The sequence below is a fragment of the Pan paniscus genome, chromosome 11, assembly GCF_029289425.2.
Source record: "Pan paniscus chromosome 11, NHGRI_mPanPan1-v2.0_pri, whole genome shotgun sequence".
In the NCBI taxonomy this organism is placed as follows: Eukaryota; Metazoa; Chordata; class Mammalia; order Primates; family Hominidae; genus Pan; species Pan paniscus.
The window spans coordinates 48035085-48099370 of record NC_073260.2 but is presented as its reverse complement, the minus strand read 5'-3'; the positions used below and the strand labels follow the sequence as shown (position 1 = coordinate 48099370).

The following is a 64286-nucleotide window of genomic DNA, read 5'->3' as shown; positions in this document are numbered from 1 at the left end:
AGTATACTCATGCCTGTAATTGCAGCACTTTGCTGCAGGCCGAGGCGAGTGGATCACCTGAGATCAGGAGTTCAAGACCAGCCTAGCCAACATGGTGAAACCCGTCTCTGCTAAAAATACAAAAATTAGCTGGGTGTGGTGGTGGGCTCCTGTAATCCAAGCTACTCAGGAGGCTGAGGTAGGAGAATCACTTGAACCTGGGAGGCAGAGGTTGCAGTGAGCTGAGATTGCGCCACTGCACTCCAGCCTAGCAACAGAATAAGGCTCCTTCTCAAAAAAAAAAAAAGGAAAATAAATCAGTATAAAGCTACAAACAGAGGACAGCATCTTAGAGGTTGACTCTTGTGAGTTAAGAGTTCACTGTGGGGTTGTATAGATTTATACACACACACACACCACACACACACACACACAAGAGAGAGGAATTGATTTAGCATAGGAATTGGCTCACGTAATTATGGAGGCCCAAGGAGTCCCACAATTTGTTGTCTGCAAGCTGGAGACTCGGGAAAGCCAGTGATGTAAATCAGTTTGAGTTTGAAGGCCTGAGAATCAGGAACAGTGAAGTGACGGTGTCAGTCTCGGAGTCCAAATGCCGGAGAACCCAGAGTGCTGATGTCTGAGGCCAGGAGAAGATGGATGTCCTAGCTCAAATGGAAGAGATCAAATTCGCCCCTCCTCTGCTCTTTTGCTCTGTGTGGGCCCTTAACAAATTGGATGATGCCCACTCACACTGGGAAGAGCTACCCTCTTTACTAAGTCTACCAATTCAAATGGTAATCTTTTCCAGAAACACTCTTACAAATACACCCGGAAATAATGCTTTACCAGCATCTGGGTGTCCTTTAAGTCCAGTCAAGTCGATACCTAAAATTAACCATCATGGTGGCCAACCGACTAAGTCTGCATGAGGAGGTAGTAGAGCCCTGGGGCTCACCGGCAAGTAAGAGGCACATTGCTTGCCTCCTCCACCGCCATCGAAATGTGTTGATTATATGTAACTTTGAGCTGTTAAATGTAATTCCACTGCAATTACATCATGAAACTGAGACAGTATGATGGGTTACTGACAAAAGTAAAATGGGTGTGAAAATGCCTCCATATGGAGACTCCATATGTGCATATGTTTTTTGTGTAGGTTTGCATATATAAGCATTTTTAATATGGAAAAATACACATTAAACCACTTCACATTGGTCATCTTGGGGGGATCAGATTGGGGAAGGGGAAGTTTTAAATTTTTCTTTCTATACTTCTAAATTATATTTCTTTTATATTTTTATAACGTTAAAAATATCGTAAAAACCTCCTTCTCCACTTGAGTCATGTTCAAATGAAATCCCACTTACCAAGTCTGAACCGTCTTGGCGCACCATTATTAACTGAATGGTGCTTTGCATTTCTGAATGGCCTACTGTTGGAAAAAAAATCGGGAACCCTAACAACCGGCTGGATTTGAGGAATGGATAGAGCAGGTAGGAGGTACCTTACCTTTATTAAAATGCCACAAACACTTATTGTGTAAAGTTAAATAAGTCACTATTAAGAGCTGAATTGTCTTCCTCAAAATTTGTAAGTGGAAGTCCTAACACCTGGTACTTCAGAATGCGACTATATTTGGAGACAGGGTCTTTAAAGAGGCAATTGAGTTAAAATGAGGTCAGTAGGGTGGGCCCTCACCCAATCTGACAGGTGTCTTTATAAAAAGAGAGAGAGGACACAGACACACACAGAAGACCATGTGAAGATGCAGGGAGAAGACGTCATCTATCTGCAAGCCAAGGAGAGAGGCTTCAGAAGGAGCCAACCCTGCCAACACCTTATCTTAAACTTCTAGCCTCCAGAACTACAAGAAAATAGATTTTTTGTTGTTTAAGCCTCCAGACTGTGGGACTTTGTTACAGCAGCTCTAGAAAACAAAAGAGCCACAAATACTCATATATAGTATGTCTTCATTCTAATGGTACATTAAAAAAAAGATTACTGCCTCATATTGATGTTTAACCACGTGTTTGATGTTCCTGCTTTTTAACTTTTGAAGATTCTTTTATAATTCCTTGCATTTTACCCTCAGAATAATCTAATGCATTCAGAGAAATCAGGTATTCTTATTTTACAAGTGAAGAAACTGAGGCACAGAAGGATTAAGTGACTTGACCAAAGTCTTCTAGCAAGTGGTCTCCTGAACCGACAGCCTTTCTATGTACCACATTCAACCTATCAAATGGAGTATTTCACAATAACTGTCTCTGCTGGTGCTTATTTCCACATAGGTCACATTCATTCAGCAAACATATTGAGCAACTAGTTTGTGTCTGTCTTTCTTAGGAGTTGAGGAGACAATGACGGAGAGGACACAGTCCTGCTTTTGAGGAGCACATGGTCTAGGTGTGTTGACAGACACATGAACAACATTTTATATAATGTGAGAAACACTATAATCACAGCATGAGTACGGCATTGTAGGGACACCACTGAGAATGTCTTTACAGATGTGGTAGAAACTGAGTGGGTCTTGAAGAATTCAAAGGAGTTTGTCAGACAGGGATGGGGATTCCCAATGGAAGAAGCTTCATGTGCAGAGGCCCAGAGTTGTGCAAGGTGGGAACAAGGACGCTGAGGATGGAGAAGAGATTGGAGGGTGGCAGTGCAGGGAGGGGGAGATTTCATACTTGTCTACTAAAAACGTTAGATACCTTTAGCTTTATGACAAACTCACTGTTTTGTGGTTCTTCATTTTTCACTAATTTCACCAAGACAGACTTTTTTGGGGGCCGTTCCTATAGATCTTACTTCTCACATTTTAATGAGTATGATGTATCACCTGGGGATTTTGTTAGAGTGCAGATTCTGATTCTGAGAGGGGCCTGCTAGTCTGCATTTCTAGAAGATTCCATGTCAGATTCTCGCTGCTGGAGCCTGGACCACACTTTGAATAGCAAAGCTTAGTCTGTAAAGTAAGAAATCAGAAGATTGGGTTGACCACATTTGTATTTTAGGAAGTTAAACCAGACAAACATATGTAAAACTGGTTGTAAGCAACTTGCTGCTACAAGTCACAAAACAAAAGTTCTGCGGATATGTATCCTGTGGGTTATGACTCATTTCAGGAATTCCTCAAATGGCAAGAATACCTCAAAGATTCATGAAATATGCATTCTTTGAATGTACTATGTATGTTTCTTCCTAATTTAATACTTTAGTCCTAGTATAGAAGTGGAATTTTAGTAGAATTCTTATAAGTAAGTAGTATGTTTCAATTACAGGATATCTACAGCAAAAAATAAAATGACTTAAAAATAATACAAATAAAACCAGCAGTAGTTGACTTAGTGCCATCTTTTCTCAGGAACGTGAATAATGACTGGGTCCCATACATGGAGAACAGATTGCTCCACGCAAGGCCTATTAGAAGTTAACACCAAAGCAGATGTTCTTGAAGCTACTGTTACCATTATAGATGCAAATCCAGACAAGCTGTTCCCATTTTATAGGAAAAAAAATGTAATAATAAATTACCATACTTACCTTAATGGCTTAATAAGAATTCATTAGTGAGCATTCATAAAAGAGGATAAGAAGTTTAAAAATGTACTGCTTAAAATAATTAATACTTTTATCACATCAGAAGCCTAAGACATAGTAAGCAATAGCAGATGGTAATTTTTAATATCTTACAAATATCATGAAGGCTGCTGGAACCCAAGGTAGAAAACTGCAAAATACAATGACTTTGGGGTCAGTTGTAATTATAAAGAAGCTCAAAGGTCAGAGACCAGATGGAATCCCTCACAAGTTTAATCCAGAGATGTTTCTCACAAAGAATTTAATAGGTGATTGCTTTCCCTCAAAGCCTATTTGAATGCTAGCCCTGAAAGAATTTACAAATTTTAAAGGGGGAACTTGGCCGGGCACGGTAGCTCACACCTGTAATCCCAGCACTTTGGGAGGCCTAGGAGAGTGGGTCGCCTGAGGTCAGGAGTTCGGGACCAGCCTGGTCAACATAGTGAAACCCCGTCTCTACTAAAAATACAAAAAAAAAAAAAAATTAGCCTGGTGTGGTGGCACATGCTTGTAATCCCAGCTACTCAGGATGCTGAGGCAGGAGAATTCGCTTGAACCTGAGAGGCGGCGGTTGCAGTGAGCCGAGATCACACCATTGCACTCCAGTCTGGGCAACACAAGCGAAACTCCGTCTCAAAAAATTATAAAATAAAATAAAATAAAGGGGGATCTTATATTCTTTGGCCTTATATTCTATAAGGAGCTTTCTGGTGCCTTGAATCAACACAATTCCTGATGGATTCAAAGCCAAACTTTATGTAGTTTCCCATTGCCTCATTAAACTGCTCAGTGGTAGAAGCTTTTTCCTGACCACTGGAAGAACACTAAGGCAGGCTATGACTTTCCTTGTTCATTTTTAGGTAATAAACAAGTCTTAGGCATGTTATAAGACAAACATAGCCTCAATTTTAAAATATAGTGCAGGTGTCAAAAATAGTTCAAAACTGGAAACTATCTATAAGGCTATCTTAGCCATTAAAATCCAAGCTGGTGAGAAGAAATAGGGAGAAGAAGAAATAGAGATGTGTGTATATTTTTAACATTTGGAAACATCTAAAAGCTTTAAACTGGGATGTCAAAATGTGCCTTACCTTTTTTTTTTTTTTGTAAAAATCCAATTAGCTGATCAAGTATATGAAGAGCTGCCATTCCTCTACCTCCAATCCCTCCTCATACAAAGCAGTGGTCTTTACTGGGGTCCAAGGATGATGCCCAGTATGTTTACAAAATTATCCTTTGTGATGCAGGGAGAATATTGGAATTATTTTTCATATTTATTTGTCTGAAAATGAGATACATTAAGCTTTAATAATATTTATTTTATTTATTCCTGTTTTTGAGACAGTTCTCGCTCTGTCACCCAGGCTGGAGTGCAGCGGCTCACTGCAACCTCCGCCTCCTGGGTTCAAGCAATTCTCGTGCTTCAGCCACCTAAGTAGCTGGGATTATAGGTGTGTACCACCATGCCCAGCTAATTTTTGTATTTTTAGTAGAGATAGGGTTTCAAACTTTTGGCCTCAAGTGATCTGCCCACCTTGGCCTCCCAAAGTGCTAGGATTATAGGCATGAGCCACCCCACTCAGCAAGGTTTATTAATATTTAATATTCTAACTGACTTTAGTACCTGCTCTTTCTCATCGAATAGACGGATGGGTGGATGGATGGATAAAAAGATAGGTAGATAGATAGATAGATGTATGATATATGTATGGGTAGATAAGTAAATAGATAACAGCTAGATGGATGAGTGAATGGGTGGATAGACAGATGATAGATGGATGATAGATGGTTGATAGAGGAAAGTAGATAATAGATACATAGATAGATGTACTTTTTTCTTTTCTTTTCTTTTCTTTCTTTTTTCTTTTTTTTTTTTAATAGCTAGGACTGTGGGATAAACAAAAGTTGGAAACCACTGGTCTAAAATACTAGGACATTTTTGTTTTGCATTTCCAGAACCTGGCGAGGTACTACTTAATTTATTCAAGTTGTTTTCAAGGGGTACCATTTAAGAGGGCTGATTTTTAGATGGAAAGAACAGTAATGCCAGTAGTACACAGATATTATCTAACCTAGAAAATGATTGTCTTGAAAAGGTAGTCCTGATTTTCTTGTATCAGAATTTACTTTGAATAATGCTACAGGAAAAGAGCTGTATGATGGATGCCAGGGCAGGCGCGTGCTGTAGACGTGGAAGCAGAAGAGCACCCAGGATGTGGGGTGATGAAGAATGTTGTCACAGAGTAGGGAAGAGCAGAACTCTTTTACCAGGTAGAAGCCCAATACCACACACACACACACACACACACACATGAAAAAGAGGAGCACTAATGAGAGGAGAACTGGGCCTTGAGACCTAGGCTTTCATGCCCCCTTCTTTTGCCTCCCAGAGGCCAGTAAAGCCTCTCTGTGGGCTTCCTGGGTTCCGGGGAGAACAGTTCACATCAGTGGTATGAAATCATGGCTTTCAAGACTTTGCTTCAGCAGAGACCTATCATAAGAGATGCATTTTACATTGTAAATGCAAACATGTCAGGATGTGTGTTTCTTGAAACTGCAGCTTGACTTGCTACCTTGAATGCACTGCCATGTCATCTGTTCCTGCATCTGAAATGCTGGCTAGTGTTCCTGGCATTCATGGCACAAGCCAGTGCAGTTGCAACCCACAGTCTGGAATTCACAGAGAATGGGAGATACGCTAGGAAAGGTTAGTATCAGCTGAAATGTTAAGGGCCTTAAGTTTCAGACAAGGAGGTTTAGGCGTTGTTATTTGTAACCAAGAGGGTCTCCTGAGGTTTTTAGAAGGGGGGCAATGTAGCCAGACACAGTGGCTCATGCCTATAATCCCAGCATTTTGGAAAGCCAAGGCGGAAGGATTGCTTGAGCCCGGGAGTTCTAGACCAGCCAGAGCAACATCATGAAACCCTGTCTCTATTAAAAAAAAATTTAAAAATTATGGTGGCGCGAACTTTAAATGTAAAATTTAAAAACTTCAAATTCAGCATTAAAAAAAAATGGTGGCACGAACCTGTAATCCCAGCTACTTGGAAGGCTGAGGCGGGATGACTGCTTGAGCCATGCAAGCAATCATCAAGGTCAAGGCTGCAGTGAGCCATGATTGCACCACTGTATTCCAGCCTGGGCGACAGAGTGAGACCCTGTTCCCCCCAAAAAAGAAGGTGGGCAGTGTGTCTTAATGTGGGCTTTGGGGAGGTGGTCGGCCTGTAGCAGTAGGCACAGTGTGGTAGATGGTGCAGGGCTCGCTGGCACTGGGGACAGTAGTGGTAGCCCACAGACTAGTTTAGGCTCTTGCAGCCTAAACTGGGGGAGTAAAATAGTTATTGTGCTTCTCACCCTCTCCCCCATGATTTTTTTGCCCTTAAAAATGCTACCAGCGCAGACCTAAGGAAGTGTCGCATAGCGATTAGGAGTGTGGCTCTCAAAGTCACCTCCTTGCTCCCCACCTACCCACTCTGTGCACGTGGCCAGGTGACTTAAATTTCCCTGCCGACCTCTGCGAAAGGCTATTTCTGGGACACAGGAAGATCTCTCAAAGTACAGTGAATGTTAGTGGCATTGTGCAGAAGCCCAATGTTAGTGGCATCGCGCAGAAGCCCAGAGGACCACACTTCCTCGGGAGTTGGCGCTCACAGAGTCCAGCTGTGCCAGCCATGTCCCCAGGGAAACAATTCCCCTCTGCAAAGGCAGAACATTCCTCTGAAGCAGCTTCCAAATCTGCTGTCACTTGTGGCCTGGTCACCTAGTTCTTCAATCACAATTGTGGGAAGAGGGGGCAAAGGAAATGCCAGCAGGGCTCTTGCCTTAGCACTCACTGTGACTGTGTATGTTTAAAATACATAAAAGGCATACTCAAAAATGACCTGTTGTTCATTCTTTCTTACGCTTTCATCATAAATATGCATTACTGCACGTTTAAGGCACCATTTAATTTTTGGTACGTTATTCATAATACTGAGGTGTAAGAGAACTTGCAAGAACATTAGGCAGGGACAAATAAAAGTAGCAGGCTCTAGCCATCGCTTGTATTTTCTTCTGCTTAGCCATTTTTGATTGCTTTCTCCAGTTATTTATTTATTACCCAATATGAAGCACAGAGAGGAAAAAAGATGTTTTGTTTTTGTTTTTTAAGAGACAAGGTCCCGCCATCACCCAGGCTGGAGTGCAATGGAGCTATCATAGCTCACTGCCGTCTCAAACTCCTGGGCTCAAGCAATCTTTCCACCTCACCCTCCCAAGTAGCTGGGACTGCAGGTGCCCACCACCACCTCAGCTAATTTTTAAAAATTTTTTATAGAGACGGGGTCTTGCTGTGTTGCCCAGGCTGGTCTTAAACTCCTGCCTAAAGGGGTCCTTCTGCCTTGTCCTTTCAAAGTGCTGGGATTACAGGTGAGAGCCACCCCACGTTGGTGCTTTCACCAGTTATTACAGCATACGTTTATTTCTTTCTTTTTTCTCTTTTTTGAGACAAGGGTCTCGCTCTGTTGCCCAGGCTGGAGTGTAGTGGCATGATCTCAGCTCACTGCAACCTCCACCTCCCGGGTTCAAGTGATTCTCTTGCCTCAGCCTTTTGAGTAGCTGGGACTACAGGTGTGCACCACCACACCTGTATTCTTTGTATTTTTAATAGAGACAGGATTTCACCATGTTGGCCAGGCTGGTCTTGAACTCGTGCCCTCAGGTGATCCGCCTGCCTCAGCCTCCCAAAGTGCTGGAATTTCAGGTGTGAGCCACCATGCTTGGCCTATAGTACACTTTGCTCTATCCTAGAACTTTCTGGCCTGAGGCTAATTTACTCTCAAACTTAATGAATGGGAAGAGTGACACTTCCCTCATTTCTGCCTTATTCCATGACTCTGAGGAGGTGCTAAGATGCTTCCTTCTACCTGGAAAAAGTGAGTTTTTAAGTGTGTTTTGCAAGCTTTAGGCCTAATTTGCATGTTCACAGCAAGTGAAGTGGAATATATAGACAATTATCTTGATTTTTCTAGAAACACACTCATTTAAAATATCAAAAAATTCAGAATATTTTCCCTTGAATTATTTCAGTAATTATCCCAATTTTGTTCTGTATTGATGTTGGTATGATATTAGGTGCCACTTGGGGCATACAATACAAAAGCAACTACAAACTGAAGAAGCAAAAAATAACATCATGATACTTATCATACTTTGCGGAAAATGAAGAACAGGTTCATTACAATCCACCATCTTCAGTGACCCTGGCTCTGCTGGGGTTTCACTGTTGTTGAAGTGTTCAGAACACACTAATGTACCCAGGGAAGGAAGAGCTCTTTGGCTTCTCCAGATCTTTTTCTTGACTCCTGCTCACCTGCTCTCCTGACTCTCCCACCTGGATTCACCTTGAGCTGACACCCCTGATAAGTCTTTCAGCAGCATTTACAAGGTTACATTTCCTCCAGCCATTCCTAAGTGAATCAAAAGCATTTTCTTAAGCCTGGAATTCAAGGTCCTTTGGCAACTGGTTCTATGTTCATCTTTGAATTCTGTTACTAATCCTCTGAATAAATTCCCTTCTGCAATGATGCAGAGTACTTCATCACTTTACCGCCCCCTGCCCCCAACAGTAGTATTCATGCCCAACACGTCTTCCCTGCTCATCCAAGTTCTAAATTTTCCTTTTCATCTAGGTTCTTTCTTTTTTGCTTTCTTTTTTTGTCTTTTTTTTTTTTTTTTCCTGAGACAGGGTCTTGCTCTGTCACCCAGGCTGGAGTGCAGTGGTACAATCACGGCTCACTGCAGCCTTGACCTCCTGGGCTCAAGTGATTGTCCTATTTCAGCTTCTTGACCAGCTGGGACTACAGGCGCACACCACCACACTCGGCTAATTTTTAAATTTTTTGCAGAGATGGGGTTTCCCCATGTTGCCCAGGCTGGTCTCGAACTCCTGAGCTCAAGCAATCCTCCTTCCTGGCCTCCCAAAGTGATGGGATTACAGGTGTGACTACCACACCTGACTAATCCAGGTTCTTTAATTGCCAAAATGTCCTTTAGTTTCTTCCCAGTTCTGTTTCCTGAGTTTCTTTGGTAGATATATTTCTTTTTTTTTTTTTGAGATGGAGTCTCGCCTTGTCGCCCTGGCTGGAATGCAGTGGCACAATCTCGGCTCACTGCAACCTCCGCCTCTTGGGTTCAAGTAATTCTCTGCCTCAGCCTCCCGAGTAGCTGGGATCACAAGCATGCGCCACCATGCCCAGCTAATTTTTGTACTTTTAGTAGAGACAGGGTTTCACCATCTTGGCCAGGCTGGTCTTGAACTCCTGACCTTGTGATCTGCCCGCCTTGGCCTCCCAAAGTGCTAGAATTATAGGCGTGAGCCACTGCACCCAGCCAGATAGATTTCTTTCTACATATTCTACCTCTTGATAATGTACTCTATTGGCTCTTACTACTTTTAGCATTTTGGTCTTTCCTTTACAGGTAGATTTAAAACTCTTCGCAAGGAGATAGTTTCTTTTTGTTATGTTTCCTTTACAGCACGTTGCACAGAACTGGGTATCCATTAGGCGATTCATGGTCATTGAAAATTAGCAGGTAGGGGTGTTCCCTAACCCCTGAGATCTAGATAAGATGACCTCCAGGTCTTAGTTGCATGGGTCGTCAAAGTCCAAGTCTCCTTCCAGATTCTGCAGGTTCCTTGGGTCAGCCTTCATGGCCATGGCCTTGGACTCCTGCTTTCAGACAAGCTGCTCTGCAGAATGCTCACTCAGATATAAAGTCCAGCAAACAAAAACTCACAAAAAGCATTTCTGAGTCTAGTAGGACCTACTGAAAATCTAAGGAGGAAATATTTTGGCCTGTTTCCATTCGGCAATGGAAACTATTTCAAATCAGACAGTGGCCTTCTGGGTCCTGTGGCTGCCCACCCACAGGGAGTCTGCATTGGCTCTTTAGCCGGGCAGGGTCCCCTCCCTTCTCTTTTCTCCTCCATCCTCTTTCTTTCAAAAGTAATCCTCCCCGCTGCCCTAAAAAAGCACAAATCACCACCATCATCTGACTCACTTTCTCTGCAAAGCAACTTACCTATGTTTGTGCCAGGCATCTACAAACATCACTGTTTTTAGCATTTCTGCTGGGATCCCAGTATCATATCAAAGTTCATTTCTCAGAAAGAAAGTTCCCTCTCTCACTAGAAATCTGACATAGCTGTTAGAACAACTTTGTTTTTTAACCCTGTTATACTGAAATATGTTTACTTCAGGGGTTATTAATTTTGAGGTTCCTTCCTGTTCTTCATCTCCCTTTTGTTAGATTGCTATGTTATTCTTGAACAACTTCCTTTTTCTCCCTCCTTTCCTACCATGATTTCTTCCATGTACTCTTTCAAAAGTTTCTTGACCTCCAGAACTTTGGACTTTATTAAGGTTTTTTCCCCAAAGTAACCTTTTCCTTCTCAAGTGGATCAGATTGACAAAAGTGAGGTATAAAAAATGGCCGTCATACCTGTCTGGGCTACTTAGCTGAAATAGTTTACTTTAGAAGGCTCTACACAAGTACTTCTGTTTGCCTCTCTGTAGACTTATCGATACTCAGCAGACAGTAACCACTCTTTGCCGGTCTCCAGCATGACTTAGCAGTGACAGCTTCTCTCTCCCGACTTTCTAAGTAGCGCCTCTTCGTCACTAAGTGTCATCTATTTTCCGGTGCTCATACTACCCCGGGTCTTATTTTCACTAGTTCTTGAATTAATTTTTTCCTTACATCCACTAGAATCAAAATAAGCAACCTCTGGGAATTACTGCCAAACTCTCTCTCTCTTTTTTTTCCCTCGAGATGGAGTCTTGCCCTGTCACTCAGGCTGGAGTTCAGTGGCACGATCTCAGTTCACTGCAACCTCCGCCTCCCGCGTTCAAGCAATTCTCTTGTCTCAGCCTCCCAAGTAGCTGGGATTACAGATGCGCGCACCACGCCCGGCCAATTTTTATATTTTTAGTACAGACAGGCTTTCACCATGTTGGCCAGGCTGGTCTTGAACTACTGACCTCAGGTGATCCGCCTGCCTCAGCCTCCCAAAGTGCTGGGATTACAGGTGTGAGCCACCGTGCATGGCTGACTCTTTAAACCAGTTGTATTTTTTATTACCTTTCCAGAGATATCCTTGTGTACCTTTTTCTGGGAAGACTATATGGTTCATAATTCTGCATGTTCTCTTACTTCTGTATCCTCACTGGTATTTTGAGTATGCCACAATTTCACATCCTTGGCAAGATTTTTTTTTTCTTTTTTTTCTTTTTTTTTGAGATGGAGTCTCGCTCTTGTCACCCAGGCTGGAGTGCAGTGGCACAATCTCAGCTCACTGCAACCTCTGTCTTCTGGGTTCAAGTGATTCTACTCTCTCAGCCTCCTGAGTAGCTGGGAATACGGGTGCCCGCCAGCACACCTGGCTAATTTTTGTATTTTTAGTAGAGACAGGGTTTCACCATGTTGGCCAGGCTGGTCTCGAACCCTTGACCTGAGGTGATCCGCCCGCCTTGTCATCCCAAAGTGCTGGGATTACAGGCGTGAGCCACCACACCCAACCACAAGTGTTTCTTATTTAAATTTTTTTGGTGCAAGTAGCTGGTGGCCCAGCACAAGACATCCCAGTGGTAATTAATACTACACTTCAACAACTCCCCATCTCTGCCCCACAGAACACAAAACAACAAAAACCAGGTGGGTGCTGCCAATAATTTTCATTTCTGAGAAATAATTCATAGTTTTCAAAAAATGAGCTTAACAGCTACTAGTTTTTTAAAAAATGTAACATGATTTCTTTTAAGGTTTTAATTAACAACGGCTGTGTGTCAAAAAGGTGCCCATTTGTGAGGAATCTGACTTCAGGAGAGGAAACACGTGTGCATATCCATGAGCAATGGAAGACCTACGCTGATGGGGGCTGTTTTAATTTGGGAATGTTTGCTGGTTGAGGACAAAAAAGAATAAAGTTATTACACAGTTATTATATATCTATACAAGTAGATGCTTAGACAGCAGTTTTACTGATTGACAGAGCAAAGTCACTTTGGATACTCCCTTGGACTCCTTCCTTTTCTCATGCAGGTTGGAGAGACGCCTTAGTCTCATTTCCCGGGTATATCGGGGGAAGAACAAAGTGCCTGACCTGACCGCTGCTTTTGATGGCCAGCTGGGAGAGTTTCGACAAGTCAACCTCTCAGAGTCTCAGCATTCTTCTTTATAAAAATGGGCACAACAATGAAAAACCGAAAATCAAAAAAGGCCAAACAATAGACACAAGATGGCTATGCAGCTGTGCAGCCTTCCCGCCGGGCGCATGCGCATGCGTGCACTGCACAGGGGCGCTGTGGGCTACCAGGGCGCAGGCCACCCCCACCACCCCCGCCCCCGGCCGCCGACTCTGCCCTGCGCTGCTCCCCACTGCGATTGGCCTGGCTGGTGGCTGTGGCTGCTGTGTCCTCGCCCAGCCAATGCCCCTGAGGATCACTCAGGTTCCCCACAGGGCTCTCCTGTTCAGTCACTGGGGCGGAACCCAGTGGGAGCTTTCTCGGGTTGTGACTGACCGCAGCTTCCTCTCACTATCTAGGCCTGCCGGATAGCCACCTTGCTGGGAATTCTTAAACCTTCTGGAGCTCTGAGGTTTGTGTTTCTTATTTTTGAATATAGTTATACATTTATTTGGTTTTAAACACATTTTCTCTCATTCTTGGGGGCTCTGTGAGTGGGAAGGAGAGGCGGTGGTGTTTGGTTGGTTGACATCATGAAACCAAAGTATCACGGTGTAATTTTACTTTGCGTTTCTTTGGTCTCTAGTGGGATTGGAATTGCTTGTTTATGATATTCCTTTTATTCCTAAGGAGTTACATTTTTTTGGGGGGTGGGCGATAAATAAGGTCTTGCTCTGTTGCCCAGTCTGGGGTGCAGTTGTGCCATTGCAGCTCACTACAGCCTAGAACTCCTGGGCTTGAGCAATCCTCCCTCCTCAGCCTCCTGCAGAGTTAGGACTACAGGCATGTGCCACCATGCCCAGCTAATTTTGGGGAGGTTTTGGGGGTGGGGGTAGTGACAGGATCTCACTATGTTGCCCATTCTTGGCTCAAACTCCTGGACTCAAGCAATTCTCCCACCTAGGCCTCCCAAAGTGCTGGGATTATAGGCGTGAGCCACCACCCCCGGCCACGAGGGGTCACATTTAAAAATGATCCCAATGATAACTTAGATCCTTGAAATGAAAAGGCAAAAGGCGGCTAAGGAAAAGAGTTCAAATGGTGATATCTGAGTGTGCTACACACCATGAGCGCCAATATTCACAGATTACTGGGGAAGGTGCTGTTTGCTTCTTCACTGCTCTGAGAGATCAAAGTTCTTCCTAAAAAAAAACTACTCGAGATTTACCTTTCTTGCTATTATCTACTTATTCTCCCTTTCAGTAGCCCAGAGTGTAAGGTTCATCCCTTTTTGGACAATTTACCAATAGTTTTCTTAGTACTTTGTCTTTTGGAATGTCTGCTGTTGCACCTCTTATCAAGCGTGCACCCCAGGTACGGAGGACAGCCACCCATGCTTGGAATGCTATTTGCATTGACACAACCCAACATTCCACTGTTGTTGACTCCTAGTAAGCTTGAGGGAACTAAAACTCATTTTTTAAAATGTAGTTATTTTAGGCCGGGCGTGGTGGCTCACGCCTGTAATCCCAGCACTTTGGGAGGCTGAGGCAGGCGGATCACGACGTCAGGAGATCGAGACCATCCTGGCTAACATGGTGAAACCCCGTCTCTATTAAAAATACAAAAAATTAGCCAGGCGTGGTGGTGGGCGCCTGTAGTCACAGCTACTCGGGAGGCTGAGGCAGGAGAATGGTGTGAACCCAGGAGGCGGAGCTTGCAGTGAGCAGAGATGGAGCCACTGCACTCCAGCCTGGGTGACAGAGCGAGACTCCATCTCAGAAAAAAAAAAAATGTAGTTATTATTTTTCTCCCGGTTGTGAATTTGGATAGTTGCTTTTTTTTTTTTTAATGTAAGAACCTGGCTTTACATTGTATCCCTATTATATTTCGTGTTGTTAGATTCATCCTACCCATCTAGGCCGTCAAAGGCTTTTGGATCCTGACTCCCATCGGATATTTTAGCTCTCCTTCCCTGCTTTATAACTTTCACTTATAAATGAGAAGAGTCTGCCTCTGGGCTTCACCCAGCCACTAGTAAAATACTGGAGAGAGAAGGCCAAGAGCAGAGCCAGGCAGCACATTTCCCTAAGAGCCAGGAGATTTCAGAGAGGAAAGTGACCCCTGTGGCAAAAAGGACAAAGTGGATAGCCTGTGTGTGTGTGTTACTGGCAGTGCCTTTAATACAAGGCACCATACTTGTTAAAAATATGAAAGTGCAGGAAACTTAGCATATCAAAAATCAGGCTTGTGCTCAAAGCGGAGAGTCACAGACTACAGGCACCTAAAACGGGATGCTACCCTTGGGCTCTTCCTGCCTGCATTTTGCCTCCCTGCCAACATGAGATGCGGGTGAGAAGTGAGGGCTGAGTCACTGTCACTCTGCACCAGTTCCAGGACTGCTCAAGTCTTTTACCCACTTCTAGAATAGAAAAGAGGTCAGTGTGGAAAGAGACGATTCTGGAGAGGGCTTCTGTGAGCAGTTATCTCTGGAGAAAGCTGTGCCTGACTAACACCCAGCCCACCTACCAACCCCCGCAACTTTCCCCCAACCCCACCCCATCCCAGACGCAGAGGCAGATGCCAGTCACACGCATTGCAACAGAAGCACCTGGTCCACATTTGACCACGCTTACTTCTATAATTATGGCAACTGAGCGTCTTGGACAAATAACCAATAATGGTCTTATCCTCAATTTACTTAGGAAGTTTTTTTTTTGGACTTCTATAATTTTTAAGCTAACATCTGAAGATATAGAGCCATTCTTCCTATTCATCATTAATAAATCTTCTAAAATGTCATTATATATACTCAGATTATATATTTTGGCATGTGGTAATTGACGTGTTCTTTGAAATTTTAGAAACTAAACAGTGTTTAGCTTAGTTCCCTAGATTGTTATACTCTAGAACTGTTAAGACTTGTAATAACATAAAAATGCCTCATCCTCAGTCTTTATCTGCTCTTTTAAAACAGACTTTAATAAAATGCATCAGTGACTCAACTATCCACATCCATGTGTCATACTTAAAGGGTAGATAACTAAGAAGAGGCTGTTACCAAACAACTTGGATTTTTATACTTAAGAAAATTATAGAGAAAACATAATCTTACAGAAAAATATATAATATAAAGTAATTTAGTGAATTAGTCTCAAATGCAAGAAAATTCACTGTTATTTTTCTTTCTCTTTAGAAGGTTTTCCAACTGATAGCCTGGAAAAACAAATTATTTGCTGAACTTAGCACTTCAGTTTTCTCTTATTCAGGGGAGAAAACTCTCTCATATAAAATGTAAAATATCTTAATATTTATTTTTATAACTTAAATTGACTTTTCTTCTCCATCAAATCAAATGCAATGGAGCAGGAGTTCTGTGTTTGTCACCAATCCTTTATTGAAACTGGTAACTTACACACTTTATAATAGAACAACAAAAATAATGTTCAATATATACAGCCTTCGCATGGACTATCTGACTATACACAGGCAGAGTGATAACACAATCTAATCTTCATCATAATCTGTGCACAAAAAGACACCAAACAGACATGTGCACATCACAGTGAAATGACATCACAGGTCCAGTGAAAATTCAGCATAATACAAAATGGACTGCTCTATTGCAAATGACATCTTTCTAAATGCCCAGCTCTTACTCAGTAGTAATTTACCCAGAGTCTGAAGCAGAGATTGGTTGTGTGGCTATAAGTCTCTTGAGTGAGACAACCTCTGCAGATAAGTTTGCTATCCCCTGCTTCAAATACAAGTTCTCTGGGTCAGAAACTTTGTAGCCACTGTCTTTCATTTCAACAACTCCAGTTTTGAAACTATTCTGAGTTTTGCCACTCAGTTCTTTTTGATGCCAGTGCTCCGATTTGAGAGACCAATCTTGAATGTTAGTCACTTGCACTGAGAAAGGAGTAAGAGAAGAATGTACCATACTTGGGGCACTATGCTTTTCGAGTTCGAAATGTCTTTTAGATGTCATGTCAATAGGTGAGGAAAGTTTTTGCGTGGCCTCAAATTCATTATCAAAGGCTTCTACTTTGATCTGCATGGCTTTGGCTTTGATCCGGAGCTTGTGTGGCAAGGCAGAGGAATTCACTTCTGGAACTTTAACCACGGTTGCATGCACATGCTTGAGTTCAACTGGAGAATGGATGGGGCCCTTGGGGACCTGTTGCTCGTCTTCTCCATCAGATGACTTTCCTACCACACCATCATCAGTTTCCGACGTTCTCGGGGAGTTGCTGGAGGATCGGTTGACTTGCAGTAGTGGGGGAGAGTGTGAGTACCCAGAGAAAGAATTCCCCATATAGTTTTGATAGATGGACGCTGTGTAAGAGCCTCGGTCATCTCTTGGCTCCCTTGTGTAGCTCTCTAATTCCATCGGCTCTTGCTTGATAATCTGGAACTTGTTTTCAGGACTTCTGCAGCTTCCCTGCACAGAGCTCTCCTGTGTGTGTTCTACCGAGGACACTTCTGAAACATCGGACAGCGAGCTTTGTGGAGAGTGTTTAATGACAGAAATACAACTACTTGACACCATCGAGGGTTCGTGCTCGTCCACAAATGAACTCACATTGGATTTGGAAGTCTGGTAATCTTGAAAGTACACAGCTGTAGAATTACTGAGTTTCTGAATCTCTTGAGCATATGCTGTGGAGCTAATTAAACCAAACTTTAATTTTAGTGAAAGCAGCTCAGCTTTTAAAGTGGCGTTTTCTTCTCCCAGTGCAATTAGTTTGTTCTCTAAAACCAGGTCATTCAGTCGACGCTTCTCACGAGATCTTTTGGCAGCTTCATTATTTTTCCGCCTTTTTTCCCAATACATAGCATCTTTCTTTTCATCAGGAATGAATTCCCGTTTCCTCCGACATGCAGAAGATTTGTTCTTCCCCACACTTCCTTCACTGAGAAGCAGCTCCTCACCTGTTGTGGAGTCTTCTGACACTTCCGTTAAAGCAGAATTAAGGACCATCATCTTGTCCACATTGCTACTGGCATCAAGAGACGCCTGCTCCTTTTTGACGGTCTGCATTTTTCTCAGCTGCATCAGAAACAACCTTACCCTATCTATGTGTGTAGGAGAACAAATTAATTTCCCCGTATTCTCAAGCTCTTTAAAAACTCTGGTTTAAAATCCATCAATATTCTTCCTTTTGTTCTACCGTCTGGGATAAATCCGTCAGGCTCCTTATTGAATGAAGTTGGGCCTCCTTCGTTATCTGCAATACATGAATAAAAAAAAAACCAGTTATTCACTGGATAAATGTTTATTACAAATTATGTACAAGGAAATATGCTAAGCATTTAGGGCATACAAGCACAGATGAGGCACGGCCACAGTTCTTTCTTTCAACAAGTTAGCATTTTCAAAAAGGAGATAAGTTCCCAAATACCTAAACTATAAAGCTGTAAAGGACAAATCCCTAATGAGGCCTATCAGTAAGAGAATATGTGATCCAGGAAAGTGAGGGAAAAATAAAATAACCTCTGCCCAGGGAGAAGTAGAGGAAGGCTGTATTTAATGAGGCGAAATAGAGAAATAGTTGGGTGTGGGCAATTACAGGAAGGAAATGACAGATAGCCTCTGGTTGGTAAGTTTCTAAACAGTACATGCATACCGTGGTGCTTCTAAATAATGTTACCTAATATTTACATCACTGCCAAGCAGATATGCTCACCTCTTAAAAGGAACTTTACCAAGTAAACTTTAACGTGAGTAAAAAAAAAAAGTTCTGCACTCCTATATGGAATAAAATACAAATGGAGACAAACTTCTTCTACAAAAACTAAAGTAAAAGCCACATTAACAACGGAGCTGTTGGTTTTAATCTACGCCTTAACGTGGACATAAACCTGCCCATCACATCCTTGACTGCCTGGTAGGCTTATATCCCAGCAAATTCCACCAGGTGACTCACTGCAACTAAATGAAAAGGATTCTTCTCCATCAAGCCATCTCTTTACAAGCATCTGAGTTTAAGAGATTAGAATTTTTTTTCTGATTCCTTTGAATTTGTTCTATCAAACATTCAAGATTGAAGTATCCAAAATGCTTTTTGTGATCTTGAAAATTCTGTCAAAATAGATTTCAGGTTTCAGTTACATAGTAGCTTTGAACTAAAAAACAGTTACTAGGCGGGGCACAGTGGCTCACGCTTGTAATCCCAGCACTTTGGTAGGCCGAAGCGGGCAGATCACAAGGTCAGGAGATCGAGACCATCCTGGCCAACATGGTGAAACGCCATCTCTACTAAAAAATACAAAAATTAGCTGGGTGTGGTGGCGTGTGCCTGTAATCCCAGCTACTCGGGAGGCTGAGGCAGGAGAATTGCTTGAACCTGGGAGGCAGAGATTGCAGTGAGCTGAGATCGCGCCACTGCACTCCAGCCTGGTGACAGAGCAAGACTCTGTCAAAAAAAAAAAAAAAAAAAAAAAAACCCACACAAAACAAAAAAAACACTTACTATTCAAAGGGGGTTTTTAAAAGTATAGTGCATTCTTGAAACGAAATTCTTTTAAACCAAGAGAATATAGTTACAGAAAAAAATTTCTTTCATTTATATGAATTAGTTTCAAGTAAAATATAAGAACTCAAAAACAGAATCATTCATTAGTTTCCTCTTCCATTGATGAAATACTTACAGTACAAATTTGGCCTGACAGTTGCCTTAGCTCGAGATAATAAAATCCATGTTATGTTCCAGTAGCAATCATTGCATGGGAGCTTTTGAATTTAACTGTGTTTCTACACACTGATTCTCTGCCTAATGTTCCAGTCAGTAATATTTTTCGTTAAATAGACATGGTACAACAACAGTTCCATCAGCACGATCTGCACACAGTGGCACTTTATTCTACCCTACTAAAAAGATGTAATGAGCCAGGTGTGGTGGCTCATGCCTGTAATCCCAGCACTTTGGGAGGCCGAGGTGGGCGGATCACCTGAGGTCAGGAGTTCGAGACCAGCCTGGCTAACATGGTGAAACCCCGTCTCTACTAAAAATACAAAAATTAGTCGGGTGTGGTGACAGGCGCCTGTAATCCCAGCTACTCGGGAGGCTGAGGCAGGAGAATCGCTTGAACCCAGGAACCCAGGAGGCGGAGGTTGCAGTGAGCTGAGATCGCGCCATTGCACTCCAGCCTGGGGGACAAGAGCGAGACTTTGTCTCAAAAAAAAAAAAAAAAAAAAAAAAGATGTAATGTTCCTACATGATGCCACTATCTCCTTCTTACGCCTAGTTTCATAATGACTAATAAAATGAAGTTTACTTTTATCAATTGGAAAAGCCTGCCAGCTTCTTTTGTCTTTTCCAGGGAATGAAAGGAATTATGTAATAATTTCAGGATCATAAAGAATAATGTTTCATGCCACGTTTTTGCCCATTAAACTGAGCCAACATAGTTAAGGGAACAGCTAGTCGTAACTCAGAGAAATTTGTGATTATTAATATCAAGTTTCTGTTTGTTTTTTGATAATGAAACTTTAATAGGAAATGAAGGCAAGGAGTGTGTCACAGTCAGCAGTGATGTTGCAGAGAAGGAATCTTCCTATTTATCATTTAAACAATATTATTTCCTTTTTTTTTTTTTTGATAAGAGTCTCGCTCTGCTGCCCAGGCTAGAGTGCAGTGGTGCAATCTTGGTGCACTGCAGCCTCTGCTTCCCGGGCTCAAGCGACTCTCCTGCCTCAGCCTCCTGAGTAGCTGGGGTTACAGTTGCGTGCCACCACGCCCAGCTAATTTTTTTGTATTTTTAGTAGAGACGGGGTTTTACCATGTTGGTCAGGCTGGTCTTGAACTCCTGATCTCAGGTGATTTGCCTGCCTCGGACTCCCAAAGTGCTGGGATTACAGGCATGAGCCACCACGCCCGGCCAACAATACTATTTCCTCTAATTTGCATTTAGGTTTTGTCCTCTAATATGAAAACCCAGTTTCCTTTACATATTGAATGGATTCTTTCCTCTGTTGAAGTCTGCACTCTGCCATTCAGCAAAGTCCTCCTGCTAAAGTAAAATGAGTGGAGAAGTAAAGAGGAAGATATCCCAGTTAAAGAAGACAATTGCACTGACCTTTCCCAAGGCACCTTTCAAATCTCCACTATACTCTTGGCCACTACTTTTTTCCACTTTTAGTTTTTAAACATCATATGATCCCTTGCAGACTATTATTCTGGTTATTTTCTCCACCTGAGAATCTTTCTCTTCCATGTGTTATCTTATTTGTTCCTTCTTAAAAAAAAATCAGATTCCTTTATTTTGCCTCACTTACTAGATTTACAGTAATGCTTTTGAAATGCCCCGCCATTCTGTCTGCCTTAGTTACTCTTCCTAAACTTCTAGGACCTTTTCAAGGTTGGGGCCCAATTGGGAAGGAGCCTTCACAATCCTATTTCTATTTAACTGAAATAGCCCCATTTGTCTTAAAATTTCCTTAACTCATGTCTTCTAGGTGTCTAAGTACTATATGACTACTTTATCATCTCTACAACTTTGTTGGTACATTAACCTACAGAAAACTTCATTTGCTTTTTTGTTTTTGAGACAGAGTTTCACTCTTGTTGCCCAGGCTGGAGTGCAATGGTACAATCTTGGCTCACCGCAACCTCTGCCTACAGGGTCCAAGCAATTCTCCTGCCTCAGCCTCCCAAGTAGCTGGGATTACAGGCATGTGCCACTAAGCCCAGCTACTTTTGTATTTTTAGTAGAGATGGGGTTTCTCCATGTTAGTAGAGATGGGGTTTAGTAGAGATGGGGAAACTCCATGGGGTTTCTCCATGGGGAGTTCAGGCTGATCTTGAACTCCCGACCTCAGGTGATCTGCCTACCTTGGCCTCCCAAAGTGCTGGGATTACAGGCGTGAGCCACCTCGCCAGGCCACCTCATTTGTTTTTAATCATCTTCTTCCTATTTGAATTTCATGACATGTCACTATAAATCTGTGATTCTGCTCTCATCTGTATGTATTACATTCATGGTCTCTACAACTCAATGGCAAATCACCACACTATCTTAGGATATTTTCTGTAATATTATCTATCAAATAATCTTGCAGTGTTGAAAAGAGTTTATCAGCATTATGGGATGATACGGAGACAGGCACAATCATATACACTGTGTGTGTTTCCACGTGTTTGTCTTTTGTGCCCAACTACACTGCGAATTACTTCAGGGCGGAAATTAAAATATACTTGTCTTCTAGCAAAAACCTGAAGATATTAGGTGCTCAACATTTCATCGACAGTCACCCATATACCTTATATAAGAGAGTTTTGTAAACAGAAAACTTTTTTGATGCTTTCTTTTTAATGTTATGTGAATTGTAAAGAAGATATTTTACTTATTAACAGAGAGATTCTCTTATTCATTAATTTGTTTATTCAACACATATGGAGCACCTACTGTGTACTGGGCACAAGGGGAGACTAGGGGCACATAAAGAGGGAGAGAAAAACCAAACTCCCGAGACCAGGCACTCAGTCGTGGGTGGGTGGGAGACAAACAGGTGAGCAGAGGGGAACCAGGTGTGAGTGCAGAGTTGCACAAACATGGGCCTGGGGTGTAGGCTTTCTTCTTGTCATGGAGATAATAACAAAAACAATCATAATTGGTGCCACTTATTGAACACTTACCACAGAATGGGCACTGGGAGCCTGACCTGCTTTCTTTCATTCACTTTTGGTGACAATTTTCAGATAAGAAAACTAAGGCTCAGAGAAGTCAAGTGACTTGCCCAGTGTCACATAGCTAAATGGCAGAGCGTACATTCCGGCCCAGTTCCTTTACTCTCTCCTACACTTTCACAGGTGGTTCTGCATCTGTGCAATGCAGTCTCATTTACACACAGTTCTCTTTTGTGTCACTTTCATTTCTGAGTAATACATACCCTTTTACTAAGTTACTTTGGGCGCAGTAAGGCACTATGCTAACTTAACTTCTTCTTCTTTTTTTTTTTTTTCTTTTTGAGATGGAGTTTTGCTCTTGTTGCCCAGGCTGGAGTGCAATGGCGCGATCTTGGCTCACCACAACTTCCACCTCCTGGGTTCAAGCGATTCTCCTGCCTCAGCCTCCCAAGTAGCTGGGATTACAGGCATGCGCCACCATGCCCAACTAATTTTGTATTTTTAGTAGAGACGGGGTTTCTCCATGTTGGTCAGGCTGGTCTTGAACTCCCGATCTCAGGTGATCCGCCTGCCACAGCCTCCCAAAGTGCTGGGATAACAGGCGTGAGCCGTCACGACTGGCTCCTTAACTTCTCTTAGATGCTGTCTTAACTTCTTTAGCCAGCAAAGATACTATCTAGAACTTTTCTCCATCCTCCTTATATGTTTCAGATCTGGCACTATTTATGAATTGAGAAAACATTTTATTAATTTTCATATCTTTACTAAAATTTTAACCTCCTGGCCATTCTAATTATGTTAAATAGAGAAAAAGAAATATGATAGCTGTGGACATTGTCACCTATGATCTTTTTTTTTTTTTTTTTTTTTTAACAAATCCAAGAGTGTAATCTGTTTTCAACATGAGGCGGGGGACAGTGTCTCTCTGACCCTCTCATTTTGCAGATTAATCAGCTAGAAGACAGGCTGACCTTCCCAAGACCACACAGCAGTTGGGCACAGATGGGCTCTGAGCTCTCCTTATGCCCCTCAACAATGAACTTAAAGCAAATGCAAAAGTAGTTTACGATGCCTTCAAAAAGCCTCAGGATTTATGCTAACCTAACAAATTTATTTCAAGCCTCAATATTTTCCCTTATGATTAATTTAACAATTACTTCATCTATGCATCATCTTTTCAAATCAACATCTAATGTTGTGGTATATTAGTCATTGCTTAAGTTTCTTTTTTGGTGAATAATTGACACTACATGCCAATTCTATGATGTTAGTGTATTCAGCACGATTAACTTCATTACACACATTAGATGATATGACTCTCCTTGAAAACACAAATAAAAAAGAGAAATTTAAGAGCAGGTATTATTACCTACCAGTTGACATATTTTTCCATACATACTCTGAAGGTGCCATCACTAATTAATGCTTTTGTATAGTCCATCACACTACTTCTCTAAGCAAGAATTATATAGCAAGAATTATATTTCATAAGCCCAGATTTTTAAAGTTTAAGTCAGATTACCCTAGTTTTTAATTAAGTACAAGATTTGATTTAGAAAATTCTATAAAAGAATATAACCTCATAACAATAATTCTAGACCAAATTTATCCTTGAGGAGTTATCTCATTACTTATGTTTATGATAGACCTTTATCTTCCCTGGTCTCTCACAGAACTAATGTTTAACAATCCAAGCTCCACAAAAGAAAAGAATAAACATGCTTTGTTTCAATCATCTGAAATCTTACTAATAGTCTAAACATTAAAATCTACTCTGAGAACATTTTGTTATTAATTATCTCTAAAGGGTAAGTTTTATTGCAAATTGCAATATATATTTTGTTTTTAAAATTCTGTCAATAGAAGATGAAATACTATTTGATATGCCCAATGATTTGGAAACATTATAGAATTATCTTATTTTCCCTCTACTCTCTGAATGTATTGTTTTCTCCCTGTTATATAATACAGATAACAGTAAAGGAAAAAAAAATGTCTTCAAGGTAAACCTAAGTTATGTTAAACTGTAAGCCACCTCTCCAGTAAGACAGCAGATGCTTATTTTTTAGATAAATGTCATTTTCATGAAAAAATCAAATCAATTAATCAATTCACATCTCTTTATACTTTTAAAGTATGAATACTAGCAATATGTTAACCCTACATTTTCTTCCTGTGGGTAAAATTCACAGTATCTGCGTCAATGAAATGCTTTATTTCTTTTCATGGATGAGAAAACAATCTAGTATTTAAAAGCAGAGATGAAATAAGAAAAGAATTCACTACACATGTACAACCCAGAGGAAATGGGGAGTGAAAAAACTCAGTCAGAAAACACTGAAGTTCCAAGAGAATTTTCTAATCCCGTTGAAAAAGAGAAGGATTTTTAAACTGAGAAAACTATGTTAAACCTCTCTAAGGGCCATTCTGTCCCCAAGAAGCAGCTTACCCCAAAGTTAGAGAGAAATGTGCACTTGATCAAGACAGGCAAGACACACACACACATACACACACTCTCTCGCACACTGCCAGAATCTATTCTATCATAGCAACAAATTGACCTACTTTTTCTATTTGGGTGCCTCTGTAAATAAATGTGTCAAAGACTGATCCAGTTTATGATAAATGAAAATATTTCAAGTTCGACAAAGGACTAGCTGAAAATTAAATTTAAATTTAATAAATACGATGACAACATTGCATTTTATTACATCACTGATGTAATTTAAGTAATTGAAATATGAAATAGTATAACTTAACATTCTTCTTTAAGAGGTCGTCAGTGTTTGAAACTTAATACACAATTAAATTATTCTGAAGCCTGCACAGAGTAAGCACATACACGCTAGCACGACCAATTAACTGCACAGCTTGAGAAATAAGAACAGCTCTCATTAAAGATGGGTAGTAACATGGGGGAAAAACAGAACAGTAATAATTTTTTAAAAATCTGTAGAAACTTAAAAGTGGGGACTATTAATATCTTGAAACTTCTGAAAAGATAACTGATCAGTGTAGCAACTAATCTGAAATCTTAAAAGGACACCAACAATCACAAAGTAACCCAGTTGTAGAAAATTCTCCAATGAATAAGTAATACATGCAACATGGTATAATGATGGCAAAAATGGTGGGCTAAGGGGGCAGTCAGGCTGAGAAAATTCTTGAAAGTTTCTAATGATAATGTAGAATCATCCCAACTTGCTTCACTTGGCTTTTTAATTTCTTTTTCCACTTTTCCAGTCAGTGGATGATTATAAATGTCATTTTCTACCTTATGAATAGAGTGGATTTTCAAATGCTTATTTGTAGTGTTTATTTGAAGGCCAGTTAATTACAGTTTAAGACCCCTAAAAAGCTAATTAATAAAAGACATCATGTTCTGATAACTAAAAGGCTTATAAACATCATTCTGAGTCCTATGAAACTGAGTCCTCAAAGCACAGATTAATAACAAATGGCATCTAGCAAATCTCTAGTAAACTTTCTTATCATAAAAATAAGTTTATGCTCTATTATTAAAGCCATATGAGAAACAGTTTTGGGTGTTTTTTTTTTAACTACGGTAAAGTTACTTACAAAGAAATGTGAAAGATAACTGGGGTAGTAGTAATAAAAATTCATTTTGAAACTGAAAAATTCTTATGTAATGTCTGTGATCAAAGGTCAACGTCTTTCAACATTCTCATACAAGTCCAACCTGGATAGAAATCAACTCAAATATAATTTAGAAAAATAACAGGATATCAAACAATGTATTAAACCCTGTGAAATACAGGCATACCTTACAAAAACAAGAAATGAATATTAAAGGAAATTTCAATTACATTGTTTCTGTTATATTTTGAATTGAATCCCAAGTGTGCTCTCATTCCTCAATACAAATTAAAAATAAACAACTTTAACAGCATCAATGGCATCTGGATTACAATGGAAATCATGAAGTATATGAGTTTAACCTGGGTAAAAATAAAGCCCAGGCAATATGACTGCACCTTTTCCATTCCATGCTGCAATCGCATTTACATCTCGAAATTGACTCTAATGACCAAGGCAAGGTCAACTAGAAAAATCCACTCAGCTGGTGAGTCAGGCACATTGCTCAACGTCCGAAAGGCCTCTCACAAAGGGTTTTAATTTTCAGGCTGTTGCATCACAGTGATGTTATAACTGCACTGCACAAAAATAATTCTTTAACCCAGAAAAGGAAATTGTTTCAAAAACTACAGTGAGTGTGAGAATACACTTTGTTGAGGTGCAAATTTCCCCATCTGGTTTTCAGGCTCTGCGACCTGGGCTGCAAATTCATTTCTCTGAGTTTCCATTTCCTCATCTACGAAACGTGGATGATAACAGAGCCCCTCAACACTGTGCCTGGCACATGCAGAGTATGTGTTTAGTAAATACTAACTCTTTATCTCTTTTCTGAAGAATGATCAGTATCAAAAGGCAACGATGCCTATCAGTTCCAGGCTGTTTTTGCTGCTCATGACTCTTACTGAAGCCCTGACCTATGTCGCAAGTGTAAGGGGAAACCAAATGAAAATTTGGTCAAAAGGGTCAAATATCAACAGTTTCACAGGACTGGCCTTAGTTTTCAGGCTACATATACCCCCTACAAGAGAGCTGATCTGTGGGGTCTCACCATCCACTGCTGATCTCAGACCACAAAGTTTTAGATAGAGAAATCATCCAGGCTACAGAAAATGAGTCACAGAATGTGTAAGGGAATTGGAAAAAGCTGAGCTATTAATATGGCAGTTGTCGCTTCATTCCTGCTACTATAATCGACTCATCTCTCTATTCCTTCAAGCAGCTCCCCAAAACATTAACCCAATGACTTGGGAAGTTTGAGGTTCTGCAATCCTGTCAGGAATTCCCCTCAAACTGAAATTAACATTGAACACAATGGCAAATTAAAAAATATATATGTTATTAGAACAAAAAAAGTATCTCAAGAAAGATCTTACAGACTTAATTCCAACACGAATCCTTACTGTTACTGCGAAGAGATTTACAAAGAGAAAAATGAAGGTAAATACTCACACACACACACACACACACACACACACACACAAAGATTCTGGTTCCTGATCAATAACACAGGAAACATTTATTGAACTCCTCATAACCAACTAAGTCAACAGGTTTTATTCCCTCAGTTTACCCTGGAGAGTGATGGAAATCAGGAGTGTTGGAAGATAACAAGCTGGGGCCTGGGACCCAGGGTTCTTATGAGCCCAGGGCCTGCGCTCTTAGGATCTGTACCTCGCCGAAACCTGTTCTCTAACTACTGCCTGTAACAAGAGGGAAACTGATTAGGGATAGCGGTGTAGGGTATGATGCCAAAGAAAGCAAGTTTTCGGTCAGTTTTCAACAAAGAGCAGATTGCGTTGATATGCTTCAGGAGAACATCTGTGATGTCTCCATTAATTACTGCATGGGTACAATCTTGGAAGTCTTTATGCGAGGATGAAAGTACCGTAGTTTTACAGTAGGACAGCAGCGTCTATGTGGGCGTTTAGATTTTATTTTGAACTCTGGAGATCAGTGTTCTCTCTCCTCTAGCCTTTGACCACATAAATTAAAGGTTAAAAAAAATCGGCTCAACTCAACTGGCCAAAGTCAAGCTGAGGCCTTCCTTTCAATCACTATCAATACTGGAGCGCCTCCACCCCCAATTTCTGTGGCCGGTGGACGTTTGGAGGTTTTTCTTAAGGTCTTTTTCACTTCAAGAATGGAGACGCGCTTGGTTCAGAAATACAATGAAGACTCTTGGAACAAAGGTGTCTGCAGGTTTCTGAACCTCACCGCAGAACAGGCGCGGAGACAGGCCCCTGGATTTGCCCTGTTGGAAGGAGGGCCGCGGAGACGCAGGCGCTCCGGGTCGCCCGCGCTGCCCCTGTCTGCCCCGTGCGGGAGCCGGGGTCCCTGGCTCCCTGGCTCCCCGGCTCCCGCGGCCCGGGCGAACCCAGAGCGCACCCGTACGCCGGCCCCGGCCGGTCCCTAGCGCCCGGGCTCCACGGGCCGCGCCCCCACGCGGCGCCTCCCAGAGACCCTCCTCCCTCCGGGTGGGCGGCGCAGCGGGGCCTCGGCGCCGCGAGGACCCCCCGCGCCAGAACAAAGGAATGTGGGGAGGGGGCAGGGAGGAGCTCAGGCCACTGAGCAGCCCCAGTATAACTGCCGCCCGGAGGCGCTTCTCGGTCCCGACCCGAGGTCCCCGCCCGCCACTACCAGACCCGCCCCCAGCCCCGGATTCTCGCAGACCCCACCGGCCCGCAGGAGGGAGCGGCGCACTGGGGGCCGCACGGACGCGCCATTGGAGATCGCGATCGGAAGGTGGCGCCACGCGGCCCCTACAGGCCTGGGACTCCCACCCGAGCTCGCAAAGTAGGTCGGGGTCTGAAGCTGGGGGCCTAGAGCAACTAGCTTCTTGGAAAGCGACTGCAATTATTTGGGGTAATATACTCTGTTCCAGAGACGTCCACCCCCCGCCTCCCACAAAAAAAAAACCCTGCACTTAATTTAAATGTTACGTTATATATACATCCCATCATATACATATATTCACACATAATCACTATGTAACAGTCCAGGAAGAAATTTAATATTTGGGTAAATTACATATTCATACATCTTCACATAAGTAAAACCAGGGTATCCAGACAAAAATACAATCTACTAACCTATATCTGTTTCCCATAGGTCATATCTGGTCTGGGGGTAAATAAATACTTCTGACCTCACTTACTGTTGTTATTTACAAAAGCCAAGAACAGAAGATGACACTTGGCCATTCCCTGCTGTTCTCAGAGAACAGCAGTTTCCTAAAGTGTCCTTTAAAAACATAAATGGGAGCCAGCATCCAGCAAATCACCGGGCGCTGCGAAATGCCTTCCTAAAAATACAATCTTATCAAAGGTCTCCGAAGGCGTGGAGTTAAAACTACAGCAAATGGCCTTGAACTTGTATTTGCACACAGCCCTGGAGAAAACACCAGAAATAGCACTGCGAGGCCACAATTGTTAAAATGTGATAGGGCTAAATTTAGAAGAACGCGCGTTTCATTTAGGGCAAAAGACACACATTCGGCAGCATGAGCAAACTCCATGCTTACCCGGTTGTCTACTTTCCTGTTTAAAATATCCTTAAGGAAAAAAAAACTGTTATAGTGACATTCTTAAAGGCTGAGACTGTCCTACTTTCTTTGTAGCAAGATTATAAAATCACGTAATTAGCTCCCTCTCTCTATGCTCACTGCCAGCAAATTCGGCAGTTACATAATGCAACATTTCCAGGAAACTATTATGTGATTTGTCTTGTCGTGTCTGAAAAAGCGATGACAATAAGGTGAGAAAAAGGGCTGATCGAATGGAATGCATTAAAATTAGGAAGGTGGGGAGGTAAACGTCACAATGGTTCGTCCCAGATTTAAAAATAACAGCTGAGAACATTGAAAGGGCGAACCCCAGTAGTACCCAAGATCAGAATTCAATCCGAGCAATTCTTGCTTTTAGGTTTTGTAGTATCGTTTTAAAACCTGTTTATTTGGGACGTAATATAGACGTAAATAACGATCTAATATCCAACCCTGCGCCTCAATTACCAAATCATTGCACACATACGCGCATATTCCCACATCAGCCCGCAATTCTTGCCAACATTTCACCGTGGGCAGATTATGCAATGTATGAAAGGACAAATCCCACAACCTTCCCGAGGGCTTGTAAAACACGCTGACGACAAACAGGGTGGAAAACGTCTGTGCAGACACAGCCCCTGACACAAACAAACGCCGCGCAGGCATTCTCCGAATGCCGTCACCGTTCACGCTACCAACCCTTTTTCTCACCAAGCAAATTAAGACTATTCCCCATTCCTCAACCCCCCATTCCTCTCCCCCCTACGCCGCCAGCCCCAGAGAAGGAACGAGAAAGAAAGACACTAGAGAGGAAAGAGCATCTTCCCGCTCGGAGAAGGCTCAGCCTGCCTGGCGCTCTTCTTTACCAAAACATCAATTTTCCTGAAATCAGGAGACATTATGCAACAGCAGCGGGGGGAGAGCGCAAACCAGCCAGGACTACGTGCCGGCGCGAAGGCGCTGCAATCAAAGCAGCCACCTTAAGGTGGCGAGTCCCATCCTGACAAGGCAGCAAAAGTTTATGTAATGAATGCCCCGCGCGCACTCGCCGCCGCTGGCGAGCCCAGCTTACAGCCCGACCCCGCACACAGCGCGGCCCGCACCCCGCGCCCGCCCGCCCGCAGCGCGCCCGGGGAGCGGTCGCCGGGCCCCCGGCCGGCGGTGGGCGGAGCGCTTACCGTGTTCCTGCTCTCGGGCCGGCGAGGAGAAAGAAAGGGGCGGCCGGGAGTCGGGCCGCCGGCGCTCGGCGCTCGGGGCTCGGGCCGGGCCGGGCCTCCGGGGCCGCGGCGGGAGGCGGGCGGCGGCGAGGGCGCGGCGCGGGAGGCGGGCGGGCGCGCCGGGTCCGCGGGCGCCGTGGCCGCGCCGAGAGATGTGTGTTAGTAGGTCAGTTCCGAGCGCCGCGCTACGTCGCCGCCCGCCAGCCCCGCGTGACTGGCGGCCGCGGCCCCAATCGCCGCGCCCGCACCCGCCCCCGGCCCGCCGCCAATGGCCGCGGCCGGCAGGGGCGGGCCGGGGCGGGCACTCCGCGGCCCCGCCCCGCCTCCCCGCCCTCAGCTCCCCCTCCGCGGCGGCGCCACTACCAGCTCGCGTCCCTCCCCGGCCAGGGCCACCGCCGTCCGAGCGCCCGCGAGGGCTGGCGCCCCATTCCCGGCTCAACGAGTGTTGCGCAACGGCCCACGCGGCCGACACGACCGGAGCGAGCCTGCGGAGGAGCCTGAAGCCCCCCGTCCCACCGCCCCGTCCGCTCTTGGCTCCCTTCACCCTCCCGGTCGCCGCGGTGGCTCTGCGCACCCCGCGACCCTCACTTGCTCGCAGAGGCGCTTTTTGTCTTCCTGAGAGCCGCAGCCTGCTGGGCTACCTGTTGCCAACTGAGCACTGCGGGTTGCGGCTACCCGGGCGTGGCAGGGACCTCGGCCTCCCCTTCCCCGCACACTCCCGAGAAGAGCCCTCTACCTTGGGGTGGGCAGGAGGGAAGGCGGGGGGTGGCGGCTGGCAAGCTGCCAACACTCGGGGCGCGCTGCGGCGGGGAAGGGGTTGGCGCGGCCGGGCAGCTGCGCAGGGCTGCGCGGCGGAGGCAGCGATTAAAATGTCCCGGCGCCTCTCCCGAGAGCCGCGACGGCCCGGAGCCGGGAGGGAAAGCTCCACGCACAAACACCGCCCCCTGCACAATTAGGGCGAAGATGACGGCTGCAAAGTTGTTGCGTAACACGACTGGGAAACGAGGCTCGCTGAGGTCCATCTACCCACCCCCGCCACGCGGGTGCGGCGTTCCTCGGAGGATGTGAAGGTCCGCGCTCGGGTGTGCCCCGCTGGGACGCCCACTGTCGTTTGGTGCTGGGGCTTGAGACGACCGCGCGGGATCTCTTCCTGTGATTTTGAGCTGATAGCTGCTTAGTGTTATTTCTGCGTCTAACTGGATACGGTAGTCTTCTCTCCCAAATTCCCGGGCTACGGAAGAGACGTAAAAAAATGGAAAAAAGAGCACCTAGCCGCGACTTCTTAAGTCGTCGCGCTAGATTGTCAAGGCACGTGGCACACTCCCTGCGTTTACCGATACACGGATAGTGGTCAGTGCTGGCCTTGGCGAAGGGAGCCATGTTCCCGACAGTGACTCACAGGCTTGCCCAAATACGGAGTGTGGCAGGTGGGCAGGACCTCCACCAGCCAGCTCCCTCCTGGTCTCCTTGAACTACGTGGGGGCTGGGCCGAGTGCCTCCACGACTTTCCACTTCTTTTTGCTCCTTTCGTTTTTAAAAAGCAAAAACCAAAGTAAAGAGAAGAGCAGAGTGAACACCCAGGTACCATCCCTAGTGTCTGCCATGAGCAGCAGATCTACTCGCCAAGATTGTCTTTTCTACCTTTCCCCTTCTTGCACAGTTAATATCATAATAACCCGAGTCATATTTAAAAATTTTTCATCACCTATCAGTTGGGTTTTTGGAAAGCCTTCCAGGGCAGCGTTGTGGTTTTGAACGCACTCTTGTTCGTGATTTATCTGGTAGTACAGCTCTGCTGACAAGGCTCTGAAAACTCAGACGTACAATATGGATGGGCTTAGCGTGTTCCCCGACACCATCTTCCCGGTGCTGACTAATGCAAGAACCACATCCCCTCCACTACACATTTTCCAAACTTGACTACCTTCATGAGAACAAATCCTGATTTTAGTTTATAATTTCCACTTTTCTCATACATATATAATTCAAGATGTGGTCTTACTATGTTGTCCAGATTGGCCTGGAACTCCTGGGCTCAAAGGATCCTCCGGCCACAGCCTCCCTGGTAGTGGAATTACAGGCGCATGCCACTGTGCCTGGCCACTTTTCTCAAATTTACTGATAGTTTCCTTTTTGCCCAAACCTTACAATGCTTATTTGTAGCTTTGAAAACCTCTCTTAGATGAAATCAAAATCATATCCATATTAGTTGCCTTTTTGGGGTCAGAAATGCAGCTATTGTCTAGAAATCCAGGGCTGTCCTGCATAATCTACCCTCCCCTTCACGTGTTCTGACCTTGTTCTGCATTTTGAATAATTTCATAGAATTTCAAAGCCGTTGTAGTAAATGTCTTTCTTTAAAGACAACTCGACCTTCAAGACAGGTAAAGAACGTGCCTGGAGCCACCCCAGGCAGTGATGCTGGAGGAATTCTCTCAACCTGGAAACTTATTCTTTATGCTGAATTTTGAAATCGAATGCTCCTATATTTACTTGGAGTATTTTAGATTGTGTATGTATTATAGCTGTGCACCATTCATTGTTACCATCTAACTTGGAAATCAGAGGAAGTGTGAAAGGTATCTGAGATACCAGCTTAGAAAACAACTCTTTAGCTCCTCCTGGTGATTAGGACACCACTAAACAATAGGATGAAGGATCTGTCCCCAGGGCCGAAGTGATGATGTATCTAATATTATATCCTAGAACATTCACAGAGTAGGTAAGTATTTGCAGATTAACCCGAGTAAATGGAGCATAAAAACCTAAGATATTTGAAACAAATTAACCAGGGTGGGGAGGCTTCTAGGAAGACATCAGCATGTGCCTGATGGTGGAGCTGGGCTGTAAGGTTCTCAGGAGGAGGAGGAAGGGGTTCTTGCTCTCAGCAGCCTCTCAGTGCTAGGGGTGGATTGAGGGCAGGGGCAAGGGAGGAGGTGCCTGGACAGGGATGAGAACTACCAGCAGAAGACAATCAACCACATTCTAATTCATTTTATTATACTGCCAACATGGTTTCTGACTAAGCAAATATAAGAGCTATAGCTTGAGAACAGAATGACTAAAACAGTGACTTCTCCTTACTAAAATGGGAATTAATAGGAATTTGTAATTTAGTAACAACTTAATTTAATATAGTAATAATTTTTCTACAGCTGCAGAATGTCTTGAGCTGGAACATCCCCAAGAGGCCATATATATATATCCCAGGGATTTTACAGTGGACCTCACTAGGCCGGAGTAACTGTAAAGTCAGATGGATAATGAGAATTCAGGACGTTAGCCACACGTGGACTGTGGCAAAAAGAAAGTGACCCATTGAAGAAGACTGTTTTTCAGCTCTCTCATCAATTGCTGTTTCCAGGAGCCCACAGCTCCAATTACTCAAAAGAACGTTGACTTTTTTTTTTTTTTTGGTAAAATATCCTGATTTTCAGGTTAGGCAAGCAATTCATTAAAAAATAAAAGACTGCACAGCCCACAGCTCCAATTATTCAAAAGAAAGTTGACTTTCTTTTTTTTGGTAAAATATCCTAATTTTCAGTTTAGGCAAGCAATTCATTAAAAAATAAAAGACTGCAGGACTTACCTACCCAGAGGCTGGACAGTCTGAGTCCTCTGAGTTCTACAGAGATGTCCTGGGAACAGGGGGTGGAGATGGGGGACTCAGTGGCTAAAAAGCAGGCTGCCTGCCTGGCAACCAAATTGGGCAGCTCTACCCTATCTGTTTTGTGCATTGGACTTCTGGATTTCTTTGTAGAAAAAACTTCGATAACTAAAAGCCCTTTGGTGACCTCCTGTCTGGTCTGGTGGCCAGCAGCCTGCATCAGGGCTCCTGTGTGCCAGGACCATTTTCTTTCCACTGTAGTGTGTTTATGGACCATCTTGTGTCTTTTTATTAAACTCCAGGAACAGAAGTTCAGTTTCTAGGAATCCATAGCATATCGTTTTTGTTGTTGTTGTTGTTGTTGTTGTTGTTGTTTTTGAGACAGGGTCTTGCTCTCTTGCCCACACTGGAGGGCAGTGGAGTGATCACGGCTCACTGCAGCCTTGACCCCCCCAGGCTCAAGCAAACCTCCAACCTCAGCCTTCCAAGTAGCTGGGATTACAGGTGCACACTACCATGCCTGGCTAATTTTTTAATTTTTTTTTGTTAGAGTCAATGTCTCCCTATGTTTCCCAGGCTGGTCTCAAACTCCTGGGCTCAAGCAATCCTCCCACCTTGGCCTCCCAAAGTGCTGGAATTACAGGTGTGAGTCACAGCACCAGACCTGTTTTGTTTTCAAGTGGAGGCTTTAAGATGTGAGCTAGCATGGTAGCCTTAGTGAGGTTCTCCTCCCCACGCCCATCAGTGTGTGCTTTTTGCTGGGATTTTGGCTTTGATGCAATGAGTCATTGACTGTTGAGGCAGAAACTTCCTGGAATGATATTTCTTTCCACCACTCATGCACTTTTATTTCTGCTCTTCATGCCATTTTTAATCTTTCACCTCTGTCTTCCTCTTCCGCTTTGCCTTTTCTTGTAGTTTTTCTACCTTTGTTGACCTTTTTTCTTTTTAAATTTAGTTATCTTGATTTACTCTATTCATTCTTAGTTTTTTCCTTTGGCCTTTCTCCAGTCATTCAGATCATTACTCCCTGGGATTCCTTCATTCCCCCAAACATCCACTTTTCTCTTTGTTCTTGCCACCTACCTATCCCAGCCACAACCTAGACGTTGTAGTTTTTAAGATTTCAACTGTCTTCCAGCCTCTGCCTCTAGTCCCCTAACTTTGCCATGTGGCTCCATTAGCAGGAGTTCTATTAGCATGCTTGGCCTTCTTTTTCAAAAACTAGCTTTTGTGGGAAATTGGGTAATAGAAGATGGTCACATAACATTCCCTGTAGAAGTGATGGCTTTAAAGTATGGGAAGCCAAAATGTTTCCTATTAAACAGCTCTTGCTCAAGCTAAGAAAGAAATTAGATCTCTACACCAACGACATGATTTCCCCAGACAAAATCAGCTGATGGTCTGAATACATTTGAAAGCATTTCCAAAGGACCCAGGAAAAGACCAGAAAGAGGTGATTTTGCAAAGAAGAGAAAATGTTGCAAGTACACTATTACAAAAACTGAAACATGTCTTTAAATTCAGCCACCACAGATGGCACACATTTCAGTAAGCATTTTTATTCATTCAGATTAAATGGTATATGTGAGTAAGAGTGCCAAAATAAGGGACATTAACAAAAAAAGGTGGGTAGGAAAAAGGAGAATACACTAAAAATGGTCAAGACTGTGGGAGCAGCTAATCGTGTTCATTGCAAAATCTTGGCGATGGAGCAAGCATTGTGGCAGCACTCAGCCAGCAACTGGGACACAGCTAGCAGGGCTATGAGTATATGAAATAGAAAATTGTGAAATATGTTCTAACAAAAATCATTTCATGAAGAATAAGACAAGACAGGTCCACATTGCAATCCAGTTCAAATCAACGAAGTAAAGCTTATCTAAACATTTCTGTGAAGTCATGCACAGGATAGTTTACCGGAAAGAGCTACACAGCTGCAACTCAGAAGCTGAAATTCTAGTGCATTCTGTACCCCATACTCACCAAGGGGATCATTTCACCTCTCTGAATGTCCATTCCTTCATCTGAAACCCGAGGGAGCCGACCAGATGATTGGCCACGTTCCTTCTCTCATTAGCATGGGTTGACTAACATGCCACCAGCATATATCACAGAAGAGAAAAACTGCAAATGTGGCATTTGCAGCAAAGCAGCTATGGCAAGCACTGGCTCATTCATAACCTTCCCTTGGCCTAATTGTAACATGGAAAATTACCTTGTTGAGTTGCCCACCAACTTTTGTCACTCCGGAGACAAAAGTTGTCTTCTGGAGGAGTCGTTTGTTTCAGCAAGAGATTAAAGCGAATGCTATCAATTTGGTAAATGCACTTAAGAAGTCTGGAAATTGGGTGCTTGACCGCATTTCTGGTCTTCTGAGAAACTTTCAGAAGTGCTCAAGATTCAGCTGCCACTGTGTTTTCAGCTGCTGCTGTGTGATGCTGCTCTCAGGTGGTGCATGTAGGTCTGTGGAGGATTTTGTGAGTCCGCATACTGGCAGGATGATAAAAGAGCCAGCTCTTGGGCAGTCACCAGGAATTGCAGGCAGTAAAGCCCAGTGCTGAAGACCCAGATACAGAGGCCCGTGTCCACATCCCAGCTTGCCCACAGCCACTCAGGAACTCTGTGGCTGTGGGCAACTTACTTTTCTCGTCTGCTGTGTGCCTCACTTTCACCTTTTGACAACCATTTATAATTATAGTATCAATCTCAACTTGTTCTGAGGATAAAATTAGTACCTATTAACTGATTAGGAAAGTGCCTGATATATTAGCAAGTGTTAGCTATTATTATTAACCCAAAAAAGAATCAACATACATCAGAAAAATAGTATCATCAACCAAATACTTGTGCCTGTGCATGCGTATGTGTGTGCGTGTCCATATTAATTACATATACATAATAAATCTTGTTACGCTGCCAGGATCCTATTCAATTCAGATGAACAAGTGAGCACATACATCTACAAGAAAGAATAACAGAGGTGGATGGGGATTAGAATTCATTCATTCTTCCATTTATGGAGCACCTGCTGGGTGCCAGGCATCCCTTGAACAGTTGAGTGATGTCCCATGCCTGCTTTAGACTTGGCGCTCATTCACTCACTCCCTCACTTAAGGTACATGTTTACTGACTACTTAGCAGGGGCCAGAAACTGAACCAGGCCCTTAGAGGTTAATGGGAAGATGAGGATGGTGGGTTAAAAGCATAACTCGAATACTGTCGCGGTGTGGTAACTGTCACTGGAGAGACCAGACTGTGTACCAAGAGGGGCTTGAAGGAGAGGAGACCCACATTCCATTGACGCAGAGGCAGAAGTACTTCCTGAAAGAGGGTAGAATTTAATCAAAGTTTTTCTTTTTTATTAAAAAAAATGTTTGGTACAGGGTCTTGCTCTGTTGCCCAGGCTGGAGTGCAGTGGCATGATCATAGCTCACTGCAGCCTTGACCTCCTGAGCTCAAGCAATCCTCCTGCCTCAGCCTCCCAAGCAGCTAGCACTACAGGTGCATGCCAACACACCAGGCTAATTGAAAAACATTTTGTAGAGACAGGATCTCACTATGTTGCTCAGGCTAGTCTCAAACCCCTGGCCTCAAGTGATCCTCCTACCTCAGCCTCCCAAGTGCTGGGATTATGACCAAAATCTTAAAGATGTATGGGTATTCTACAGGCAGGAATCATGCCTCAAAAGAGTACCACATAAAGCCAGGCCTAGCAAAGCCAGTGTGGTTGGTGACCAAGGGAACCTTGGGGAGTGACAAGTCCTGGCAGAGAGCTTGATGGAAACCCAGGTTTTGCAAAATCGGCATGGGAGAGCAGTGTGGAAATGTAGACCAGGCCCAGGCCTAGGGGACCTGGAGTAGCAAAATGAACCAGTACGTTATTCAGGCAGTACGTTATTCAAGCATTTAAAACACATTGTTTTAAATGCTTTTTTTCCCCCAAATGTCACACATTAAGAATTAGTGTAGGGAAATGGTTCAAAGCCTGGACTCTAGAGCTGGGTGGCCATGGGTAAGTCACGTGAAACCTTGATGCCTCAGTTTCTTCATCTGAGAAACAGCACAATAGTACTTTACATATGCTATATATGCTTCAGTTCCTCTACACAGTGAGAATAATAACAAATACTGCTGAAACACCACAGCATGCACACACCGTCTTGGGCGCATCACATATATTAAGATGTTTCATCCTTCTACCATTCCGTGGAGAGGGGAAAGGTGTCACGGGAACAGAGCCTGAGCTTAGGGATGCACTGGCACATGCTCTCCTGTGATATTACAAAGGGTGTGTATTCATCCCACGAGAGAAAGCCAGCTAGAGACTAGAAGCAAGTGGAATTTGACTTGAACAGTTTAACCACAGTGGAAGCCGACGTGACTTTGGCCTTCAGGGAGTGTCTGTACTTGGGCTATGCTGCTCCAGAGTTCCTTTTGCTTCTGTTCCTGCTCCTGGCTGTCTGGGATGGTTCCCAGTGCAGGACTTGTGCTGCTCAATGACCCGGGCCACACAAGACTTTCCCCCTAATGCATAAGTAAAACACCACTTTCCTTTGTAAAAATGACCTCTCTGCAAGTCCCAGTGTGTCTCCTTCCTGGATCCCCGTTGCCTCACCTGTCCCAAGCCTCTCTTGCTTGCTACTGGACAGGCTTTGTCTTGGACGCCTTTCCCTCTTCTACCACCAGCAGCTAACTTGAGTCTTCCTGGGTTCCCAATGCTTTCCTGCTGCTGCAAGTAAGATGGACAGAACTTACAGATGGGCACCTCCCATCACTTAGGAACTCACACAAGCACAGAGGGCCAGGAACCTGTCTTTCCCAGGGGCTACCGGGGCAGGTGACACAACCCCATGATGTAGGGTAGTTGGCACACTGTCAGGTTCTGAGCCATGAGTGACAGGAGATGGGATGGAACCAGTAGATAAATGCTTCCTCTCTACAATGTTTAGTGGCATGATGTCCCAAATCCCAGCCACAGTCTGTGCTGTCTTGGGGCACTGTAGTCAAGCTGGTAGTGTACCTTGTCCTTATAAATGTACTTCCCCTATTTCTCTGTCTCCTCTTCTTTTCCTCCTACTCTTGCAGTTCTAGAATTGTACCTCCCAAGAAAGGCTTAGCACAGGAGATTTGATTCAGCCTCCGGTTTCTGGGAAACTCAGGCCCAGACAATTTCTTTCGGAACCTGTCAAAGATTCAAAGTGCAGCAATAGTCCCAAAAATAGGTTTCCTGAAAACATGTCCCTCACTAAAAGTAGCAGAGAAAGATGACTCTCAGTCTTGCAGAGAAATTGTCCATTTTCTTATCTTTTGCAGTATTATGAAAACTGTTGCTGACACATAAGAACCTATATATTCCAGTGAAGTTGTTTAGGTTTTTTTTGCCAGATCTTAATTCTGCTGTGCAAAGGCAGAGCTGAAAAGAAATGGGAGGTTGATTTGTAAAGCATTAATGTGAGAAGGTCTTAGGGAGGTCTTTTCTAGTACTCTTTTTGGAGTATGATATATATTGCTAAAGTAGCTGGAGAGTAGTCAGAAGTATAGCTATTTTGATGTGATAAAAGGAAAACATTTTGAACTGCAGACTAGGAAAGAAAACTTTCTTGTTACTGAAAAATATTTATCTTTACTACTGAATATCTGAAAAGCATTCTTTTTCAGTGTAAATTTAATCATTTAATGGTGAAACAATAAAGTCCTTCCTATTTAAGTAGGAAAATAAACAGGAAACTCATTATTATTTGACATCATTTTGAAGGTCTTAGCCATTGCAATGAGACAGGAAAAAAAAGAATTATCAATATTACAAGGAAGTTATAATTCCATATGTTCATTTACTTATGTAGCAAAACTAAAGTTTATGCAAAAATAGAAGAATTCAGTAATGTAGCTGGACAAGATGTTAATATTTAAAAACAAAATTTTCCTGCATATGGGAATCATTTGTAATAGAATGGCTAAAAGCACACATTCTACATTTATTGCTGTGACTATCGGCAAATTGCTGAGACTCATTATGTTTCAGTTTCCTCCTCTGCACACTTGGGATTGTAGTCATGCTGCCCTCTGAAGGTTATGGTGAGGATATTATGAATGAGCATTGCTGCAGTTTGACTCACACAAGATCTACTTACAAGCTTATTCATCCAGTCTTTATTTACTCTGGGATTTGCAAGTATCAAATACTTTCAGACTTCCTTGATGGCAGGGGTGGCTAACTGACATCATTCTGGCCAAACGGGCATAATAAGAAGTTGCAAGTGCCCCTATTTTCCTTTTCTCCTGCCTTAAAAATGGACATGATGCTAGAACTATAGCACCCATTTGACCATGAGGGAAGCGTCAGTGTCAGCACCTGTTTACCTACTCCTGGGCTTCTTGAACATGAGAAACACAAACCTCGATTTGTTTAAGTCATTGTTAGATGAGTATTTTGTGAACAATATTTTCATTTGTGACTGAATAACATGTGAAGCGTAACATAAATAACATATCTGGTGCCTAGGCAGTGTTTAATAAATGTTAGCTCTTAGTATTTTAGTTGAAAATATTATATTTAAATATATTTAAAATATACTTGGGAAAAGTGTCTTATTCACAATAAGAAAAACTATCAAATAATTAATACTACATCTAACAAAAAGGTACAAGCTAGTCTACATAAAGAAAACTATTAAACATTGAATAATGACTAACAGAAGCCAAACAAGTAAAAAAATTGAATATATTTCTGATTAAGAGTATTATAAAGATGATGATTACCCCCAAATTAACCAATGAGTATAATCTCTCTTAATCAAAATTCTACTGGATATTTTGAGAAACTTAAAAAGTTGATTCTCAGGCCAGACACAGTGACTCATGCCTATAATAGCAGCACTTTGGGAGGCTGAGGCATGAGGATCACTGGAGACCAGGAGATTGAGACCAGTCTGCACAACACAGGCTCTCATGAGTGCTTCTAAACAACGGAACATAATATGCTTCCAGAACCTCAGCTTCATGAAGTCTAAGACATGTTTCTTCAGCTTTCAAGCCTCCCCAAGTAGATATCAGATTGCATGGGAGTAGAAAAAAATGGATGCTAAGTGTCTACTAACCAAGGGAAAATACATCATGTTGAAATCATTGGCTAGACCTTCATCTCATTCCAAGCATAAAAATATTCCCGTAATATTAAAGATTTAAGTGTTAAATTACACATAAAAGTACAAAACCAAAATATGGGAGAACAGGTCTACATGAAACCCAGAAGTTACAAAAGAAAAGATAAATATATTTAATTAACCGTGAAGCAGCTTTTGTTTGATAAAAGACACCTTAAAATTAAAAGACAAAAAATTTGAGAAAATAGTTCACATTTTTATTCTAGAAAAAGGTTTAACATTCTTAATATGTTAAGCACTCTTATAAATTTACAAGAAAATCAACATCCAATAGGAAAATAGTAAAAGGATACGAATAATTTTCGAAAAAAATCAAGTGCACCTAGACTTCACCACTATACAATTCATCCATGTACAACCAAAAATCGCTTGTACTCTTAAAGCTATCGCAATTAAAAAAAAATTAAGAATAGGTGGCAGTTTAGATTTGGGCCATAGGCCTGTAGTTTGCCAAACACTTCTCTAAAGGGTTTCCTAGGGAATGTGGAGGTCAGCATGAACATGCCCAAGGACCATGGCAAGGCTGCCTGTAGGTGACATAACAGTATCCGTATGAGCCGTCTTCTATGATTCCAGGCACCCCTGTGCTTTCCCTGGTTTTCTTTTGCATTCCCCCAAAGTACCTAATAACTGAATTGTGTGTTTTCTCTTTCTTTCTCTCTCTCTCCACTGCCCCCACTAGGCATAGCAAGTATTTGCTATGTCAAGTAGTGGAAGCATCACCCTCCTTGGATATTCAGTCCTTTAAATGATCAGAACCCAGAGTTGTGAGAATTGTGATAAAAACGCTTGCTGCAACTGACTTATACAATAATACAATCATCAGGCCCCTGGAGCTGCTGGTCAGAAAACTCCAACATCTCTATGACCTTGCCTGCCTGCAGCAATTGCTAACTCAACAGGAAGTGTGCCTCACCCCTCTTTCACCATCAAATTTTATCTTAATTTGCATCCAGAATACCAGTTGCAAGAGAGACTAGTAAATGTGGAATTCAAATTCTATGGTACATAAAAGGCCACTCAAAGGAGGTTGAAATGGAACTTGAGTGCCATTTCATCATGGTCCTCATGAAGCCTGACCGAGTCCACCTGCCTCTAGAGGCTGGATGATGGCTCCGTTTGGCACTGAATCAGTTTTAGAGACATCTGCCTGCACCTGAAACTGAGGAGTGTAGGAAGAAAGGTCTGCCTTGGTGAAGTGAGGACTATGATTTTGCCACATGGTCTTCATGACTACCATTCTATTCTGTGACAGTGGTCAACCAGGGTCCCTTATTGAGACTTTCAGTGAACAGTTTATTCCATGTGCCTACAGCTTATAATCTAATTAACATTTCACCTATGCATGCCAGGTACTATCAGAACTCTTCCCTTTAATACTAGCTGGATTTTTACTTCCTTCAGTTACATCTTGTACATCCCATAGTTCACTCAACTTGCTGAGAATCTGGGAGCAATTTTTTACAGCATTCAGGGTACTTTGTTGCAAGCAACACAGACCGATTTTGGCTAATATGAGCAGAACAGTAATTTACTAAACAAAAAACCCAAAAAACTCCAGGCAACTCACAGAATCTGTGGCAAGTCAGGTTTGAAGGCTAAAAAGCCGGAAGCTATGCCCCAAATCAAACTGCAGAATTGATCTCCCGCAGGCACTGCTGTCTCTGCTGTAGGACAGAGAAACTGCATCTGCATGGCACACTCCTCCAATGCTGCTACGAGAAAGAAAGCTCCTGCAAACAGGATACAGCCACCTTCACAGGCACTGCCCCAGGGAAAGAGCCTGCATGATCTCCATTTCTTCACATTACCATTTTCTGATTAAGATTTGAAGGTGGGGCCGGGCGCGGTGGCTCACGCCTGTAATCCCAGCACTTTGGGAGGCCGAAGGCGGGCGCAAACGCGAGGTCAGGTGATAGAGACCATCCCGGCTAACACGGTGAAACCTCGTCTCTACTAAAAATACAAAAAATTAGCCGGGCGTGGTGGCGGGCACCTTTAGTTTCAGCTACTCCGGAGGCTGAGGCAGGAGAATGGCGTGAATCTGGGTGGCGGAGCTTGCAGTGAGTCGAGATGGTGCCACTGCACTCCAGCCTGGGCGACAGAGCAAGACTCTGCCTCAACAACAACAACAACAACAACAACAAAGAGTTGAAGGTGGGGAGCTAAGGAGGAGTTAAGTATGTCTGATTGGCAGGACCTACTTCATATGCCAGGACCCTGGCTACCAAGAGTCTGGGAAAATTAATAGAAGATCTTCAACTTCTCTGATTGGAGACAGGCTCTATAACCCAAAATAGGAAGAGGTTCCTCTGCCACGTAGCCATAAAGTGACAAATGTTCACTACATCCTTCATATATAGTCAGTTACAATTTCCTACTGACACTATCCCCTAAATCAGCAGTCCCCAACCTTTTTTGGCAGCAGGGACCGGTTTCGTGGAAGACAATTTTTCCACGTGCAAGGGTTTTGGGGGATGGTTTCAGGATAAAACTGTTCCGTGTCGAATCATCAGGAGTTACATTCTCATAAGGAGTGCGCAACCTAGATCCCTCGCATGCGCAGTTCCCAGTAGAGTTCACACTCCTATGAGAATCTAATGCTTCCGCTGCTCTGACAGGAGGCTGAGCTCAGGCAGTAACGCTTGCTCGCCCACCGCTCACCTCCTGCTGTGCGGGCCAGTTCCTAACAGGCCAGGGATCAGTACCGGTCTGTGGCCTGGGGATTGAAGACCACTGTCCTAAATCTCTTTTTTAAAACAGCTTTATTGAGTTATAATTCACATCCATACAATTTACCCATGTAAAGTGCACGATTCAATGGTATTTGATATATTACATGTTATATTTTTTGGATCAGGAATACATATATAACAAAATTTGCCTGTTGACCATTTTTAAGAAAATAAATTTAATCATTTATACTTAAGATATAAATGTATTGTGGGATACATGTAGATAGTAAAATGGTCACTATAAAGAAGCAGATTAACATATTCGTCATCTCACACAGTTACACTTTTGTTAGTTTTTGTGACAAGAATAGCTAAAGTCTACTCATTTAGCAGGAATCACAAATACAGTACAATTTTATTATCTGTAATCTTCACGTACATTTGATCTCTAGACTTGTTCATCCTACATGTCTGCTACTTTGTGTCCTCTGACCTACATCTCCCCATTTCCTTTCTACCTCCCTAGCCCCACCCCTGGTAAGCAGTGTCTTATTCCCTATCTCTGTATATTTGACTTTTTAAAAAATTCCACATGTAAATGAGATCATGTATTTTTGTGTGTGTGTCTAGCTTATTTCACTTAGCACAAACTTCCAGGTTTCTGCATGTTGTGACAAATGGCAGGATCTCCTTTTTTAAAGGCAAAATAATATGTCATTATCTATATGTATGTAGCACAGTTTTTTAACTATTTGTATCTCTACAGACACACAGGTTGTTTCCATATCTTGGCTATTGTGGGTAGTGCTGCAGTAAACACGGGCGTGCACATACCTTTATGAAATGGTGACTTTATTTCCTTTGGGTATATGCCCAGAAAGGGGGTTGCTGGGCCACATGGTAGTCCTATTTTTACTTTTTTTGGAAACTTTCATATTGGTTTTTATAATGGCTGCACCAAACTACATTTCCACCAGCACTACGCAAGCCTTCCCTTTTTCTTCACATACTTCCTAACATTCGTTATCTTTTGACTTTTAAATAATAGCCATCATAATGGGTGTGAGGTCGTATCTCATTGTGATTTTGACTCGTGTTTCCTGATGATTAACTGCGTTTAACACCTTCATACAAATTTGTTGGCCGTTTTTCATATCTTCTTTGGAGAAATGTCTATTCAGATTCTTTGTTCATTCTTTATTGAGTTATTTGTTTTTCTGCTATTGAATTGTAGGGGTTCTTATAAGTTGTGGATGATAACCCCTTATCAGATACAGGGTACACAATTTTTTTTTCCCAATTCATAGGCTATTTCATTTTGTTGATAATTTCCTTTGCTTTGCAGAAGATTTTTATTTTGATGTAGCTCCATTTACTTATCTTTACATTTGTAGCTTGAGCTTTTGGTGTAATTAGGGGAAAAAAATCATTGTCAAGGCTAATGTTCAGGCACTTTTCCCCTATAGTGTCTTCTAGGAGTTCTATAGTTTCAGGTCTTAAATTTAGGTATTTTATCCATTTTGAGTTGCTTTTTGTGCATGATGTAAGATAACAGTCCAATTTCATTCTTTTATATGTAGAAATTCAGTTTTCCTAGCCCCATTTATTAGAGAGACTATCCTTTCTCCATTGTGTCCTCTTGGTGCCTTGGTCAAAACTTAATTGACCATACATGTTTGGATTTACTTCTGTGCACCCTATTCTGTTTCACTGGTCTATGGCCTGTTATTCCAATATGGTATGGGTTTATTCCAATAATGAGTTTGATTATTATAGCTTTGCAATATAATTTAAAATCAGAAAGTGTGATACCTTCAACTATTTGTCAGAATTGTTTTGATTATTCAGGATGCTTTGTCGTTCCATATGAATTTCTGAACTTTAAAAAAAATTTCTGTGACAAATGCTATTGGGATTTTGATAGGGATTGCATTGAATCTGTATATTGCTTTGGTTAACAGACAATTTAAAAACATTAATTATTGTATTCATGGGCATGGGATATCTTTGTATTTATTCTTCCTCAACTTCTTTCATCAATGTTTTACAGTTTTTAGTGTCTAGATCTTTTACCTCCTTGGTTAAATTTCTAAGTGCTTTATTTTCTTTTGATGCTACTGTAAATGGGACTGTTTTCTTGATTTTTCTTTCAGCTAGGTTATTATTCTGTGAGTAAAAACACTACTGATTTTTGTATGTTGATTTTGAATCCTGCAACTTTACTGAATTCACTTATTAGTTCTAACAGTTTTTTTTCCCTGTGGAATCTTTGGGATTTTATACATATAGGATTGTACAATCTGCAAAATAGAGATACTTTTTCTTTCCTTTCTAATTGCCTTTTATTTCTTTTGTGTGTGCGTGTTTGATTGCTCTTGCTAACTTCCAGTACCATGCTGACTAGAAGTGGAGAATTGACATCCTTGCCTTGTACTGGACCTTGGTGGAAAAGCTTTCAGTTTTTCTCTGTTGATTATGTTGTTAGCTGTGGGGTTTGCATACAAAATCTTTATTATGTGTGAGAAACTTTCCTTCTAAACCTAAGCTGTTGAGAGTTTTTATCAACAAAGGATGTTGGACTTCGTTAAATGCTTTTTCCTTGTCAATTCAGAGGATCAGATGGTTTTTACTATTTCATTCTGTTAATGTAGTATATTATATTGATTGATTTGCATATGTTAAATCAGTGTTATATGCCAGAAATAAATCTCACTTGGTCATGATGTACAGTCTTTTTGGTGTGTTGTTGAATTCGGTTTGATAATATTTAATTGAGAATTTTTTGCATTAATTCTCATCAGAGAAATTGACCTATAGTTTTCTTTTCTTGTGATGTCTTTGTCTGGATTAGGTATCAAGATGATGCTTGCCTCATAAAGTATGTTTGGGAGTATTTCCTGTAGCCCTATTTTTTGGAAGAGTTTAGGAAGTATTGGTATTAGTTCCTCTTTGAATGTTTGGTAGAATTCAGCTGCGAAGGCATCTGGTCTTGGGCTCTTAATTTGGGGGAGGGTTTTGATTATTTCTTCAATCTCTTTGTTATTATTCTGTTCAAGCTTTCTATTTCTTTCTGATTTAACTGTGGTAGGCTTTACTTTTCTAGGAGTTAATCCAACTCTTAAGTCATCCAATTTGTTTGGCATATAATTGTTCATAATAGTCCTGTGTGATTCTTTTAATTTTTGAGGCATCCGTGTAATATCTTCAATATCATTTTTTATTTTATTTGAGTCTTTTCTCTCTTTTTTGCTAGCTAGACTAGTAAGTGTTTTTAGATTTTGTTTACTTTTTAAAAAACCAACTCAGTTTTACCAATTTTTTTCTATGGTTTTTCTGTTCTCCATTTCATTTATTTCTATTCTGATCTTTATTGTTTCCTTCCTTCTGCTAACTTTGGGCTTAGTTTGTTCTTCTTTTTCTAGTTCTTGAAGAATATTTTTAGACTATTTATTTGGGATCTTTTTTCCTTTTTAATGTAGGTACTTATTGCTATACACATTCCTCTCAGAACTGCTGCTGCTGCATCCCATAGGTTTTAGTATGTTTCATTTCCATTGTCATTGGTCTCAAGGTATTTACAGTTTCCCTTTTAATTTCTCCTTTTACTCGTTGATTGCTTAGGAGCATGTTGTTTAATTTCCACATATGTGTGAGTTTTTCAAGATTTCTTCTGTTATTGATTCCTGGTTTCACGCCATTTTGGTCTGAAACAATCTTCGATATGATTTTAGTTTTTTAAAATTTGTTAAGCGTTGTTTTGTGGCCTAACATACAGTGTATCCTGGAGAATATTCCATGTGTACTTGAGAAAAATGTGTATTCTGCTGCTGTTGCATGGAATGTTCTGTATATGTCTGTTAGGGCTGTATGGTCTAAAGTGAAATTCAAGTCCAGTATTTCCCTATTAATTTTCTGTGTAGTTGATCTATTCATGGTTGAAAATGAGGTATCAAAATGGTCTACTATTATTGTATTGCTGTGTATTTCTTTCTTCATGTCCATTAATATTTGCTTTATGTGTTTAGGTACTCTGATGTTGGGTGCATATATATTGATAATTGTTATGTCCTCTTGATGAATTGATACCCTTATCATTAAATAATGACTTTTTTTGTCTCTTGTGACAGATTTTGATTTGAAGTATATTTAATTAGATATAAGTTTCAGCCACCCCTGCTCTCTTTTGGTTACCATTTGCATGGAATATCTTCTTCTATCCTCTTACTTTCAGTCTATGTTTGTCCTTAAACCTAAACTGGGTCTGTCGTAGGAAGCATATAGTTGGATCGTATTTTTTTAATTCACAAAGCCACTCTATGTCTTTTGGTTGGAGTATTTAATCAACTTACATTTAAGGTTATTATTTACAAGTAAAACCTTACTACTGCCATTTTGTTATTTGATTTCTGGTTGTCCTGTGGATCCTTTGCTTTTTTTGTCTATCTTTGTGATTTGAGGATTTTCTGTAATGCTAAGCTTTGATTCTTTCTCTTTATTGTTTGTATATCAGTTATAGGTTTTGGCTTTGTGGTTACCATGAGGCTTGCATAAAACTTCTTATAGTTAGAATTGACTATTTTAAACAGACAACAACTTAAATTCTGTCACATATAAAAACTCTAGACTTTTACCCTACCCCACACAATTTATGTTTTTGATTTCACAACTTACATATTTTTATATTTTGTATTCCTTAACCACTTATGGTAGCTTTCGTTATTTTTGACTGTTTTGACTTTTAACCTTCATACTAGAGATACGAATGATTCACATAGCACCATTATAGTGTTGGAGTATTCTGAATTTGAGTATGTGTTTGCCTGTACTCATACATATGAAAGAATAAAACTACTAGTGAGTTTTATACTACTACTCCTCACTAGTTTTATACTTTTCTAGGTATTCATTATAGCAATTATTGTCCTTTTTTTTCTGCTTGAAGAACTCCTTTAAGCATTTGTCATAAGGCAGGGATAGTGGTGATGAGTTCCCTCAGCTTTTCATTGTCTGTGAAAGACTTTATTTCTCCTTCATTTCTTAAGGACAGCTTTGCTAGATTTAGTATTTATGGCTAGCTTGGTTTTTTCTTTTGGTACTTTAAATATATTACCCCTTTCTTTCTTGGCTTACAAGGTTTTTGCTGAGAAATCCACTAATAGTCTAGTGAGAATGTTGTTATACATGGCACGATGCTTTTCTCTTGCTACCTTTTAAATTCTCTATGTCCTTGGGGTGTCACTTCACCAGCCAGAAACCTCTGTGGTCAGCAGTGTCCTCTGCCTGAGTACTGCTTGTGTCTGCTGGGCTCGTTCTGCCCACTCAGCCCGGCAGGCTGTGCTCAGCTTATGCTACCAGCCTGTAACCTATACCTGCCAAGGGCGAGCCAGGCACAGAGTGGTGAGGGGTGTGTGGGTGAGCAAGTGCAGGATCTGGTCATTGTGCACAGCCAGGCATGCTGGCTGCTTTGGCAGCACAGGCAGCTCCAGGTGCCAGCACAGGTGCTGGCTCCCTGCAAGGCTGCAGCTGGACCAGATGTACCACATGTGGCTTCTGCTGTGGGTGCCCACATCTGGACAAGAGGGACATGGTGGTGCCCAGAAGCTTGGAGATGCCAGGAACCACACAGACCCAAAGAGGGTGCCACAGCCCTGGCTCTGGGAGCCCCTAGGTCTGAGCTCCCCGAAGGGCCACAGCTCTTCTCTCCTTCTTGTCATCCGGAATGTGGCAAGCAGAGGGGCATGTTTCAGCCCTGTTTGTGTTACAGCACTTTCAATCCTGCCATTCAGTGGGTCCAAGTTCTTGTCCCACATCCAGGAAAAATGAGGTATGTGGACAACTGGCAGGTAAGCAAGGTGAAGACTAGCTTCACTGAATGACAGAACAGCTCTCAAGAGACCTAAAGTGGGTAGCTCCTTTCTGCAGGCAGGTCATGCACATGAGTATCTAGCTCTCAGTAGAGAGGAGACCCACAGTGGGTAGCTACTTTCCATAGGCAGGTCATCCTGATGTCTGTTCAAGTTTGAGTGTGTCTGGGGTTTTTATGGGCTCAGAAGGGAAGAAATGCCTGCTGACTGGTCCATGGGCAGCCATGGGCAGGCCTGGAAAAAGCGCCGTAAGTTCTCATTCCAGTCCACAGACTCTACCTGGAACTGATAGCCTGGCCCCCATGCTTCAGGCCATCTGGGATTTGAAGGAGGGGCTTCACCAGGGAACAGCCCCTTTCTGCCCAGAAGCCTGTATGCCTCCTGCCACCAATCATGTTGTCCATGGTGCCCATGCTGTTTGTGCTGAAGGGCACCTGCAGGCCCATGCCTGAGCTGCCGTCAGCACCTCCTTGGCCTCCCACTTGTGCTGGTCAGGGCCCAAAGTTTGGAGGAGGCCAAGGCGGCAGGGGGCTAACATGTCAGCACCACCCCAAGCACACGCACACCTGAACAGGTCACAACAGCCCTGGGCTCGACCACGACTTTGCTCCACCCGAGTGGGCACTGGGAGCAGGCACTTCCAAGCCTGCAGGGACAGAGGGGCTTCCTAGGCTGGGTTGGTAGCTGTGGTTGGGTGGCTGCAGGACTCTTGCCCCAACAACTCAGAAGGGGGCAGGGCTCCCACCTGTTACCAGCCCCCACCAGCTCCATGGAGCATGCAGCCCGAGCCGCACCTCCCCCACTGCAGCTGGTCTCTTAGCGGCCCTGGCTCAAGCCACGCTGCAGCTGCTATCATTTACTTTTGACAGCTTGATTATAATGTACCCCAGAGAGGACCTCTTTGGTTCTGTTTGGATAACTTTAAGCTTCATGAATCTAGATATTAATATCTTTCTCAAGACATGGGTAATTTTCAGCAATTATTTCATTAAATAAGCTTTCCGTCCCTGTCTTTGTCTCTTCTCTTGAAAATTCCATATTGCAAGCATTTGTTTGCTTAGTAGTGTTACATAAGTCCAACAGGCTTTCTTCATTCTTTTTCACTTTCATTTTTTTCCTCTGATTGATTCATTTCAAACAGCCTATCTTCAAGTTCACAGAATCTTTCTTCTGCTTGATCTAGTCTGCTGTTGAAGCTCTTGATTGTATTTTTCATTTCATTGATCAAATTCTTTAATTCTAAGATTTATGTGTGGTTTTAAAAAAAATGATATCTATCTCTTTATTGAATTTCTCATTCAGATCATAAATTGTTTTCCCGATTTCATTGAATTATCTTTCTGTATTCTTTTGTATCTTCCTGGATTTCCTTTAAATCATTTTTTTGAATTCTTTTTTAGGCAGTTGGTAAATTTTCATTTTCTTGGAGTCAGTTACTGAAGAATTGTTGTGTTCCTTTGATGGTATCATATTTCCTTCATTTTTTGTGTTTCTTGTATCCTGCATTGACGTTTGTGCATCTGGTGGAGCAGTCACCTCTCTCAAACTTTACAGTGGCTTTTGTTGGGAAAGATTTTCACCCACAGATGGGCTTGAGGGGGACAATTGGGCAGGGCGTGATGGGTCTGGTCCCAGGTGGGTGTAGTTATGTAATTCTCCATGTAGCTTCTTTACCTGTGATGAACATCAGCAATGACTGTGGGTGCCTCAGTGGTCTAGGCTGCAAGATTTTGTGGCAACGGTGGTGGCAGCATATGTTATTAGGATTCTTGGTGGCAAGAGCTTTAGAGATTCTCCTGTACTTTTCTTCTCCACCACTTAGCTGAAGTGTCTTAGCTGAAGGAATCTCTCTTCGTTTCAAGCCTGACATGGCCCACAGGTAATGGTGCTGGGATCCAGGGCCCAGGTGCTCTGAGTGTCTGTAGAGCCAGAGTCCAGGGCTGGGCTCAGGGTCTTGCAAAACTACTATAGGACCTGGGACTTGAGGTTCAGTTCACTCTCTGAGGCACAAGTGGCTTTAGTTCTCTAATAAAGCTGGGGTCTGTTGCTCTGAGGCATATCCTAGCAGCTGAGGCCCATGGAGCTAGGTTGTAGCTATGACTGTGGTCCTGGTGGTCAGGGCATAGTACTGATTTGGCTCTGGGAAGAAGGGGTACTCTGAGGGTTTGGCCCTGGGGAGCAAGGCACAACTGCAGTTCAGGTCCCAGAACCAACAGGAAACAGTGACAACTTGGGCCCTGAGGGATGAGATACCACACAGTAGTGACTCTGGATTCTGAGAATGTGAGTCATGACAGTAACCCAGGCTCTGTGAGGCCAGTTGTTGCAGCAGCAATGACCCAGGAATGGCCCAGCTGTGGCTTAGGCCCTGAGGACCGGGGAGTAGACAGTGATGACTCTACTCCCCATGGAGTGGGCATGCCTCAGCAGCTTGGACTCTGCGGGACTACTCCAGTTTTAGGGAGGCAGGGCCTTTAGCTGTTGAGCCTAAAAGGTGGGGTAGAACAGCTCAGCCAAGGGTAAGTTTCCCTGGAATATGAGGTGCCACATCAGCTCAGCTCCAGAGTATGGCTACACACATTGCCAGGGGCTCTAGTTCTCTGAGGGGTGGGGTGCCGCATTGGCTTGGGCACTGGGGGCGCAAGACTGCTCTGTAGGGCTGAAGCTTAGGGTCCATAGAAAGCAGGGCACTACCTCAGCTATGGTACTTGGAGATGCAACTGCCAGAGGTTTGAGATCCCAGAGGGGTGAGGAAGAGTGTTAGCTCAGACCCTGAGGGCAGGGTGCTCCAGTGACTGAAATCGGGGTGATGGAGTGTCTCCACAGTAGCTTAGCTCAGGGGTAGGTTGTAGTAACAGCTTGACTTAGAGATGGTAATGCTATCATGTGGGCATGGTACAGTGGCAGCAAAGACTCAGGGATGGAGAGGTGCAATGGCTACTCATCCCTGGAGCAGAACACAGTCTGGCAGTGGCCCTAATTCCAAGACGGTGTAGAACAGCAGCAGCTCAGACCACAAGGAGAGAGATACAACATTAGCTCTTTCTCTGGGGTAGTGCAGTGTGTAGACACTGGGGAGCTCCCTTAACTAGGATCAGAATCTGTGAGGAATGTGGGAGTCTCCAATAATGAAGAATGCAGATGTCCACAGTGGTGATGGGGGTTTCAGGAGTCCTCTTGCTTACCTTTCCCTGCAGAGAGAAAGTCTCTCCTGGTTATGAGCTGATCCTTACTGGGGGACCAGCTGGTGGAGGCAAACTGTTTCCTTCCCTTCTCTACGTAGCCATACTGGATTTCTGTGCTTCACAGGATTTCTGTTGCTCCTTTGCTCTTCTCTAGTGTTCCCCTTTAGTTATTTTGGTTGAAATGTAGTTGTATATTCATTGTTTTGTTTTTGTGTGTGTTGCAAGGCAAGGAGTTCTACGAACTGCTAGTTGACCATCTTGCTGACATCACCCCTAATTTTATCCATTTTAAAAGTGCAATTCAATAGCATTAATTACATTTGCAATATGGTACAACCATCATCACTATTTCCAAAACCATTTTCATCCTTCCAAATGGAAACTCTGTAACCATAAACAATAACTCCTTCTTCCTTCACCCCTCAGCCTCTAGTAATCTCTAATATACTTTCTGTCTCCATACATTTGACCATTTTAGGTATTTCATATTAGTGGAATCATACAATATACATGCTGTTGTGTCCAGCTTATTTCACTAAGTATGATGTTTTCTCTCCCTCCCTCCCTCCCTTCTTTCCTCCCTCCCTCCCTTTCTGTCTCTCTCTCTCTCTCTCTCTCTCTTTCTTTCTATCTTTCTCTCTTTCGACGGAGTTTTGCTCTTGTTGCCCAGGCTGGAATGCAATGGCATGGTCTTGGCTCACAGCAACCTCTACCTCCTGAGCTCAAGTGATTCTCCTGCCTCAGCCTCCCAAGTAGCTTGGATTACAGGTCCGCACCACCATGCCTGGCTAATTTTTGTAGTTTTAGTAGAGGCGGGGTTTCACCATGTTGGCCAAGTTGGTCTTAAACTCCTGACCTCAGGTTATCTGCTTGCCTCAGCCTCCCAAAATGCTGGGATTACAGATGTGAGCCACTGCGCCCGGCCCTGATGTTTTCAAGTCTTAACCATGTATAGCATATATAAGAACTTCATTCATTTTAAAGCTGAATAATATTCCATTTGTATGTATATATCACATTTTGTTTACCCATTCATCTGTTGATGGATACATGGGTAGTCTCTGACTTTGAGCTATTATGAACTATGCTGTGATGAACACTGGCATTCCAGTATCTGTTTGAGTCCTGCTTTCAATTCCTTTGGGTATTGAGATTGCTAGTAGTGGAATTGCTGGTTCATATAGTAATCCTATGTTTAGCTTCTTGAGGAACTGGCAAATTGTTTTTCACAGGAGCTGCACCATTTTATATTTATGCCAATGACACACAAGAGTTCCAATTTCTCCGTATCCTTGCTAACATATGTTATTTTCCATTTTTAAAATTATAGCCATCCTAGTATCTGTGAAGTGATATCTCATTGTGCCTCTTTAATTTTCATTTCCCTAGTGGTTAGTGATGTTGAGTATCTTATCGCATCCTTATTGACTATGAGTATATCTTCTTTGGAGAAATATTTATTCAAGTCCTTTAACTACTTTTTAGTTGTGTTGTCTTTCTATTGTTGAGTTCTAAGAATTCTTTATCTATTCTTGATATTGAACCTTTATGAGTTATATGACTTGCAAATATTTTTTTTACCATCCTGTAAGTTGCCTTTTTACTCTGTTGACAGTGTTCTTTGATGCACAAAAGTTTTTAATTTTGAAGAAGCCCAATTTGTCTATTTTTTCCCTTTTGTTAATTGTGCTTTTGGTGTAATATCTAGAAATTTATTGCCAAATCCAAGGTGTTGAAGATTATGTCTATTCTTTCCTGTAAGAGTTTTATGGTTTAGCTCTCATAATTAGGCCATTGATCCCTTATGAGTTAATTTTTGTATACTTTTGTATGTAATAGGAAGTAGGGATTCAACTTTATTCTTTTGAACCACCTATTAAAGAGAATATTCTTTCCACATTACATAGACTTTGCACCCTTGTCAAATGTCTTTTTTTTCAATTTCTCAATTTTATTCTAGTGCTCTTATGTCTATCCTCATGCTAGCACCACACTATTTTGCTTACTTTCTTGTTCATTTTGGGTTGCTATAACAGAATACCTGAGGCTGGGTAACTTACTTTAAAAAAGGGTGTATTTGGCTCATGATTCTGGTGGCTGAAAAGGCCAAGATTAAACAGTTACATTTGATGAGGACTTCATACTGCTTCCATCCACAACAGAAAGCAGAAGGGGAGTACGTGCAAAAAGAACATGGCAAGAGAGGAATCAAGAGAGGGAAACCAAGGAAGCCAGGCTCTTTTTAACAGCATGCTCTAGCAGGAACTAATCCAGTCCTGTGACAGCAAGAACTCACCTCTGATGGAAGACATTAATCTATTTATGAGGGATCTGCTCCCTATGACTCAAATACCTCCCACTAGGCCCCACCTCCCAACACTGCCACACTGGGGATCAAATTTCAACATGAGTTTTGGTGGGAACAGACCCCTTTCAAACCAATTACTAAGGCTTGGTAGTAAGTTTTAAAACTGGGAAATGTGAGTCTTCTAACTTCATTATATTTCTCAGTGTGCCTTTGGCTATTCAGGGTCCCTTGAAATTCCATATGAAGTAAAGATTGGCTTGTCCCTTTCTAGAAAAAAAGGTCATCAGAATCTTGATGGGGATTGCATTCAATTTGTAGACCTTTTTGGGTAGTATTGACAGCTTGATACTATTAAGTCTTCTTTTTAATGGGATGTCTTTCCATTAATTTTGGTCCTAATTTCTTTCAGCAACGTTTTATAATTTTCAATATACAAGTCTTTCACCTTCTTAGTTAATTTATTCCTAGGTATGTTATTACCTTAGATGCTATTGTAAATGAAATTGCTTTCTTAATTTCCTTTTCTAGTTATTCATTGCTGGTATATAGAAACACAACTGATTTTTGGTATTGACATTGTACCTTGAAACTTTATGGAATTAATTTATTAGCTTTCTTGTGTATTCTTTGGAATTTTCTATAAGTAAGACAATGCCATTTGCAAATAAATATATTTTACCTGCTCCTTTTCAGTTATTTTTTTTTTATTGTCTAATTGCTCTGGCTGAAACTTAACTATACAATGTTGCACAGCAGGGTGAAAGTGAACTTCCTTGTCTCATTCCTGATCTTAGAATGAAGAATTTTAGTTTTTTGCCATAGAGTATAATGTTAGCTGTGGGTTTTTCGTAAATGCTCTTTAGCATATGAGAAAGTTCCCTCCTCTACCTAGTTTTCTGAGAGTTATTTTTATCATAAAAAAGATATTGGATTCTCAAATGCCTTTTCTGCATTACATTTTGGTAATTATGTGGGTTTCCCCCTTCTTTCTATTAATGTGATGTATTACATTTACTGCTTTTCTTATGTTGAGCCACCCTTGTATTCCTGATATAAATCCCACTTGTTTGTGGAGTATAATTTTTTTAATGTGCCGTTCAATTTAGTTTGCTAGGATTTTGTTGAGGATTTTTGCATTTCTATTCATAAGGGACATTGGTCTGAAGTTTCTTTTTTCTTGTGATGTTTTTATCTGACTTTGATATCAGGGTAATGCTGACCTTATAGAATTAGTTAGAAAGTTTCCTCTCCTCTTCTATTTTTTAAAAACAGTTCAAGGTTTGGTGTTAGTTCTTTGAATGTTTGGTAGAATTTATCAGTAAAGCCATCTGGTCCTGGATTTTTCTTTGTTGAGACATTTTTGATTATTGAATTAATCTCTTCACTTGTTATATAGGTCTGTTGAGATTTTCTGTTTATTTTTAAGTCAGTTTAGGTAATTTGTGTATTTCTAAAAGTTTGTCCATTTCACCTAGATTATCTAATTTTCTGCATACAATTGTTCATACTATTCTCCTGAAATCCTTTTTATTTCTGTATAGTCAATAGTAATGTCTTCACTTTTATTTATGGCTTTAGTCATTTGTATCTTTTCTCTTTTGTTCTTTATTAGTCTAGCTAAATTTTGTTAATTTTGTTGATCATTTCAAAGAACAAACTTTTGGGTTAATTCACTTTCTTTATTGTTTTTGTATTCTCTATTTTATTTATCTGCTATCTAACCTTTATTCTTTTCTTCGTTATCTTACCTTTGAATTTAATTTGCTCTTTTTCTCCCATTTCCTCAAGATATAAAGTTAGGCTACTGATGTGAGATCTTCCTTCTTTTTAATGTTGGCATTTACAGCTACAAATTTCCCTCTGAACTCTGCCTTTCATGCATCTCATAAGTTTTGGTATACTAGTTTGGTTTTCATTTTCATTAGTCTCTAATCATCTAATATCTTTTGTGATTTCTTTTTGACCCATTGGTTATATAAGAATGCATTGCTTAATTTCCATGTATTTGTGAATTTTCCAATTTTCACAGGCATTGATTTCTGGCTTCATTCTATTACAGTTGGAGAAGATGCTTTGTATAATTTCAATTTTAAAATTCATTGATATTTGCTTTGTGGCCTACCTAACACATGATTTATCTTGGAGAATATTCCATGTGCACTTAAGAAGAATGTGTATCCTTCTATTGTTGGGTGGAGGGTTTTGTGTATGTATGTTAGGTCTAGTTAGTTTATAGTGTTGTTCAAGCCCTCTGTGCCCTTATAGATCTTATGGTTAAATGTTCTGTTCATTATTGAAAGTGGAGTATTGAAGTCTTCAATTATTATTGTAGAACTGTATATTTCTCCCTTCAATTTTGTAAATCCTAAAGATCTCTTGACTCTGACTTCCTGGCTACCAAATTTTTTTCTGTTCTACTTTAATGGTACCTAACCAGCTTCAGCTTTGTTCTGATTAAATCTGTTCCCCAAACAGTAACCAAGGTAACTTTTTCTGAAAACCAAATTTCATCCCAACACTTCTCACTCTAAAACCATTTTCCTAGCTCTCCATTAGCCTCAAGAAAACGTTCTTTTTTCTTAGCATGATTTCAAAGCCCACCATGACCTGGCTTTGGTTCCTACCTTTAATTTTACCTTCTTTCCACTCTTCCTTCTTACTCCTGATTCCAAATATATTGAGTATTGCATGTTTCCAATTGCACCCAATCCTTTCACCCCCTGGCCTTTGTTTTACTTTGTATGCTGCTAGAACTGCCTCTAGTTCTGCTCCTCTATCTCTTCATATACAGAATTTCCATTGATCTATAAGTGTCAGTTAAATCATCAGTTCCTCTGAGAAACATACTCTGGCTTCCTTATACAAAATCACATATCCTTTTAAAGAATTATACCCTTCCATGTGTTTTGATTCTTATCATAACTCTTAACATACCACATTTTGGCTTGTTAATCACCACTAGGGCCTCTAGCATTGTGCCTGGCAGATAATAGCTTCACTGGGAAAGGCAAGCCACAATTGGCCCTCAATATCTCTTCATGATCTTGCTGAGTATGCCAAGAATACAAGATCTTGATCACTCTTTATCTGGACCCATTCCTCAGGATTGTATTTGCAGAGAGCACACCTGAGAGATAATGAAGTAATGTCTCTCAGACAAAAAGCAGGACTCTTTCTACTTAGCATATTAGTGATGACTCATCTAAGATGTGTGGGTTCTTGTCCTGTAACACAACCACTGTACACATGGGCATTCATCATGGACTGTTTAAATTGGCCCTGCGGGATTCAGGGAAAACAGGATATCCACGCACATGACCTGCTGTTGCCATGAGTGAGGAAGTCCTTTGTCTCTGACCCAGGAATCTCATGTCTTCTGCTAGCATCTGAGAAACAGTAATAGTCTAAATTGTTAGCTTGCAAGTAGAGTAAAATCCTAGACCCCTCACAATTCTTGAAAGTTCAAGAAGTATTTTTTAGCTATGTAAACCAAAAATAAAATTTGAAGCCCCTCAACCATCTGAATGGAAGACTCCTCTTGACTAAGGGCATTCCAAAGTTAACCTGGAAAACTAGTTTAGGCTGTGATGGGAAGGGTTGTTTGGGCATACCTCATTACACCCTCCTCCCTTTTGGAATTCAGGAAAAGCTGACCAGCATTAACATCAACACAGATCTTAAGTCTGATAAAAACACCAAAACAATATTTACAATCTATTCTCTCAGAAGCCTGCTACCAGGAAGCTTCATCTGCATAATAAAACTTTAGTCTCCACAACACCTTGTCATCATAGCCCAGACTTTTCTTTCTATTGATTCCAGACCTTTTGATAATAACTTAACTCTTTCAACCAATTGCCAATCAGAAAAATTTTAAATCTATCTATAACTTGGAAGCCCCCATTTTCAGTTGTCCTACATTTCCAGATCAAATCAATGTACCTCTTACAGGTATTGAATGTTGTATTATGTCTCCTAAAAGGTACAAAAGCAAGCTAGGCCAGGTGCAGTGGCTCACGCCTGTAATCCCTGCACTTTGGGAGGCTGAGGTGGGCAGATCACCTGAGGTCAGGAGTTCAAGACCAGCCTGGCTAACATGGTGAAACCCCGTTTTTACTAAAAATACAAAATAAAAACTAAAAATTAGCCAGGTGTGGTGGTGTACACCTGTAATCCCAGCTACTCAGGAGGCTGAGGCAGGAGAACCACTTGAACTCGGGAGGCGGAAGTTGCAGTGAGCCGAGATCACACCACTGCACTCCAGCCTGGGCAACAAGAGTGAAACTCTGTCTCAAAAAAAAAAAAAAAAAAAAAGCAAGCTGTACCTCAACCACCTTGGGCACATGTTGTCAGGACCTCCTGAGGCTGTGTCATAGATGTATTCTTAACATTGGCAAAATAAACTTTCTAAATTAATTGAGGCCTGTCTCAGAGACTTTTGGGTTCACGGCTATAAGAACAAAAGCTGGAATTGTCACCTGCACTAATTTTCTAGGGCTGTGATAACACAGTATCACAGACTGGGTGGCTTGTACAACAGAAATTTACTTTCTCACAATTCTGAGGGCTACACATCTGAGGTCAATGTGTCAACAGGTTTGGTTCTTTCTGAAAGCTGTGAAGGAAAGATCTGTTTCAGGCTTCTCTCTTTGGCTTGTTGATGGTCATCTTCTTCCTGTGGCTTCACATGGTTTTTCCTCTGTACATGTTTGTATCTGAATATCCTCTTCTTATAGGAAGCTAGACATATTAGATTAGGGCCCACACTAATGACCTCATTATAACTTAATTACCTCTGAAAAGACTCTATCCCCAAGTCTGGTCACATTCTGAGGTACTGGCGTTTAGGACTCCAACACAGAAATTTTTGGAGGGACACAATTCAGCCCATAATAGCATCATAAATAAAAGCAGAATACAAACATTTGGTAGGTTTTACCTCATAAGCCTTTGTCTTATTAAATGTAATGAATTATTAACAAAAATATTTAAAAACTAACTTTATTTCGGAGAGACATAAACTTGATTTTTTCCCAACATATTTCAAAAACTCTTCTTAAATCCTTGCTATTTAGCATTTTTCTCCTGTGGTTTTACTAATAAAACTATTTGACCATTCGAGACTGTATTTTAAAGCAGAGACATTTCCAACATTACACTAAGGCAATCATTTATTATACAGATTAGTCTAAAATTTTCTCTGAAATTAAAACATGGGAATAGGGTGCATTTGTATTGGTAGGTGTTATCTAATTATGAAAACTGATAGAATTAAAACATTAAAAATAGCCACAAAATGAGGGCAAGTCTTACTGACTTGAGATTTATCTTTTTGGCTTATAGTATCTCATTTCTGGTTTTGTGTGTCATGTGGAATTAAACATTAGTTTTTGACATGGAAAAGAAATTTCAAGCGATTAAGGCTTGAGAAATACAATTAAAGAACATCACAACTAAGGCCAGGCACAGTGGCTCATGCCTGTAGTCCCAGCACTTTGGGAGGCTGAGGCGGGGGATCACTTGAGGTCAGGAGTTTGAGACCAGTCTGGCCAACAGGGTGAAACATCATCTCTACTAAAAATACAAAAATTAGCTGGGCATGGGTGGCGCATGCCTGTAGTCCCAGCTACTCAGGTGGCTGAGGCAGGAGAATCGCTTGAACCCGGGAAGTGGAGGTTGCAGCGAGCCGAGATGGCACCACTACACTCCAGTCTGGGAGACAGAGTGAGACTCTGTCTGGAAAAAAAAAAAAAAAAGAATATCACAAGTAAAATTACCCATGATTTGTGTTCCCTAAGCACAAGCAAACAAGGCAATTGGAATAGAAAAATTATTTCTATTCCATGGAAATCAACTTTCTGGGAGGCTTTTTATCCCAACAATATTTGCCTTTTTCTATTTACAAAACACCGAATTTTTGACTCTGAAAAAAAAATGCTACAGTAAAACCACAAAGTCTTGATTACCTATGAAATTCATACATTTCCTTAGAAATTGGGCCATAATTCAATTACCCCAAAGTGATTGTCAATTTTTACTTTTTAAAAAACTGTCAGCTGGGCACAGTGGCTCATGCCTGTAATCCCAGCACTTTGGGAGGCTGAGGCAGGTGGATTGCCTGAGGTCAGGAGTTTGCGCCCAGCCTGGCCAACATGGTGAAACCCCGTCTCCACTAAAAATAAAAAAATTAGCAGCTTGTGGTGGCACGTGCCTGTAATCCCAGCTACTGGGGAGGCTGAGGTAGGAGAATGGCTTGAACCCAGGAGACAGAGGTTGCAGTGAGCCGAGATTGTGCCACTGCACTCCAGCCTGGGAGACAGAGTAAGACTCCATCTCAAAACAAAACGAAACAAAACAAAACCTCTCATAAGAAACTTTAGAAGTTTTCTCAATAACTGGAACTCATTTTTCTAATGAATTCCATCATTTAAAAATATTTATTAAATGTCTACTATGTGTTAAATGTTACAGTAATTGCTAGGGACATCATGGTGAACACAGTCTGCATGCTCTTTGCCTCCAGTTATTTTGTACAGTATTTTGGCTTTATCTAATGTTTTCTTATGAAATGAGGGGTTTGTGATAGGACTATGAGTTATACGAATATGAGGGTGATGTTCCCTTTGATCATTTGGGTAAGGTAGTATCTGTTGAGTTTCTCCACTGTTTAGGTCTTTTTGTAAGTAATAAACGTCTTGAGGGAGATATTTGAGACTATGTGAATATATTGCTTTTCCTTAAACTTTTGCTCACCAATTTTAGCACCCATCCACGGATCTTTCTATGGCAAGTTTTGCTGTGGTGTTTGACTGATGTTGAGTTTCTATTTCCCTCTTTCCTTCTGCATTTATTACTTGTAGTTATTCTGTAAGGAAATGCTGTCCCGTCTCCCCATTTTATTTGTTTATTTATTTATTTATTTACACCACTTGTGGCTTAATAATGTTTATTTTATTCTATTTAATACTATCATTCTGTATTTTGTGGCCTAAATTATTCCAGCTTTGATGTCCTTTTGATAAGCTCTAACTTAAAAATTTTTTTTAAATCTTTTTTTGGATTTATTCCAAACCCTTCATCTACCCAGGGCTGTTTTATTTTACAAGCATTTTTTGGCCTTATTAAAACATTGATAGTTAACAAAAAGGTTTATTGATGCGTAATTGAATAATTGGTACATGATAAACTTTGCATATTTGAAGGGTACAATCCGGCACATTTTGACATACTTATAGACCTGTGACACCATCACCACATTCAAGTTAACCCATTTATGCCTAATATCCCATTATTGGAACGCTAAGCACGTGGGAGTTATTTATAGCCTACTGCTCAAGGTCATAGCCAAGGTCTGATTGCAAAAATTTTAAAAATTGCAACCTCCAGCATAAGTGGGTTAATGAACATGTACATCACCCCTAAAACTCTCCTCATGCCTCCCCCTTACCCTCACCCAATATTCTGAGGCAACTGCTGATTTGTTTTCTGTCATTGGAGATTAATTCACACTGTCTAAAATTTCATGTAAGGGAAACCACACAACTTTCCTACTTGTTTCTTTCATTAGTGTAATTATTTTGAGATCCATTCATGTTGTTGTATATATCAATCGTTTATTCCGTTTTATTGTTGAATATTATTCCACTGTATGGATATACATGTATCCATTGATGGACATATGGGTCATTCCCTGCTTTTGGCTATTACAAATTGTTCCAGCACTTTCAACATGTGTTTGCGTATATGTACATTTTTCTTTCTTAGGAGTCGAATGATTGGATCAGTCACATTGTAGGTTAATGGTTAATTTTTTTAGAAACTTGCCAAACAGCTTTCCAGGGTGGTTATACCATTTTCTATTCCCATCAGAAGAATAGGAAAGTTCCAATTCTTTCCTATCCTTTCCAACACTTGGTATGGTCAGTCTTTCGAATTTTATCTACTTTAATAGCTATATTATGGTATCTTATTGAAGTTTTTATTTGATAAATATTTTAAACACCTTTCCCATGCTCTTAGTAGCCATTCTTATCTCATCTTTCCTGAAGTGTTGACACAATTTTTTTATTGGATTGCTTGTTTTCTCAATATTACATTTTTAGAGTTTTTCATTCTGGATGACTTTATCAGATTGATGGTTTGCAATATTTTTTCTCAGTGTATGGCTAGCTTTTCATTTTCTTAGTAGTGCTTTTAAAGGGAAGAAAGTCTGAATTTTGATAAAGTCTAATTCATTAACTTTTTCTGAATTAATTTTACTTTTTGCATTATATCTAAAAAATCTTTGCCTATCACATGATGACAAGGTTTTCTCCTCTACTTTCTTATAGGTATTTTATAGTTTAGGTTTTACATTTAGGTCTGTGATCCATTTTGAATTAACATTTTATATGGTGTGAGGAATGCATTAAATTCTTTTTTGGTTCACTTTTTTGGGTTTTTGTATTGTTTTGTTTTGTTTGCATATGGATATCCAAGTGTCCCAGCACTGTTTGTTGAAAAAACTATATTTTAATCTACTGAATTACCTTTGCACTTTTATTAAAAGATATGTGTGTGGTTCTATTTCTGGACTCTTTATTCTCTTTTATTGATTTATGTGTCTATCTTGACACTAATGTCTCACTACCTTGATCACTGTACCTTTACAATAATGCTTAAAATAAGATAGTGCTACTATCCAAATTTATCACTCTTTTTAAAAGTTCTCTTGGTGTTCCAATCTTTTGAATTTTAACATTTTTTAAGGATCAGTTTGTCAGT

The 64286-nt window shown here is 41.6% G+C and overlaps 1 protein-coding gene across 3 annotated transcripts; it reads right to left on the bottom strand.

Annotated features, from left to right (window-relative positions):
- Positions 1–16100: 16100 nt before the first annotated feature.
- NFIL3 (nuclear factor, interleukin 3 regulated) lies at positions 16101–31951 on the bottom strand. 3 transcript variants are annotated; one of them, XM_055091785.2, is made up of 2 exons: positions 31749–31951; positions 16101–17959 (listed from the first exon to the last, which is right to left on the bottom strand). In XM_055091785.2, exon 2 carries the CDS (start codon positions 17785–17787, stop codon positions 16399–16401), a length of 1389 nt encoding a protein of 462 aa, XP_054947760.1. In that variant the 5' UTR covers positions 17788–17959; positions 31749–31951; the 3' UTR covers positions 16101–16398. The 3 variants fall into 3 exon arrangements, with proteins under 3 accessions (XP_054947760.1, XP_034823587.1, XP_034823586.1); XM_034967696.2 differs by having other exon boundaries at positions 31455–31759; XM_034967695.4 differs by lacking the exon at positions 31749–31951 and adding an exon at positions 30680–30880.
- Between the last annotated feature and the right edge of the window lie 32335 nt (positions 31952–64286).

Excerpts from the sequence above, each read along its gene's own strand:
- NFIL3 (XM_055091785.2), bottom strand. The coding sequence starts at position 17,787 with ATGCAGCTGAGAAAAATGCAGACCGTCAAAAAGGAGCAGGCGTCTCTT.